The sequence below is a fragment of the Petaurus breviceps genome, unplaced genomic scaffold (genome assembly GCF_028583685.1).
Source record: "Petaurus breviceps papuanus isolate PSGF00001 unplaced genomic scaffold, PetGlider_PUasm1.0 98, whole genome shotgun sequence".
NCBI classification, from domain to species: domain Eukaryota; kingdom Metazoa; phylum Chordata; class Mammalia; order Diprotodontia; family Petauridae; genus Petaurus; species Petaurus breviceps.
The window spans coordinates 30,476,328-30,548,416 of NW_027187460.1; the positions used below are offsets into that span (position 1 = coordinate 30,476,328).

Genomic DNA, 72,089 nt, shown 5'->3' on the forward strand with positions numbered 1-72,089 from the left:
TCCAGAATTCAAGAGCTCGGTCTTCTGTTTGAGAGTCTTCCCTGCTGGTGAAGTTGAGTGAATGGAATAAGAGAGATCAGTGTGACCAGAGAGGTGGATAGGAATTACTGAGTTCACATTCCTGAGTTCAATTTTGGCCTCCGACACTTGCTAGTTGTGTGACCCTGTGCAAGTCACTTAACCCTGTCTGCCTCAGTTTCCTCATCTGTAAAATGAACTGAAGAAGGAAATAGCAAAGCACTGCAATATCTTTGCCAAGAAAACCTCCACTGGGGTCATGAAAAGTCAGATAAAACTGAAATGACTGAACAACAACAAAAGATACATACAGAATATAAGGCAATCTGAGAGAGAAATTTTCACTCATTTTTAACTTACCTTGCCTACATTTCTTTCCCTGAGTCCAAGACTAGATAACCTGATAAATCCATGATAAAACGAGATTTAGAAAAGCATCTCCAGGTAAACAAGTGAAGATAACTAATGGACTTCTAATAGCAGCCTTCTTAAAACAATGTAGCCCCACTACTCCCCATTCCTTGTTGTCTAACCCATTAGTGACTCCAGTGGTAGGAATTTCAAACCAATTAGGAGGATAAGTAGGGCTTGACATAGGGAGAGAACATATATTTAGTCAAGCAGGGGCTTTTCAGACCCTTAAATTTCACTACAGAGCTGTACCCCACTTAAGTAGGGCTAGTGCTCATGGTTCTTTGGAATAAAAAAAAAAAAAAACAGAAAATGTATGTAGCAAAATGAACAGTGAATCTGAAATCAAAAGACCTGAGTTCAAGGCCTGGCTTCACCATTTAGTCACTTCTCTGAGCCTCAGTTAAATAAAATACTTACACTACATGGAAAGAATTTTATGAACTGTCAAGTACCATACAATGTCAGTGATGAGGATGATGGTGATGATGATGATGATGGTGATGATGAAGATGATAGTGATGAAGATGATGATGAGGATGAGGATGATGATGATGATGGTGATGGGGTCTGGACTTGTGATTTCACTGGTTTAGGGGGCTTGCTGGTGAGGAAAGTCCTTCTAGGAAGGAAGGAAAAAAGTATGAAGCTTCTTCTATGTGACAGGCACTAGACTAAGGCACAGTGCCTTTCCAATGCCACTTCATTTGATCCTCACAGCAGCTCAGGGAGGGAGGTACTTTTATTAAGTCCATTTTACAGTTGAGGAAACTGAGGCAGACAATGGTTGGATGACTTGCCCAGGGTCACAGAGCTAGTCATCGTCTAAGGCTAGATGTGAGTTCAGGCCTTCTTGTCTCTAAACCCAGTGCTCAGTCTCATATGCCTCCAGCTGCCAATGCAGGGCAGCATCTTAAGTGACCGGCCAAGGGTCGTTGAGCCAATGTGTGCCAGAGGCAGGATAATAACAACATCATTATTACTACTATCATCATCATGATTTTTCTTAGCTATTATTTCTGTCTCTTTACTTTCACATCATGGAACACAGTCCACTGATGCCTGGAATGTGCAGACCAACAGCTGCCCTGTATACATCCCACATGTGATTCCATCTTTAGCTGGAATGACTCACTTTTCCTCCAGGTTGTGAACTGGGAGAGACAATGCTCCCCTTCAGGCCCTAGTGGACTGGAGTAAATGACTGATATGACAGTGGGAATAATGAATCTATCTCCAAGGTGGTTGCCAAGCTCTCACTTTTAATTATGACTATTACAATTACTTAATAGCTCTGTGAGACTGACAATGCATTAGGTGTTGTGGAAAATGTTTAAACAGACCTGCTTCTTGACTGTGGGCTTCATAGTTTAAATGCCACAGCCTGTACTTGCCTGTCTTTTGGAAGGGAAAGCAAACACAGGGGACTCCCCACTTCCTTACCAAGAAGGCCCAGGGGCCTTGGCAGAGTGGTCTAGGAATGGGGATTACCAAATCCACAATGGTTTCTTCTGCTTTCTCCTTTCCCTGTTTTCTTATTCTTCTTGAGGGGAGTGGAGGTCAGGGAGAGAGAAAGATAGACCAAGAGGTGATTGGGGATAAAATGGGGAGGGGGATGGTTCATGAGCATGCCAAACCCTGGGGCTTCTGCACCTGAAAACCAATGTAGGGATGGGGAGCCTGCAACTTCAAGGCCACATATGACCCTCCAGGTCCTCAAGTGTGGCCCTTTGACTGAGTCCAAGTTTTACAGAACAAATCCTAAGGGGATTTGTTCTGTAAAACTTGGACTCACGGGGTGGCCAGGTGGCTCAGCGAGTAAAAGCACTGGCTCCAGTGTCAGGATGACCTGTGGATCGAATGCGGGCTCAGATACTTAGCACCACACCCAGAAATAACTGGCCATGTAACCTTGAGCAAGTTACTTAACCCCAATTGCTTTAAAAAAAAAAAAAAGAAAACTTGGACTCAGTCAAAAGGCCACACTTGAAGACCTACAAGGCCACATGTGACCTGAAGGCCAAAGGTTCCCCACCTCTATCCCCTTCTGGTTACTCAATAGGGGCAGGGAGCATGGTCTATTGTAAAGAAGGAGCCCTGGATTTGGAGCGAGAAGTCCTGATTTCAAATCCTGGCTTTGCCACTGACCTTGTACTGGGCATTCCACTTCTCCAGTCCTTGGTTCTCCCATAATACACTTGGAATCGACAGAGAGTTGACTTCAAATTCTGCTTCTAATACTGACTGACTGTATGACCCTGTGCAAGTCACGTTACCTCTAAAAGCCTGTTCTCTCTCTAAGATGAGAACATTAATAATACCTATAACACGTATGCACTTGACAATGTTCTAATGAGCATCAACTGAAATATTTGTCAAGAGCTTTGCAAACCTTAAGGCACTTTATAAATGCCAATTATCATTATCATCACCATCTGTAAAATGACAGACCTAGACTGGAAGATCTGACTTGTACCTGAGCAGGAATATTCTCTATGCCTTCAACGACAGGACATCTGCTTCCTGCTCAAAGACTTCTACAATCACAGTCAATGACTATTCATTATTTAAGTGAGTCAACATGCAGATAGAAATGCACTCATTTATTTTGACTCAAAGAGCTTCAGGCAGTGTACTGGATAGAGTACAAGAAGACCTGAGTTCAAATTCAGCCTCAGATACTTACTAGCTATGTGACCCTGAGCAAGTCATTTAAACCTGTTTGCCTTAGTTTCCTCATCTGGAAAATGAGCTGGATAAGGAAATGGCAAACCGCTCCTGTATCTTTGTCAAGAAAATCCCAAATGGGGTCACAAACTCAGACATGGCCAAATAACAAAAGAGCCAAATGCAAGAGTCGCTGATTAATGGTTCAGATCCAGAACAAATCAGAGGAAGTACTTTTTATATAATAGGCTCTACCCATATGGAATAATATATTGCAAGGAACCACACATATAAGTTGATGGACTATATGGTCTACAAAATGATCATTTACATAATATTATGGATGCTTGAAGCATTTCCCTAATGTTGGAAGAAGTCATGGAGGGAAGTTACTAAAGTCTCTCCCTAAACACCATTTGGCACCTCTACTTAAAAAAATATAGTGGGATGAAGGGCACAAAAGAAGTTTCACTTAGTTAAATATTTCTTATTAATTCAAAAAAGCATTTATTATTGGTCCCAGAACTATGCTAGTTATTGAGAAGGATAAAAGAAAACCAAAGACTTGATCTCCATGAACTCCATGCCTGGAGTTTACTAGCCAGAGAGATAAGTTTCACACACATATCAACATACTATATAAGACCATATATAATAAGGTTCTAAATCACATTTTTAAAGGACTTTATGTGAGTGGCAATACCTTTGAAGCCTGACTAAATTTCCAGAAAAAGTTTAGATGAATACATTCCATTGTGAGAGAACATGACCAACTTGTACTGTGTATATAATGCACCAGAGAGTCCACATTAACAATGCCACACCTCAGTAATATTAGAGTTAAAACCTCAAATGATTTATTTCATTTAATTTGAATTTGAATAAATATCTAAGAACCTACTGTGTGCAGGGCACTGTGCTAGGCACAGAGCGAAAGACAAAGTATAAACTGATCTCAGCTTTCATGAAATTTATAATCTAACATATACTTGTTCAGTCCTTTTCAGTTGTGTCTGACTCTTTTTGACCCCATTTGAGGGTTTTTTTGGCAAAGATACTGCAATGGTTTGCCATTTCTTTCTCCAGTTTTATTTTACAGATGAGGAAATTGAGGCAACCCGAGTTAAGCAATTTGCCTGAGGTCACACAGCTAGTAAGTATCTGAAGATAGATTTGAACTCAGGTCTTCCTGACTCCAGGCCTGGTGTTCTATCCATTGTGCAACCCACAGTTTCAGACAACTATAAGATAAAACAATACATCATAAGCACATTAGAAAGCACATTATATGAAAATAAGGTGCTGTATGAGGTCTGATAGAAAAGATATTACCAACAAGAGATCAGAAAAGACTTCCTAGAGGAGGTGGGCTTGGCAAGGGACTTTAAAAGATGGTTAGTAATTCAATAGCTGAAGAGGGGAGAGAAGAAAATGAATGAACAAAGGCATGGATGGAGAAAAAAACAGAGTCCGGAAGGAAAAAGTCAATAGTCTAGTTTGGCTGGAGCTTAGGTTAGATGGAGAGGAATAATATGATATATAGCTGGAAGGATAAGGTGAATACCCATTTGGGTCAGTCAAAGGAGGCTGAACTTTACTCAGTAACTAACAGGAGGGCCACTGAAGACTTTCACCCAGAGGAGGAAAATGACCATAAATTTAACCAACTAACTGGAATATTCTAACATTTTTTTTTGGAGGGGGAGGGTAGGGCAGTTGGGGTTAAGTGGCTTGCCCAAGGTCACAGGGCTAGGTGTGTGTGTGTATGTGTGTGTGTGTGTGTGTGTGTGTGTGTGTGTGAAGTGTCTGAGGCTGGATCCGAACCTAGGTCCTCCTGACTCCAGGGCCAGTGTTCTACTCACTGCACTACCTAGCCGCCCCGGGAATATTCAAGTAACAAGAAATTTCAGCTTTCCACCTCTGGAAATGGTGGTAAATGACAACTGTAAGTGTGACAGATTGTTGAGTTGGTTAAAGTGGAGTATGATAAATGATTGATCAACTCAATGACCTCCATCCTTAGATAACAAAATAAGGTAATATCAGTAACGTATTCTAAAATAAAACTTATGGTTGCAATAGGCATGTTGTCAAGAGGAGTAGATTAAGCCTCTCTCTTCATATGTGGAAAAACACCAGAGTGAATGCCCAAGAGGAGAGATGCATCTATATCACAGAGACCTCGTGGAAGAGGGAGGAATATATAGATGGAGAGTAATACAATCTAGGCCTGGAGGCTATCTGGCATCCACAGGAGTTTGTACTAGATAGAAATAAGGATGCTTAGCCATTATAAGGACCTGGACTGAGACTCTGCTAAGGGTGCTACATCCACATGGTCCCAAAAGAAATGGAACCTTGATCCAAGAATGAGGGAAGGGAAATGAAGGCTCAATGACAGCAACAAATTAGGGAGACACAGCAAAGTTATTGAGAAGTTATTATGCACCCCAGAGAAACCACAAAACACAGAGCCATGCTGAGGAGGCACAAACCTTTTGGATTTTGTTCTTTGATGGTACTGTGAGTAATGAGGGCTGTGGAGATCTTGAAGGCAGAATCTACTAGAGGACAAAATTGCTTGATGCCTTCTGAAAAGGGAGAGAAAGTTTTCTGAGCTATTAAAGAATCAGAAGATCATAGGTCTAGGGATAGAGAGGAATCTCTGAAACTTTCTGGTCCAACCCACTCCTTTTACAAATAAGAAAAGAGAATTTAAATGACTTACTCAAAATCACAAAGGCAGAAAGCATGAGAAATGGAATTTGATTCCAGATCCTCTGATTACAGAACCAATGTTCTTTCCACTGCATGTTTTTGGGAATAAATAAAGCTGTTCTATATCTGATACCTTATTATTCTGAATTCTTACACAAGAACTAAGGACTCTTCGGTGGGGGTAAGGTGGGAGGGGATAAGCCATACACTAAAACAGGTGTGGAGAACCTGGGGCCTTGAGGCCACATGTGGTCTTCTAGGTCCTTGAGTGTGGCCTTTTGACAGTCGAAGTTTTACAGAACAAATCCTTTTATTAAGAGGACTTGTTCTGTGAAGTTTAGATGCAGTCAAAGGGCTTCCCTTGAGGACCTAGAAAGCCATATGTGGTCTTGAGGCCACAAGTTCCCTACCCCAGAGTTTCCTTGGAAGGGTACAAACTAGAGAGATTTATAGAGAGGAACCGTGAAAAATTGTCCATGTGGCCTTATGTCAGAAAGCACTTTTTGAGACGCAGATTACAATCTGAGGTTGATTCTCAATAAATCTGATTTGTGTCCTTTCCTGGATTCTGAAATGCCAGTATGTGGATATGTGTGTGTGTGTATGTGTTTGTGTGTCTCTCCCCATTCCATTTCCACAACTAAAGGAACCTGAGCATCCCTGAAAATATCCAGACCAACACAGCATCAGATATAGATTTAATTGTCCATGCTCAAAGGCATTCCAGCTCATTAATATTCTACTATACTGTGTACTTGCTTTCTCTTAGTCTTATCTCTAGAAGTACAACCTAAAAAGAGCCGGTGGTGTTTCCTAAATACTGATTCAAGTTTACCAATCCACAAAACTTATATTACTTTAAGAATTGCCCTTTACTTTCTAAAACAGAAAAAAAAAAACAACCCAATCTGATTTGACTTCTGCTCTTTTCTTTGCCTTTCCTCAGTTTCCACAACCCTTACCCCATCCCAGTTCACTGTCAGGCTAATGCTACCCAAAAGTGGAAAATTTTTATAGTTTATCAGTCAACAGTGTAGTTTAGCTTGGAAAACATTTCTAGAGGACTGAGGGAGTTAATTTTCCTCCCTACTGCTTATCTTACTATCAGGGAGTGATAGTAAGCCAGATTTCCAAGGCCCTGAGGAAGAGAATAGAGTTCAATGCTTAGTATTATCATCGGTGACCAACTGGGATGAGAGAAAGGGTAAGAAAGTATCCTTGATCATATTATCTATTCTTTTTATTTCTGCCCCCTTCCCATCCATCTCCTGAGCGCCTCCCCCCCACACCCAAGCTTGATCTAATGCTGAGAAAGCTGATCAGTGGCATAAATGATATATGAGTTCAGGGCCCAAATGGAAGAAAGGAGGAGGGTCCAGACTGTTAGGTTAGACCAACAATCAACTATGTCCCCATCTCCTCTGCCATCCCTGCTTCCCTATGCTCTTCATAAGCAAATGAAGACTTTCTTAAGGCAAAAGAGTGTGGGGGAAGTGTGTGATCACTGGGATCATGGAAATCTGTACTACTAGCCTAGTAAGAGTCATCTTGTATGTTGTTATCTCTCTGAGGAGAGTAGCCATGGCAACCCTTGAGATGCAAGTACCATGGAACCTCTCTGTTATTGTTTAGAGGACAAAGTCCTTGTTCAACTCATTACAAGTCAGTACAAATACATAGACTACAAATACAACACACCCACAAAAGCAAATGCACTTTATAAGAGCCAAAGGCCCTTCCCCCAACCGTCCAGGAACTGGCTGACTAAAATGCCCTGTGATGGCCCCTGTGTTTTGTTTTTTCTCTTAAAGCTCGCTGCGCACAGCCAAAGGTCTACTGGGAGGAAAAAAAAGGCCCTCCAGTCATGAGAAGGCCTTCACAAGTGCCTCTGAAATACTTTTGTGTAGCTTCTTTAAGTAAATCTCCTCATTGAATCTCCATAGCTATGTTTCACCCTGGTAACAGTTAAGAGAATCCCAGTCACTCAGCCCAAGTAGAGGAAGAAGAAAAGGGAGAAAGGAGGAATACAACCAGAGGACAAGAGATACAAGTTTAGTTTTTTCCTTTCCTTCTTTGTTGTAGTCAAACCCACTGCTGACATGGACTAGTATAGTATCCCTTGTTCAGAGCCTCTTGGCTCCAACATATGAACTAGGTAGAAAAAATGCCCTATAATACAACCGTGCTCATGAACATCAATCAACTCATCCTCAAAAACTCTGAAGGGGGGAAAAAGTCTCTCTGAATTTACTTAAAAGGGCAAAACAATAAAAAGGAGCAGCTGCCAACTTGGCTAGCTGGTTTTTCTCTGCATCATGTTTCAGGGCTCAAACAGCTCTGAGGAGACCATAATCACTTAGTCCCAGCTTCTGGCAGCGTTCCTTCCCAAACGCCAAGCCTGAGGAAGTGTACCGCTGAATTATTGAGCCAGAGAATATTAGGGCTGGAAGGGTCCTTCTAGACCATGCAGCCCAACCCCCTCATTTTATAGAAGCAAACCCAGAGGCCCAGAGAAACTGAGACTTGCCCGGATCCCAAAGCTAGTCATTGGTGGGACTGGGCATAGAACTGAGGGGTGCAAAAAGGGTAGCATTTGCCGTGGGCAAAGGAAAAAAGGCCTCATTTCGCCAGTAACCCAGCCAAAGTAAGCAGAAGGCCAAATTAGACCCTGCACACCAAGCACAATGAGGAACCAGCAATTTAAAGCAGGGCATGGAGATGGAATGATGTGAGCTCCCAAGTCATTGATGGTCAGAGTGAAGAGTGAGAAGAGTGAGTTGTTCTCCCCACCACCCAGAAGGAAGAGGGAAAGAGCTGAGACCCAGCCATCAATTCTGTAAGGGATGTAAAATAACACCAAGACTGGAGACTGGTTAGCCAGAAATACTTCTGCCATCCTTTCAGGCTCCCACACACTCAGACCCGAAGCTAAAAAGTCTTCATGACAGAAACTAAAACAAATAGACATTACAAAGTCCTCTGGGAGAGCTATTTTCTCGGGACAAATGTGGGCTGCTCAAGATTACATCTAGGTGGCATGAGAAGCCTTTGGGAGTTTTTTTAGAGGGGGGTGTATGTGGAGAGCATATGCATAAGTATCTAGGCATACACAAATGAATGTATTGGTAAGGGGAGAGGGGAAGAGGTTATGAAAAGGATCCCAAAAAGTAAACACTAAGTCGTCTTTGTATCTTTTCTTGACATCTAAGTGGTGATCAGGAAAGCACCACAGGGGCTGGCCAACAGCATGAAGCTTTCACTTCCAAAGGATTTGTTACAGCTGGTCAGTGTGACTGGACTCCCCTCCAGGGCTGGTTGGAGGCAAAGAGTTGGATTGCAAAAGGCCCGGAGAGAAGAATGTAGAAGACTCACAACTATTAATGCTCCTGGTTAGGGGTGCTTGATGCAAATTTACTCCTAAAGAATTCCTACCTAATGCTCTCAGGGCCAAGCCCTGCCCCTCCTCCCCAAATAACATCTTCTCTTCACTATGAGCTGAAAGTGAAAGGATGAATGTGTTCTGAGCAAAATGGAAGCTTTTTTTATTGTGCTGATTCTGATGCCAAGCCCTAGAGCCATGATAGGAGAGGTGGGAGACCTTATTTCCATTTTTGTCCTCTGGTGTCTGGGTTAAGCATTTAACCTCCTGCTGTCTCAATTGTGTTCTTGATAAAAATAAAAGTCTTAGATTTGGAGGTATGACAGGCAAGGGACGGACATTAAAGCCATCTGGAAAAGTCCTCAGTCTACCTCCATGCCCCGGGAGAGCCTTCCATTGCTGTGTATGTCAGTCAAACTGTCTCACTGCAGTAACTATTAACAGTATTCCCCAGGCACAATTAGCAGCTAAGGAAACTGCCCACTCAAGTTGCAAATCCTAGGCCAAGGTGAAGGTCTTTTGTCAGGACAGGACTAGATGATAGGGCTTGAAAGTTCTCTTCCAGGTCCATGATTTTAAATAAATCTAAGAAGCCTGCATTAAGTAGCTTCAATCAAATTCATAAAATTTTAGCTGAACTCCTCTATGTGGTGAAATCTCTTTGCCACATTGGTCAGCCAAGCGGTCATTTATAGCACTTCCTTTTTTTTTTTTTTTTTTTGGAGGGTGGAAGGCAAGGCAATTGGGGTTAAGTGACTTGCCCAAGGTCAAGTGTCTGAGGCCTGATTTGAACTCAGGTCCTCCTGACTTGAGGGCCAGTGTTCTATTCACTGCACCACCCAGCTGCCCCTTACGGAAATTCCTATAGAAATTCCATCATATTGTTTTGCCTAACACCATGCCCCACATATAGTGATATACGTACAGTTTTAGATGATCTGTGTGTGTGTGTCTGTGTGCCAAGGGTAAGTTTCACAAAACACAACCAGGGTAAATAGCATGAAAACTGCCTTCAATCAAATTTCTAGGGCAAATTAAATTGGCTGTAGAGTAGGAAACCAATGCCCCAGGGTATCGGTCCCCACCGGGAAGCTGATGGTGGGCAGGGAAACTCACCTGTGGTACCTCAGCAGGGGATGGTATGAGAGAAAGCTTGTTGCATCTGGTTGGTTCATATTTTATTTATTTTTTTAATTTTCTTTTTTATTGTGAACTTAACAAATGTGGGCAAAAAAAGAGCAAAAGAAAGGATCGTGTATGAAACTTAGGATTCTTGTTTCTTAACTAATGATTCTTGCTAACAAAGTGCTAAGTTCAGCAGTTTCTACACTGAAGGATTGTCCCTACCGGCTAAACTTGAGCCCCCTGGGGAAAGGCCCAGCTGCCCTTCCCGAGTTATGGCTCTGTCTCTCTAATTCCTGATGATGACAATGATAATAGTACTAATAGTAGAATTTCTATAGCACTTTGAGTATGTTATTTCTGCAACTCCTCTGAGCTGGAGGGGGGTGGGCAAGGCAGTTGGAGTCACAACTGTGTGCCTAAGGTCACACAGCTAGTTAACTGTCAAGTGTCTGAGGTCAGATTTGAACTCAGGTCCTCCTGACTTCAAGGCTGGTTGTTCCATTAACTGTGTCACCAAACTGCCCCTACTTCTCATTTTTTTCAGCATTTTCCTTTCCCCCGTTGTCTATATCTTTAGTCTATCTAACAAAAGCAGAAAAGTAACACAAGAAGCAAATTTGTAAAAGTTAAATTAAGAATATTCAATAAGTTTGTTAAAGGCAGTGTAGTATAATGAAAATACCCATTAAATTGAGGTCAGAAGACCTGGGCTTGACTTCTGACTGTAATTTACTATCTGTGAAGCCTTGAGCAAGTTATTTAATCCCCCTGAGTCCCAACTTGCTCTTCTTTAAAATGGGGATAATCTCAAGTACCTACCTCACAGGGTTGCTGTGAGGAAAGCACTTTGTAAACTGTAAAATACTACAGTAAAAGTCATATTACCACCAACCTCAGGAGGGAGAAATGAGGAAAGCATTTTGTGAACCATACTATGCTGCATATAATGTACTATATTTTATTGTTGTTCAGTCATTTCAGTCATGTCCCACTCTTTGTGACCCCATTTGGGGTTTTCTTGGCAAAGATATGAGAGTAGTCTGCCATTTCCTTCTCCAGTTCTTTTTACAGATGAGGAAACTGAGGCAAACAGGGTGAAGTGGCTTGGCCAGGGTCACACAGATAGTAAGTGTCTGAGGTAAAATTTGAACTCAAGTCTTCTTTTCTCCAGGCCTGGCACTCTATCTGCTGCACCACCTAGCTGCCTTTTGGTATAAGTAAGAACAGTTAATAAAAATCAAACTAAGTATCTTCACTCATTGTGCATAAAAGTACCCAAAAGACCATAAGAGATTTCCAAGCCATTGTCACCAGGACCACTGGGCTTTGTGGGAAACACTCATCTAACAGGTTCCTCAAGCCAACAGGTGCCCAGTTCCCTTCAGTGATGTCTTCCGCTGTCCACACTCAAATGTTCAGTGCAAAGACTCTAACTACCCAGCTTTGGATGGTGAATTCAATTCGACAATTGAACACTCATCAAATATCTACTACAAGTAAAGCATTGTCAAGTTCTGAAATAAAACAAAACCATGAGTGGAAGAATAAAGCATCCTGAATTGAGATAACAGGGTAGGAAACCTGCCACCCTGGGAGATATCCAGCAGATTTCCCAACCGAAGAGACCCATGAAAAAGGCTTTCCAGTTTTATGAGGAGAGGGGGAAGAGACAGTATGAGGTAGCAAGCCCTGTTCACAAGACCCCATGGGCCTGTGACAATCCAGGCAAGGAAAGCCACTTCATTCTGTTTTGCCCTTTATGCCATGAATCCCAGTGGAAAGGAGCCAGAACATCAAAGGCCTAGATCCAGCTTGAGCCAGGTCCCCCCTATAAGGCAAGATCTCAGGATGGGGGGACCTGGGGTGTGGTTCAACTCAACCTAATCAAAAGTAAATATCTTAAGTCTAAGAATGCCAGGATATTACTGAAATTCTGACCTTACAAGGAACATTTAAGGGAGTGGCAGTCCATAGTATATTTGGCATAAAAAATTTCTGTCATTATAGTAACAATTTTGTCAGCACGATGCAAGGCAGGGATACAAAAGTGGAAACCAGATGGTCCCTGCCCTCAAAGAGCTTATGTTCTTCTGGGGTGCCAGGGGATACAACATGTTCACAAGTAAACACAATATAATTTCCAGTGAGAGGGCAAGTTAATCACTGAGGGGATGAAGAAAGACCTTCAGTCCTGGGTGCACCTGAGCTAGGCTTTGAAGGAAGATAATGATTCTAAGCAGTGAAGCCTATTTCCAGACTTCTCAAATTCCCAGGCACTTTCAGGATAAGGGCCTCAGGGTATTCCAAGGGGGCAGAAAGGTCTTTCATAAAAGAGAAGCTTCATCTTGGGCTCTATTTTTATTGATGCAAACCCCAGCCAGCAAAACATCCCCTGGGCATGCGCGGCTCATGCCAGCCCAGCTCAACTTGTTGCAAAAGGCAACTGGAAAGTCACATGTGAGAACAGTGGAAAGTACATATGCAACTATTCTTAGTCATGGAATGTATACAATGTCTCTCTGCCCGGTAGTTCTTTCACAAAGCTCCAGAAGGCAGTGAAAATAACGTCAGAATAAACAAATCCTGAAATCGCCCTGTATAAATCACTTGCCAGCTGAAGGAGAGTCCTGGGTTTACAATTTCACTTGTGTCCTAATGATGGAAAATCTCAAGGGAGCATAAACCGCTCAGGACTCAGTGGATGCCGGGGGCAAAAAGCAGAAGGTAAATATCTCTATCATTCAATTACCCTGCAGGTAGAAACTGGCAGTTGTCATCAAAACAAACCCAGGCCAGAAACTTGGTCAGTCTTTGGTTTTTATTTATCACATAAACAAAAAAAAAAAGGGGGGGGGGGGAAGCCATGATTAAAAAAAAAAAAGCAAGGTTCTCACTCATTTTCTGGACTGAGTCTATCTATTACCGGAGGGCAGAGTTGCCAGCATTACATGTTTGGGGAATGACTAAGTCCCAGGAAGAGATGCATGCATTTACTGGATGACAAATCTGTTGAAAACCATGAAAAAAAAAAACAAACTATATTTCTAGTGTAGAAAATGAAATTAACTGTTACCTCACTGTGGGGCAATGGAAAGAGCCCTAGGCTTTGGAGTCAAGAGATCCATCTTCAAATCTTTACTCGACTACTTATTGCCTTGTGACTTTGGGCAAATAATTTTCTCTCTCAAAGGCTCAGTCTCCTCCTCTGTTGAATGAGAGATTTAGGATAGATAATATGTAAGTTCCCACTTTAATGTTCTGTGATTCTGAGATATTTTAGGTTAACATTTAGGTCCCAGGCAATCAAATTGTTTGCAACTTGTACATTTTTTTTTTTTGCCAGATTAGCAGAAGACCCCAGCATTCAAGTTCTCATTGATTTGCTCATTTAGGCTACGGTAATAGTAAGTAAACAAAAGAAAAAAAAACAGACCAGCAAATTTCAGGGATTTAGGTGCAGTGTGACTTTTATTTCCCCATCTTTGTTAACAATATTCATACTGAAACCTACAAGATTCAAGAGATTGAGACAGACCTAGACGGTCTGCCAAGGCAAGATTCACCTGCAGTGAACATCCTAGACAAGCTACCAATCAATTGACTCCTCCCTTTACTTTAAGATGGACGAGGAGTCACCAGAGGGTCTGCTTTTCAAAGATGAGGACTTCTCCTCTGATCTCTTGAGGCAGCTAAATGTCTTAAGACAAAAAAGGATCCTGATTGATGTGACTATATGCATTGGGAACTGTGAAGTCCCCTGCCACAGAAATGTCTTGGCTTCCAGCAGTCCTTACTTCCAGGCAATGTTCTGCAGCAACTTCAGAGAGAGCACTCAGGCCAAAGTTGACCTGAAAAGCATTGATGCCAATACTTTACAGCAGATCATCCTGTATGTGTACACTGGGGAAGTTCACATCACTGCGGAGAATGTCCTGCACTTGATGGAAGCTGCATCCATGTTGCAGTATCTCAGGCTTTTTGAAGCCTGTTCATTGTATCTTCAGAAGCAGCTGACTCCAAGCAACTGTCTTAGCATGATCAGACTCTCTGACACTTTGAGTTGTGAAAGCCTCAAACAGAAAGCCAGATCAATGGCCCTGAGGTGTTTCCCAGAAGTAGCCTTATCAGAAGACTTAAAGGAGCTATGCCCCTTGGAATTGAGTGACTACCTGGGAGATGATGAGCTCTGTGGTGAGGAAGAAGAAGTGTTTGAAACGTTAATGGTCTGGATCAGGCATGACCTCCAGGCCCGGAAAAAATATATCCAAGAACTATTTAAGAAAGTCAGGCTCCAATATGTCCACCCGACCTTCTTCTTCCATTTCATTGCTAATGACTCTCTCCTTCAGTCTTCACCAGCATGCCAAGCCACCCTGGAGGTGGTGAGGAGACAAGTGTTTTCTTTGTATGGCACTGGCAGCCCAGACCTCAAGCCACTGTGGCATGTTCCCCGCAGAGATTCTCACCGTGATTTCCTCCTCCTCTTGGGAGGTAGGAAGGACAATCAGCAAACCACCAGGGAAGTTCTGCTATACCATGAGAAGACTGGCCAGTGGCAGGGCCTCGCCAAGCTCCCAGCTCGTCTTTACAAAGCCTCCGCTGTCACCTTGCACAGCAGTGCCTATGTACTGGGGGGCATGTCTATTGGAGTAGGGAAGCAGCAAGTGAGTCACAATGTTTACATCTTCTCCCTGAAACTCAATCAGTGGAGGCTGGGGGAACCCATGCTGGTGGCTCGATATTCCCACAGAAGTACAGCCTACAAGAACTACATCTTCTCCATTGGAGGAATTGGAGAAAACCAGGAGATATTGAGTTCCATGGAGAGGTATGACAGTATATATGATGTCTGGGAGATGATGGCCAGCATGCCTGTAGCTGTCCTTCACCCTGCAGTAGCTGTGAAAGACCAAAGACTCTATCTTTTTGGAGGAGAAGACATTATGCAAAATCCTGTACGACTCATACAGGTAAACTTGTCCTTAGCAAATTTTATAAATATATTGGACATTTATATAGAATTTTAAGGCTGTACAATACCTTACATATATCACTTCATTTGAGTCTTACAAACTCTCCTGTGAGGTACTGTAGGTACCAAGTATTATCATTCCCATTTTACAGATAAAGAAACTGAGGCTGATAACGTAAGTGACTCACCCACACTAATAAAACCAGCAAGTGTCAGAGACAGGATTTGAGCCTAAATTCCAGTCCAGAATTCTATTTACTACAAGGCTCCATATTCAGTTTTCTAAATATCATCTGATATCACACACAGAAAGACTTTCAGTGAGCTTTAATCAATTTCACAAAAACTTACTAGGCTGCTATCAAATACAAAGTGCTAATGGCTACTGGGGATGACAGGTAGCATAAGGTACGATGCCTGCCCTCAAGGACCTTACAGTCTAATTGGAAAGATATATATTTAAAGTATATATGATATAATCACATCTCTTTGCCCTGTGTTTTATATATATATATATATATATATATATACACATATATATGTATGTGTATAAATACATACATACACACACCTGGATACACATACATATAATCTGCCAATTAGATTGCAAGTCCCTTGAGGGCAAATACTGATTCCAAATTCAGTGTCTCTACTGAGTTTCAAAGAGAAGATTATATATTTCATAAGATCAAAGACTTGGAGTTGCAATGAATCTTAGTGGCCATTTAGTCCAACCTCCTCATTTTATAGACGAAGAAACCAAGACTTAGAAATAGTAAGAGTCTTGCCCAAGTTTATAAGTGTCAGAGGTGGGATTTGAACTCAAGTCTTCTTATCTCCAAGTCTAGTACTCAATATACTACATACACCATGCTATCTCTGTCAGTACATTTAAATAATCTTCCCAGGGAGACCATAAATTCCTTATGACAAACCATTGTCAATACACTACTTTGTGTCTCAAACTGCTATTAGCACTTTGGACTTAGTGGGATCCCAGTACATAAATATATGTTTGTGTGTCTATGAAGCAATACAAGGACACTTTCAAGGTCTCTCTGAAGAACTTTGAAACTGGTTTCATGACATGAGAAACACTAGCACAGGACTGCCCTCATCAGAGAAGGCACAATGCTCTAGGAGCAAAGCAAAATTGAAGTATTTCCAAAGAAACGTGATAAATGCAAATTTAGAGAATCTACCCTGAATGTTCACGTGGACTATTTGTGCTAGATCTGTGTGGTAGAGCCTTCTGAGCTCGTATTAGTCTGACCAACCACAGTGAGACACACTGTACCTTGACTCAGAGTGAAGGACAACAATCAACTATGCATACCTACATCTATAACAAAAATAGTTAGCCATATAAGATAAATGCCAAATAATAAAAATAGCTAGTATTTATTGAGTTCTTTAAGGTTTATGATATGCTTTACATATCTTATCTCATTTTCTCCTCATAACAACCCTGGGAGTAAGGTACTATTATTGTCCCCATTTTACAGATGAGGAAACTGAGGCTGAGAGGTTAAGTGACTTGCGCATGTAGAGTTCAAAATTGTCCATACTACAATAAAAGAAACTGAGACAGAGCTCTGAGACAATGGCACTTTATTAAAGGGTCTGTGATCCCCTCTAATAAAGTGGACCTCAGATCTTCCTCATGATCTGAAATGCCCCCTTCTTCCAGGGCCTTATTTTTATAAGGCTTGATTCCAGGTTTTATTCCTGAACACTAGAGGAGCTACACAAAATACAGAATCCCATTGGTTGATAGACCTTACTTCAAGGGCCAGAAATGATGTATCAGAAAAAAAAATGGGTGGAGGTCTTGGCTTGGGTGAAGCATGGGGCATCTCCACTGATTAGGTGATCATAAGATGGTCACCTACTCATGCAGGTCAAGAGAGAATGGTTAAGAAGTACAAAAAGAAATTGGGGGACTTGCCATGTAATTGAGTCACCTCCACCATGCTGGGCTTGGTCACCATAACAAGTAAAAACAAGGGTGGAGGGCCTCTAGTTAGATTCCTATGATTAAGCAATTGAATTTATAACCTGTAGTTCACAGCTCTGGGGCCTAATATACAGAACTTATAATCACCACCCCTATGGAATCATATCAAGTTGATTAATACTGATTGGAATAGAGTAGGGGTCCAGATGAATCATTTCTCACAGCCAGAGTCAAAACTAGTAATTGTCTGAATTTGAACTTAGGTCTTTCTGATTCCAACTCCAATATTCTATCCATTGTGTCAACTAGCTGCCTGTGAAGTCTACTGATAATAAGTGAGGAAAAAGAAATCAGTTACACGTGGATTGAGAATTAAATCATCTGTCTCAGCCCCTTTATCTTCCCAGTACAGAAACTGAGGCCCAGAGATTTTAAGGCACTTGCTCAAAACCATACAGGTAGTGATTGCAACTAAAAGCCAGGTCCTTTACCTCCAAATTCAGTTCTCTTTCCACTATAGCACATTCAATTCTAGTCATGGTAAATCAGATCATACTGGAAGATTGGGATTTGAAGTGCCTGATAAAAGATTTGTTCATACATAATTGCCCTCTTGGGCCCCCAGAGAAGCTTACGTAATAAAGGTAAACCATTTAGAATGTTAAAAGGTTTTTTTTCCCCTGTTTTCTATAAGCATCTTTAACCATTGTTTTTACTCAATAGAAAGGCCTCATCTAGGCTGCTCAGATACAAACTCAGCAGCTAAAATTTATATAACACTTTATAGTTATAAAATGCTTTATGTACATTATATCTCCTTTGATCCTCATGGTAACCCTGTAAGGTAGGAAGTATAAGGATTTTACAGATAAGGAAACTGAGGCTCAGAAGAGGTAAAGTGGTCACACAACTAGAAAGTGACAAAGTCCGAACTTCTTTTCATCCTACTGGCTGTAATGGCTTAATTGATTGAAAGAATAACTGAAGCCTTATCAGAGTCCAGGTTGAGTTTCCTCCCCAACTTTTACACTTCTAGTAAAATGTTAAGAACACACTAAACTGGAACCAGCATTCATTTCTGCTCTGGTCACTTCTCCTGACACCAACAGAGTGGAGATGGGACTATCCTTTGGGGATGTGGCTTTCAAGGACCCAGGGTGGCTATTGATGATTTGAGAATGATAATACTCCAAGTCAAGTGAGTTCTCACAAGCAACAGCTGAGTATGTGGACGCCCTTTGCATCATAAATGAGGTTCCTCAACAAAAACAACAACAAAACCACTGGTGTCTCCAATTCATAAATCAACTACTTTCACAGCCTTGGATAGACAAGATCAGTCATAGGCAATGGCTGCCATCCATATCTCCTGGGAGCTCGATCAGGTCAAGCAAAACGAGAGCCTCAGGAGGATATAAGATGATACTCTTATACAAAGAAGAACTCCAGATTTGAAATGGTACCATGACCACTCCCACATATTACAAGGAAACCAGTGCCTTGTCTCCAAGCCACTTGAAACTGTTCTCTGCCAGTGAAAAGCAAAGGTGGTACTAGAGTCTATGGTTTTTTTAGTATCACTAAGTCAAGGAGGGGTATGGCCAACCCAACCGATGACCAGAGAAACGTTATCACTGTAGGGTCAGGGCAGGAAAGCTGCACAATCACTAAAAAGGCAGACACTTTGGGGATACAGGTTGAGTCAAACAAAATTACCTTCCTTGGAATCTTGTCTCCTTTTATGGGCTTGAATTTCCATTCCTACAACCAGTTTGGAGCACTAGCTCCAGCCTGGCCAGGCCTCATTTTCTCATTTGTATCTTATCTGCACTCTGCCCATCTTCACCAGAAGAGTATTATGCCGCTCTAGTCTCAGCACTGTTTCTGACTACCAGCACTGGTAGTAGGGATATTACGATGTGATCTGGCTTCAAAGGCAGAGAGCCTGTGGCCGACAACATCAGAGCCATATTGAAAACTCTCTAGTAGAAGGTTCCAGAGACTCTGGAACCTTGGTGACAATTAGCAAAGTCCTCTGAGGAAATGGCTGCACTACCTGGCTTGGGCTATGTTGGTATCAGTTTCCCTGATAGTTACTGGAGTGCCCCAGGTTCTTTCAAGGGATGGGTGGAGGGCATTTCTTGGTTCCTTGCTCATTTGGGCCTCCTCCCCTGGGCATTCCCCAAAGTCCAGGCCCATGGACTTTTCCTGATAGCATGCCAACAGGGCAGAGTGCCTGCTGGGTCACTGAAAATAGCCCTCTAATGGACCATTTTGAAGGCTTCCTTTAGGAATTCAAAGACACTCCCCATCCCATATGTGTTTAGACCCAAAATTGTTAGCCAGAGACTTGACTCCAGCAGAAGGAATGATGATAGATTGCATTTAGTCACAGCTGAAGTCCCTTCTGTGACTACTTCAGCCTATCTTTGAGAGCCCATTGGAGAATGAGGGAGCGCTGGGATAAACCAATGTGTATTATGTCCAATGCATCCCTACCACTAAAAGAAGGGGTAATAAGACCTCTAAAGGGAATCATGTATTAAGAGCTATAATCTTGGAACCTTAAAGGCCAATTAGTCCAATGCTCTCTTTTACAGATGAGGAAACTGAGACTCAGAAAGGTTAAGAAATTTGCTCAAGGTCACCCAAGTAATAAAGTGGCAGAATAGGCTGCCAAATCAAAGTCTTCTGTCTCCAAATCCATTTCACTTCTCATTAAGCTACACAGTATCCTTCATCCATCCCTCATCCTGATATCCTTCCCCACACTTACCTATTTCTTACACTTGAAATCAAGCTGCCAAGACCCTGGGGTGTTACTGGACTCACCTCTGCTACCAGTTATGGTGGACTTAAAGGCCTCTGTGAATTTTACAAACTCTATTGTGGACCAGAAAAGATAAATATCCCAGATATGATATCCCAGAGAAGATAAATATCCCAGACTTCTTATTCTGTCCTATTAATTATGGAAAACAGTCTATAAGAACTCATCTCAAAATGGATCAGTGAGTGACCAAGATGACAAAACCATTGCAGATCTGAGTGGGAAAAAGTCAGATGTTCAGCCCACATAGACCTCACTTCTACCCTCTTTCCAATTCTACTGAGAACCCATTGGCTGGCATTACACAATCTCAGAGATGGGGAACCTGCCCTCAAAGCCACATAGGTCCTCAAGTGAAGTCCTTTGACTGAATCCAAACTTCACAGAAGAAATCTATTTAATAAAGGGATAACTCTCCCGCCCCTTAAGACTTGTAAGTCAGAGGTCCCTCCCCTGTGGAAGAACCATTGAGATATGTTTAATGTGGTTATAAAAGATAAATTATCTTTATATATCCTACTCAATAAATGATCAGTTTACTTCTAAGAGATTCAATTCCAGTCAACTTGATTTATTCACTGACCATTCCACTCTTGGAAATTTTGAAATCTAGAATTACACAGTTAGTAGGTATCTGTGGTGGCATTCTATCCTAGGTCTTCCTGAACTCTAAGTACACAATTTAATAACAATAATTTTGTTGTGGTGGTTTGGTTGTTTCAGTTGTGACCCCTTTGGGGATTTTCTTAGTAGAGACACTGGAATGGTTGCCATTTCCTTCTCCATATAATAATTATAGCTAACACATATGTAGCTACACATATGTGTATATAGCTACACATATGTAGCACTTCAAGGTTTGCAAAGCACTTTTCCTATGTTATCTCACAGGTCCTATCTCCTTCACCAGTAGCTGTTGCCCCAGTATCAGATCTGAAATCCCAGATAGCAAAGGTGATGCCTGTACTTCTGCAGCACATACTAGCTAATATGGATGTGTAGGGAGAATAAACAGAAGCCCGCCTGTCCCACCTGTATGGATGCTGTCTGGTTTCTGCATCATCACTTCTTGTTAGAAGAGGTTCATGAAATTGGTGTTTCAAGACTCCCTCAGCAGGGAGTAGTGGTTAATCTCATTGATGTACTCCTGAGATTCGACCCAGCACTCAGAATCGATCCAAGTCATTGTCTTGCACCTGACAACACCATCAGCTATTTGACAGATTGAAGAAATGCTGATTTCAGAAGAAGGCCGAGTTCCTAGAACATGTGATAGTTGGCAGAGAACACATATGGATTCCTGCAAAGTAGATTCATCCAGCAGTGGGAGAGGGACCCCTGCCTCCTCAGAAACTCTTTAATGGCTCCTCAGATTCATGAGCTTCCATCCCATCATTATCCCCAGGTTTTCCTACCTAACAGAATCTCTGTGGCTAGTACAATCTAAAAGCTTTCCAATAAATTCCAGAGGCAGAGGAAAGTACATTGAACAATCCAAAGAACTGGTTCACCTCTGTCCCTGTGTTGATATACTAGGAACCATAGAAACCATTCATAGTGAAGGCCACTTCACTGCATCTGATGTCATCATATGGGTCATTCTCTTACAGTTCACACCGCCTTCCTCTATTCTCCCAGCCCTGCACAGACATCAACCAATAGTTTACTCAGAAGAAAATTATACTCACTATACTTTGCCATGCTATGCTATGCTACATTCTATTTTGCTATACTATTCTAGACTGCACTGTACTATATTTATTGATTGATTGCTTGATTGGGAGAAAGGATGGCTCAGAGTTAAGACTGTATTTGAAGTTTGGAATCACCATCTCAAGGGAGAGTGGGATCTCAGCGTTTTGTCCATGCTGAGCATGGCAACTTAGACCACCTTCAGAACCTTCCCCGTCCATCAATGCCACAGGGGTTTGTGCATTTTTTGCAGCAGGTCATTGTCATTCCTGGTCTGTGGGCAAAAGACACTATCACTGAATCCTAAATGTGGATAACAGTAGCTCCGTCATCCTGACAGGCCCTTCCGTAGACTAGAAACTTCACAGCCTGAAATCTGAATCAGATATAGCAGCAGTAGGTCTTGGATAACTCAGCTTGGGCCCCATTTCCTGCCGTCCACGATGGCATGAGGCCCTCATCTGTGAAAGAGTTGGTGGATATATATATCAATCCGAGAAGCTAGAGAGATGATGGGCACAGGTCTGAGAACAAAACATTGGAGTCAGCCCATAAGAAGTATACCCTGGAATTGACAGGAGCCTTCCACTCATGTCATATCATTGTCTGAAGGTCTGGTGAGGAATTATGAGAAGAAGAATGATGTCCAAGACCACAACACCATAACTTGACTGACTTAACTAAATCAGAAGGAGATGTGGAGGAACCAATTCATGTCCCTCCAACCAACCAGCACAAGTTGGGGGCAGGAATGTAGGCAACTTCTATGAAAGACAGATTTGAAGATAGGTCAGGCCCCTTTTCTCCCCCTGTATCTTGCCTCCTGATCCAGTGCTAGCCTCTAACCCTGAATCTTTACTCCCCCATCTGATTTCCTGCTTCACACTCTTCCAACTCCTTGGATGTTGATGGTCCAAAGAAATTCAGTCCTGATTCAGCCTGATCTTTGAATTAACACTTGCTCAGATGCCATTTCTGGCCCCATTCACATGAGGAGAGATTACCTTCTCCTAGTGGGATGCTTGCCCTAGTCACTGACATGTTTGAACCCTTCCTGAGTAGCTCATTCCATCACAAGTTCAGTCCTCTATTAAATACTCTGAAGGCCTAGTCCTAAAAATTGTAATTGCATACAAGTATGTTGCCGTGGGCAACTTAAACCTGCAAACCTAGCTTCAAGGCTCTTTATAATGGCCTTGGGAACCAATTCCCTTATTTTCCTCTATTTCCCCATATCACTTGTAAGTCACCAGTAATTCCACTCAAGACCAAGGAAATGCTTTATTATATCTATGAATCACTGGGGACCATTAACTATATCCAAGCAAAAAACCAGCCCTCTCCCACTTGCCATCTTTCTCCCTGGCTCCCCAAATTAAATCAATTAACAAGTAGTGTGCTTAATATGTGCCAGGCCCTATGCCAGGCTCTTAGATGACAAAAACAAAAGTGACATGGGGTCTCTGACTTAATGAAACTTGCATTCTGTAATGGGGATACGGCATTTACTAGGGAATGGTGGCTAAGGAAGGGAGCTTTGTTCTAAGCAGTCCCAAGGGTGACAAATGAAACCAGAGAATAGCAAAAAGTTATTTCTTTTCCAGTTGCAGTTGTTATAATGATTTAAATACTGTTCCTTGAGTAATAGGTAGAAAGATGGGTAAGAGATAAGCCTAGTTTCTCTTCCTAATTGTTTCCTGTTTTTACCTTCATTTTTAATGGTATCATACAGATCATTCAATTCAGTTGTTTTCCATTCTTGTCTCTGTGACCCCATTTGGGGTCTTCTTTGCAGAGATATTGGATTATTGTCATTTCCTCATTTTATAGATGAGGAAACTGAGGGAAACAGGGTTAAGGGATTTCCCCAAGGGTCATACAGTTAGTAAGTGTCTGAGGTCAGATATGAAGTGGGCAAAAATAAGTCTTCCTGACTCCAGGTCTGGCACTCTATCTACAATGCTCCCTGGCTGCCCTTCACAGGTCACATAAGATCACAGATTTAAAGCTTCAGGGGACTTTAAAGACCATCTAATCTAAATCCTTCATTTTACAGATAATTTTTACAGATTTTACAGGGGAAAGGACTTGTCCAAGGTCACACAGTTAGCATCAAGTTATGATTTGAACCCAAGTCAGCTGAGTCTAAATCCAGCTCCCTTTACACTGTGTTGTCTCAGTTCTTAAGCTCACCAAGAGCTATTCCCTTAGGGATAATTGCCTCTAAATTCTGGCTTTTGAGAAAACAAGTATTTTTAAAGTTCTTTTTCCATCCCTCTCTTTCCTTTGAGTTCACACAGAAATGAAATCGCAGTCAGTTCCCTGATGATCTGAAATGGCTGTTGTCGTCTTTCTCTGGTTCCCACACGAGGAAGTCTGTCTGAATGGATTCTTCATAGCTCTCCATTCTAATTTCACCTCCCCAAAATGTTCCCCTCCTACCCTCGGTCTTAACTAGCTTAATCCTTGTTTTTCTTATTGCTCATACTTTTCTGACTCATGCATTGTCTGGTCCGCTCTCAGCTAATCCTCAGACTGATTACTTCCCCATTACCAACAAACTGCTACCAACCCTGCTTCATTTACAGGGAGAGAAGGAGTCACCTCTGGCTTTCTCCAACCTGTAACTATAGAAGGCAGGTATAATGAGGAATTTGCATCCTCTATTCACGCCACCCCATGCCTACGTGATGCTGTGTGAGACTGCAGGGCACCTCCTCTCCAAACCAACCCATTCCCTTGGATCATCCTTCTTCCCCTATCCCATAGGGAGAGAAAGAGATTTGAAATGTGGTCTTCTACTTCCTCAGCAAAGAAGAAGAGAACACAATATCACCCTGAAAACCTCTGAATGATCCATGCTACCCTTTCAAGAATTAAATGATACAATCAAACAAGCCGCAGAGCCAAGAAGTATGATACATGTGGCTGTTTTCAGTTGGAGCAATGGAAAAAAAAAGTTAAAAGTAGTAGGTTCAGATGCTTTTTTTGGCTCCTTAGCCCTGGCTTTGAAATGGGAATTTCACTCATTCAAACATATTGAAGATGAATGTTTAGAGTTATTTGATGAAGCAGGTTGGGATTTTTAAGCACAACTGTGGGGTTTGGTTTGGGAAACAGGGTATCGGCCTTCAAAACTTACACTGAGTGGGGTTTGCTATTCAGATCAAGCATGCAGATTCCTGTTGTATCAACCCAACCTCTGTTCCTGACTCAACCTCTGAATAATCTTGCTAAGTTCTGCAAGGGGAAATAGCTGACACTTTATAGGACTACAGGAATTGGACTCAGAATTGGAAAGGACCTCAGAAACCATCTATTCCAGACCTTTTCTGAATAAGAGACCCAGTTATGACATGGTCATCCAACCTCTGCTGGAAATCCTCCAGTGATAGGGAGCCCACCATGCCTCATGGCAGCCCACTTTCCATTTTCCACTAGCTCTAGTCATTAGGAAATTTTGCCTTTTTTTTTTTTTGCTTTTTGGAGGGCAATTGGGGTTAAGTAATTTGCCCAAGGTCACACAGCTAGGTTTTTTGTGTGTGTTGAGTGTCTGAGGTCAGATCCAAACTCAGGTCTTCCTGACTCCTGGGCTGGTGCTCTACTCACTGTGCCACCTACCCGCCCCGATTTTGCCTTTATTTCAAGTCACCATCTAACTCTACGCAATTTTCACCAACTTTTCCTCTTTCTGTGTTCTAGTGTCAAACAAAATAAGTATAATCCTTTCTTCCCTTTAGACAGCCCTTCAAATACTAGAAGATACTTGTCATGTCCCTGTTAAGTCTTCTGTTCTCTAAACTAAAGATAGTTGGCTCCTTCAACCAGTCTTCATATGACATGGTCTCATATGTCTCAGTCCCCTCATCTGTAAAATGGGGGCAATAAGAGTACCTATTTTCTAGGGTTGTAGGGAAGATAAGAGTGAAATAGTTTTTTATAAAGCACTTTGTAAATCTTAAAGTGTTATATATAAATACTGGGGATAAGGATGGTGATGATGATGACGATGATGTTGATGATCTTAAGGTCATCTACCATCTTGAGTGTCCTCTTCTGGACATTCTGGAATTAATTGATGTCCTTTTTTTTTTGCTTTTTGGAGGGCAGTTGGGGTTAAGTGACTTGCCCAAGGTCACATGACTAGTAAGTGTGTCAAGTGTCTGAGGCCAGATTTCAACTCAGGTCCTTCTGACTTCAGGGCTGGTTCTCTATTCACTGAATTGATGTCCTTCTTAAAATATGGCACCCAGAACTGAAACACATCACCAGAGTACAGTATGACCATTACCCCCTTGGTCTAGACCCTAAGCCTAAAATTGCAGTAGCTTTTGTGACAACCACTTCATCATACTGACTCACTTTGTGCTCATAATCCCCTGCAATCCCTCCTACAATTTCCCTGATAGCTTCTGCTCACTGACCTCCAATAAAGGGGAGTTCATCCTTTCCTAACAAAGTTCATCTATGTCTGGATAGCTCAAATGTTAACAAATTTTTTTTTTTATCGAGCCCAAATTTGCCTCTCTGTCATCTACCCAGACTCTTAGTTTTGCCTTCCCAGACAAATGGAATTAGTGTAGTCCCTTTTCTACATACCAGTCCTTGACTACTTAAGTACAGCTATCATGTTTCCTCCAGAGTCCCACTCCAAACTTTCTCTTCTACAGGCTAACTTGCCACCTACTTTCCAAGAAATGGTTAGGACTGTCAAGAAAAAATTTATTCAAATGAGGATCAAATGAGTTAAAATATGTATACTGCTTTGCAAACCTTAAAGAGCTATAAAAATGCTATTATTTTTATCATTATTATTCTGTTCATGAAACTATACCCAATATAGACTTGGAAGGGAAAACTGGATGGCATTTTACTCACCTGGGTGAAACACAACCCAGATTAGCTTTTCCTAAGAGGATTTTCAAGTCTTTTCCAAAGATGATTAACAGTGGTGAGATTTGCCTTACTGTTTTTCTTCATTTCTGTTAATACATTATTGCTTCTTTGCTTCATTGAATCAAAAAGCCAAGAGAAAACTCTAGAGTTCCATTCAGTGCATCTCCCTACCTTCTGATAGGATTCTCCTTATACAATCTTGGACCAATAAGAACTCATTCTATCAGATCTTTTAAAGAGAGAGATTCTGCCTATAATACGTGTCCATGCTTAAGTATACTCATATGAAAATTATGCCATGTTGATGATCCCCAAGTTTCTCTTGAATGGATCCTTTACAATTTAGGATGCTTTTATGGGGCACTTGGGTGGCTCACTGGACAGAGTGTAGGACTTGGAGTCACGAAGACATGAGTTCAAATCTAGCCTCAACATTTACTAACTGTGTGACCCTGGGCAAGTCACTTAATCTCTATCTACCTTAGTTTCCTCAGCTGCAAAAATGGGGATAATTATAGCACCAGCTCCCAGGGTTGTTGTGAAGACCAAGTGAGCTGGTAATTATAAAGTGCTTAGCACAGCGCCTAGTACAAATTAAGTGCTAAAAATGTTACTTATCGTTATTTTAAAAGAGGAAATTCACATGATAAAATTTATATAGGGAATAATTAGCTAATATAGTATTTCCCAACCACTATGGTGGAACACTGTAAGCATTATACCTCACAGGTGTGTCTAAGAACAATGAGGAGGAGGAGAAGGAGAGCTGGCATTTATAAGGCACTTTAAGGCTTATAAAGCCCTTTCCATATATTATCACATCTCTTTAAGGCAGAGTATTATTACTTCCACTTGTCATATGAGAAGATTGAGTCTGAGAGAGGGTCCAACTACACCAAAGCTGTAGCTTTTACCTTACATGGAACCATCGCTGAAATATTGCCCTTCTCTTTCTTTCCTTTTCTCTTCTTCCTTTAGTCAGGAAAAAACCTTTCCTTAAGTAAGGGAAATACCCTTCCTATCTTTTCTTTTTTTTTTGCTTTGGGGGGCGAGGGGGGGGCAGGGCAATTGGGGTTAAATGACTTGCCCGAGGTCACATGGCTAGTAAGTGTTAAGTGTCGAATTTGAACTCAGGTTCTCCTGACTCCAGGGCTGGTGCTCTATTCACTGCACCACCTAGCCGCCCTCTTCTTATCATTTATAAGTGAGAATTCAGAGGGAGAACTTTAGGCTTGATATATGAAAGCAGTGTGACATAAAGGAAAGAATGCTGGTTCTTAAGTCAGAGGATCTTTGCTTCTGACCCTGTCTGTGTGACCTGTACTTCCATTTCCTAATCTGGAAAATAAAAGGGACACCTTTTATAATAAACCACCTTTGAGAACCCTTTCAGCTTCATATCAATGCAAATATGATTTTTTTTTGTTATTGAGTCATTTCAGTCATACCCAATTTTCCATGACCTCATTTGGTGTTTTCTTGGCAAGGATGCTGGAATGGTTTGCTTTCTTTTCCTTCTCCAGCTCATCTTACAGATGAAGAAAATAAGGGAAACAGGTTTAAGTGACTTGCCCAGGGTCACACGGCTAGTGTCTGAGGCTGGATTTGAACTCAGGTCTTCCTGATTCCATGGCAGGTGCTCTATGTGCTGTGCCACCCAGCTGCCCCACCTACCAATTAGAGCTACCACAAACTGAAATGGGCTGCATCAGGAAGTTGTGGATACCTGTTCACAAAAGGTCTCCAGGACAAGGCTGGATGCTCACTTATGTTGTAATAAAGATTCCCATTCAAGTGCAGAATAGAGTAGATGGCCCTTTAGGTGCCTTCCAACTCTGAGATTCTGATTCTGTGCTAAATGACTCAAAGGCAGGGGTGGCTAGGTGGTGCAGTGAATAGAGCACAGGCCCTGGAGTCAGGAGTACCTGAGTTCAAATCTGGTCTCAGACACTTAACACAAAAACTAGCCATGTGACCTTGGGCAAGTCACTTAACCCCAATTGCTCTCCCCCAAAAAAAATCAAAACCAAAAAAAAAATTACTCAAAGGCCACCCCACCTGCTCCAAATGGAATAGCAGAACTCAGGCTCTTTTTTCTTGCCTTCAGAGTATGTTGAAAAGTGGGAGGGACCCAGCATTAAACTGGTGAAAAGACACTGATCTAGAAAGTATACACGTCTCTATGTTTCCTATTATAGGAGGTACATTCAAAGCTCTGAGACACAATGTGGTGTAGAAGGAAGTGGGAGACAATATAGTGCTGGGCAGGAGGGCAGGATGTGCAGTCAGAGATCCTTGTCCAATTCTAGTCCTGCCACCTGCCAAGTGTGTGACCCTGGGCAAGTCCTTCATAGTCTGGGCCTCACTTCCTCACCATAAAATGAGGGAACCTTCAAAGTCCCTTTTAGAGAGAAAAGGGATTGGGTTGAGGGGGAAAGAGAAATGGAGGGAGAAAGATAGGTAGAAAGATGGATAGAGATTAATAGAAAGGGAGATGGATAGAGAGAGAGAGTGATAGATGAACAGACAGAGAGATGGATAGACAGTGATAGATGACAGACAGATAATAGGAAGAGAGATGGATAGGTATATAGAGCATTTATTAAGCACTTACATGTAGTCTATGCTGAGCAACTGGTAATACAAATATAAGCAAAAAAAAAAGATAGTTTTACTCTCGTGGAGCTTACAGTTCTAATGGGGGAACACAACATATGAAATAAAGCTGCAAAGTTAGGCTGGGGGAGGAAAGTGTAAAAGGCCAGAGAGTAAGAAGAGCCAGGAAGGAAGTGAGCATGACTGGCTCGGGTACTTATTCACCACTCAGAGGAGGAAGCCACAGAGACAAATGCAAATGCATCTCTACGGTGAGTGGGAAGCAAGCTGGGAAGGAGGCAGAAAAGTGTAGAGAGTCGAGTGGAGCTGGCTTCTATATCTTTGTTTGTACTTGATTTGGAAGATTGGGGTTTGAACCCTATCTCTGAAACTCGCCATTTATGTAAGTCACGTGGGTTGTGATTGGCCAAATATTAAAAACGAGAGAGTTGAACTATATGTGATCCAGGGCTCAGTCCTATAAACATCTTATTATGCAGAAATATTGGACTATGTTATAAAACACTTGGCCACATCAAGATTAAACTTTGAGTATCATGGGATCATCCTGGAATCATGTTACCCCTCTGTTCTTTTATTCTGGATAAGGAATATACTTTAATGGCTTAAAAACAATGCTGTGCTCTGCTTGTTATGACCCTGCCATATTCTCTTACAGGTTTACCATATTTCCAGAAACACATGGTTCAGAATGGAGACCAGAATGATCAAGAATGTTTGTGCTCCAGCAGTGGTGCTCAGGGGTCAAATTATCATTGTGGGAGGTACATTTGCATGAAGTATGACTACATTTGGGTATGAATCTGGATCCTCCATTAGAGAAGAGGAACTCAAAGGAATATGCCATTCTAACTGACCACCTTTTTAAATAGAAATTAGAAAGAGCTCTGGTCTTGAAATCCCAGCTCTGACACTGACTACCTAGGGGATCTGGGGCAAGTGTCCTCACCTCTCCCAGCCTCAGTTCCCTCATCTGTACCATGAAGATAACAATACTTTCACTATCTATCTCAGAGGATGATCCTGAAGAAGACACTTTGTAGACCTTACAACACTATGTCATGTTAATTTTCGTTTCTCTTTGTAATAGCAACCCTAAGGGTCTTCCCCTCCCAGACTGATTTTTTTTCTTTCTTTTTTGCTAATTAAAGGGGCCATCCTTTGACTCACTTCTCAAAGAGGTCTATTCACTGAATGGTCCTTACCTCACCCTAAGTGAGTACTTGAAAAGGCCTTAGCCAAAAAGGGCCAGGGTCTCCCCTTGCATCCTGGGTCATCTCCAGTTATCCTAATGAATAACTGGTCACTGGATCCAGATGGCTCTGGTGGAGAAAGCACAACCCTCCCTCACTCAAATCAAAGTCAACTGAAAGTCATTTCATCATTTCCCTGATGCCATAGTCATCTCTGAAAATGAAAGACAAACACAACCTTAGTTTAGTTTCTTTAAGGGATTTCTCTCTTCTTAGAATAATGAGCAATCTGGAAGAAGATTCTTATCCTCTCTTAATTAAATTGAGTTAATGAGAAAACACCAGATCCCTGTTCTTGAGCAGGTTTAAACATATCAGTGTTCTAGGTGGTACAGTGGATAGAGCACCAACCCTGGAGTCAGGAGGACCAGAGTTCAAATTCAGCCACAGACACTTAGTAGCTGTGTGACCCTGGGCAAGTCACAACCCTGATTGCCTCCATAAATAATCAATCAATAAAGAAAGAAAGAAACATGTCAGAGTTAAAGAGATATGTTTGGATTTTAAGTAACCATCAAGTACTAGGTTTACTCTATCCAATAGCCATAAATGAGAACCTGTTAATTATCATCTCAATTCACTTAGGACTTTTACCGTTGACCTAGTGCCCATAGTCTGCATGGCACTCTTTTAGGTGATAGACTATGTCATCAGGTGACATATGTTGCACATGGCTGGGCAGTGAGCTCTATGGTTCTTGCCCCTTAATAGCTGACATTTTAGAGGAAAAAAGAAAGAAACCAAAATTGTTTCACTGGCCGTTTGAGCTCCTTAAAGCCCTTGTCAAATGGAGACTATACCAGGAAGAGTTTAGAGTTGGTGATCTCCAGCTCTGGGTTCTAGGATCCATGTCATTTCCCTGCCTGCGCTCTGCATTCCAGCCAGACAATCCTGGAGTCTTCCATATCCACCCCTGCCTCCTTGCTTTTGCACAAGCTGTTCCCCAAAGCTGGAAAGGATTGAGATTTCAGATTTCTAGAGTTAAGAGGACCCTCAATGGTCATTTAGTACAACTCCTGCCCCCAAAAGAACCCACATTACAAAACACCTGATAAATAAGCATCTGAATTTTACTCAAAGACCTCCAGGATGGGGAACCCATCACTTCCCAAAGCATATTCTTTTACAGTGGGCTAGCTAGAACTAATTGTTAGAGAGGGCTTTAAATAAAGCCCACATTGGCCTCTTTGCAGCTTCTCGTCTTGGTTTCTAATTCTGCCTTCTTGGGCCAAACAGAACAAGCCTGATCTCTCTTCTGTATGTTAGCCTTTTTAGTATTTGAAGAGATCAGATCCACCCTAAGCTTTGTCTTTCCAAGAAAAGACCTTTTTTCCTTCTTTTTCTCTTTTCTTTTTACCCATATCCCATTTACTCAGTCCTCATATGGCACAAATTCAAATCCCTTCACCATTCTAATTGCCCTTGTCTGAACAATCCCTAGCCTATCATTGTCCTTCCTAAAATGTCATAACCAGGATGGAACACAATATTCCAGTCTGTGATGTGTACTGGACTATCCCTTCCTTACTCTTGGGGGATGTTATCTTAATGCAGCCCAAATGCACGCTCTTATGCATTCACTTTTCTGACTACTGAAAGGCAGCATGGAGTGAGAAATGGCTAGGCTTAGAGTTGGAAAGACCTCTGATCCATGCTGGATTGGTGTCCTAAGCATGTTGCTTAAGGTCTCCATATCCCAGGCAACTCTCTAAACCTATAAGTTGAAGAGAGGTTGTCATTCTGCATTGGTAGAGGGAGCTTCCTCACAGGGGAATTCCCTTCACAGATAAAATCACAGGTCTAGACCAAAAGAACAAAAATCATACTATTGAGTCAGATTACATTCATAGCCCACTAAAAAACCCTAGATCTTTTTCACACAAACTGCTGACTAATCATCTTATACTTTATAGTCAATTTCTTAAACTCAAATATATAATCTGATGTCTTTGTCTATTAAATTTCAGTTTAGCCACCTCTCCCCATTTTGTGTCATGTGCACACCCGATGAGCAGGCCATGTCTGCCTTCATCCAAGTCACTGATAAAAATGTTAACATGGGGCTGAGCACAACGCTGATGGTGACAATGCATTACTCTGTTCTCAGGTTATACACGGAGGCTCCTTGCTTATGACCCTCAATCCAACAAATTTGTGAAGTGTGCTGACATGAAAGACAGGAGGATGCACCATGGGGCCACAGTGATTGGGGACAAGCTCTATGTGACCGGAGGCCGGAGGCTCACCATGGACAGCACCATTGAAGATTCAGACTCATTTGATTGCTATGACCCAGAGACAGATACTTGGACATCCCAGGGGAGATTACCCCACACACTCTTTGATCACGGATGCCTCACTCTCCAGTGCCTACCTTATCCTTCTGAATCTCCTTGAAGAAAGCAATAGGTTATGGATGAGAAGAAAGGATAAGGAGATTCAAAGGTGACAATTGGACCCTTGCACTAAACATATCCAAGCTCACAGCATTAAAAAGGGCTATTTTTGTGTCCTTCTCAACCTCTCACCACATACATGTGGTCTGGACCTGGAAAGGTCCAGGCATGGCAGAGGGGAAAGAATGATAAATGTGGAGGCTAGAAGACCTAAGTTCAAATCCCACCTCTGACAGACACTAGCTATGTGGTAGTGGAAAAAAAAAATCTCTTTATTTCTCAGTGTCCCAGGCAACTCTCTAAAATTTAAGTTCCAGATGAGTCACTGATCTGTGGTCAGAGTTATAAAGAGCCTATCAAAAGCTTCCTATATTAATTAAATCACTCTATGTACATAATATATTAGAACTCCAGAGAGCATGTGGAGGCCTTGGGGTACAGTGAAAAGAAGCTGGACTTAAGAGTTGGAGGAACATGGGCTTGAATCTGAATCTCTGAAACTACCTGTATGATTTTTGGGCCAGTCCCTTCAGTACACTCTTCTGTAAAATGAGGGAAATAATGCCTATTGCATGTCCCTCACTGAGCTCTTGTGAGGATAAAATGAGATAATGTATGCAATGTGTTGTGCAAACTTGTAAGCATTATGTAAAAAAAGTTAACTATTATTATTAGATTAGGGGATCTCAAAGGTCCCCTCCAGCTTGAAATCCTATGAACCCAGGAATAACATTTGTTGGTACCAACCAATGATGTTTTCCTCCATCCTAGCATGAACTGTAGCCTTGTGATTAAAATCAGCATTTTCTTTTGGAATCATGCTAAGAGAATTGTTGTTTGTGGGGGACAGAGAGCCAATAAGTTCTTTAGGAGGTTAACTAACACAGCTATCTTCCTTATGCTGAGAATACTGGCTATTTCTAGTGTTCCTTTAATCTTCATGAGCTTTACAAATTGGCAACATGACTCAGGGTGTGAGTGGGAGAAGAAGCCCAGGGACTGGAAATTATACCTCTCTGACCCTCTCTTCCTTTGCCTGCTGCATCCTTGCTTCTCTGTACAATGCTAAAACATCCTGTCAATTCACAGGAGTAGGAGGAAGGTTTGGGAGGAGGGATGCCTGGTGACCCACTGTTCTGACTACATAACCATCTGATTAAATTTGTCACTTTTCAGTCTATTGTGGTGTTTCTCAGACCCCACCTTCGGTTTGAGTCTTCTTGTGGTACGGTATAGGGAAGCCATCCAGGACAGGGACAAGAATGTTGAATGGAGAGTTAAAGGATCAGATTGAGAGCTAGAAGGGGCCTTAGAAAGAATCCATTCCAATTCCCTCATTTGACAAATAGGGATTCTGAGGCCCAAAAAAGTTAAATTAGTTGTCCAGGGTTGTATAGACAGAGGGTATCTGAGGCAGGATTTGAACTCAGGTCTTCTGATTCCAAGTCCAGTCATAAGAACTAGGTTCCCATCCAGGCTCTTTTATCTACTACCTTAGGTACCTTACTTCTATAGGCCTCAGTTTCCCCATTTACAAAATGAGAGGGTTGATCTGGATGATATCTTAGCCACTTTCTAACTCTGAATATATATCAAGTGCCTGGGCCTTAATTCCTCCACTTACAAAATTGGAGGTCCCGACTAGATAACCTCTCCATCTCTTCTAGTCCTGACTCTGTAATCCTAAGCCAAATAAGAACTGATCTGTGGTCCTACTAATAATGACCACAAAGCCCATTTCTAGACCACATTGCCGACCACTTTTCTTACAGCAATACTGTGAGGGAGGGAATGATAGTTTTATTATCCCCAGTTTTACAAATGAAGAAACTAAGTCTCTGAGAAATAGCCTATGGTCACAAAGCCAATCATGGGGAGCTCAGCTGGTGGAGAAAATGCTGATTTGGAATCATATGACTTACGTTCAAATGCTGGTGCCTAAAGCAGGATCTGAATTCAGGTCTCCTGCCCCCAACTCCAGCATACTTTCTACTATACTACAGTTCCTCTGGCACTATGTAGACTGTAGTATGGTAGAAAGAGGTGTGGATTTGGAGTCAGAAACCCAAGTCCTTCTTCCATGCAATAGCTCTGTGACAGGGCAAGTCCCAACTTCTCTAAGCTTTGGTTTCTACATCAGTAAAGTGGAAATTCTAATTTTTTAAATGCGCATCTAGGTGGAACAGTAGATGGAATGCCAGGCCTGGAATCAGGAAGACTCATCTTCCTAAGTTCAAACCCAGCCTCAGACATTTACTAGCTGTGTGACTCTGGGCAACTCACTTAACCCTGTTTGCCTCAGTTTCCTCATCTGTAAAATGAGCCAAAGAAGGAAATGGCAAACTACACCAGCATCATTGCTATGAAAATCCCAAATGTGGTCACAAAGAATCAGACACCACTAAAACAACCGAACAACAACATAATGGAAATGATGAGATTATGCATCCTATCTAGCTGGCAAAGTTCAAAAGTGCCATAGAAATGTGAGTTATTATTATTGTTCTTCTACTTAGGAATAGGCAAATCACTGTTCTACTTTGCCAAAGAGTAAGCAAAGGGATGTTAACTAACAGTTGTTGGAAACCATTTTTCCCTGTAGAAGATGCAATGAGAGAAGAATCTCAGCCAGCATCCTATTATAAAGACCCAATAAGATTTGACTCATCTTGCAGGAAAGATAAAGTTGAGAGTGTTTACTGAGTACTCATGACCCAGAACAATGAGTCACTCCATACTCAGTCATTACTATCTATGCTACTTCATCAAAGATAGTTTGGGGTTTAGACCAGGGGTGGCCTGAGGAGTTTAGGTTAGGGAGTTTGAAGGAAAGAAGTTTCAGAGAAGCAACGTGAAGAGGAAGACACCTCCCTCTCCCAGGGTACTCAGAATGCATAATCAAATATCTAGGTTTAAGACTTGCCTTTTAATTTTATTACTCTAGCAATCCTTTAAACCAGAAATGAGCATGGCAGCTTCAAGTGTTCTCAAGTCTCTGAGTTTGGGGTTATTTTCTTTTCCATTTTCCTCCCCTAGTATATCCAATCCTCAGCCAGGTCTGGCAAATCTGAGTATACTATGTAAGATGAGGACTGGAAACAGGGAGGTATACATGAGTTCAGACCGAAGACAGGGGGAACAGGGAGTGGAGGGAGGGAGAGGAGATGGTGGACAATATTGGAGGATAGAGGGCCCCTCTGTGGGAAGATTAAGGCAGTTTGAAATGTGAACTTAAATTCTTTGTTATTGGGATGTCTCTCTTGGAGGCAAAAGGGGAAAAGATACAAGGGAAAATTTAGACAATATAAATAAAATATCAATAAAACAAATTTTTAAAAAGAAATGGAAACTTATAGTCTGGAAACTTGGTGGCATCTAAGAGTCTTTCTGCAATTTCCATTCTAGGGTTCTTGATTTTTCCCTCCTTCTCCCTCCAGCATCCATATAAAATAAGTTATAAGAGTTTGTGTCTACCCAAAGCCTCGTTGGAGGCCCACGTTATCTCTTTAAAGCATCCCCAAGCTTACAAGGGGGAGCAGAGAATAAAATCAACCTCCTTAGAAACTGCCCATTTTTCAAAGTAACTGTACATCAAAGCAGCTGCATCTGTGGAAGAAATTGACACACCTGAGCCTTCCACCTACCTACTAGCCTCTCCATTCAGCACAGAACCAGGGAGGCTGAGGAGGCTGAGTAATCTTTGCCAATCTGTTTAGGTTAATCGGCGTCCAGAAAAAGAGGAGGTTTTGGCTCGGGGCAGCCCTTGGCAACACTAGCTGAGGAGGAGGGAATGGCAGGTCACAACTGAGGTCAAAATATATTTAGCCAGCACCAGTTAAGCCCAACGGTTTTAAGTAAAAATGTCAAACAGTCCAGCTAAGCATCTCAATAGACAACAAGGCAGAGAGGGAAAAATGAGCTTAGGGGAGAAAGGTTCACATTGATATCAAGCATGCCATTCCAACTTAAAACCGCACAAAAGGGGAAGGAATAAATGAATTCTCCTTTAAATCCCAGCCCCAGAGCTGCCAATACGAGCGCAGGCAAGAGATTGGAGCAAGGAAAGTTGGAGGTGAGAGTGGGTTAAGGGGAGGGAAGCTGGCTAGCCTGACAGGACTGGCAGTCCCCTGCCTGAACTCCCATAAAGCGCCTTGGGACAGTGCCTGAATCCCATGTTTCTCGGGCCAGACAATACAGCGGTGGCTGTAGTGGGGATCAAGGCAGTCCTGGCCCCTGACTCAGCATCAGGATGGTCAGGGGCAGAGGCAACAACATGGCATCAGAAAGGTTTTGACTGCACGTCCCAGCCCCCTGCCTGCCAACACCCTTTTGCCTGCCCCACTTCTCTTAGCAGCTGATGTTTAAAAAGAGATTGTGTGGCTTAGTAGAGAGAACACCAGACTCTGTCAGAAACATCTGAACTCAAGTCCCATTTTGGATATTTACTTCTTGCATGATCCTGGGCAAATCATTTAAAGACTGAGCTTTTTTTTCATCATCTGTCGAAAGGAGCCAAAAATAACACCTGCCTCTCAAGGGTTGTTGGGATCACGTGGACGATGAACTTTGTAAAGCTTAAAACAACTTCAGACTTGAATCAAGCATTGCTGCATGGAGCCATGAATGATCACGGAATGAACGCCGAGGGAATTAATTCCAAGATGAGACCTGGGTTCAAATGCTGATTCTGTGGCTTCTAATTCCCTGTGAGACCTCAAGCTGGTCCTCTCACTTGGAGAACCCTGAGAGCCCTCCTGGCTAAAATGACGCAGTTGGATTCGGTGATCTCAAAAGGCCAATTCAGTTCTAAGTCTATAGAACTAAGACATGCATACTCCCTGTCCTCAAGAAATTTCCATCCCAGGTGGGTAGGTGGCACAGTGAATACAGCACCGGCCCTGGAGTCAGGAGGACCTGAGTTCAAATCCGGCCTCAGACACTTAACACAAAAACTAACCATGTGACCTTGGGCAAGTCACTTAACCCTAATTACCCTCCAAAAAAAAAACAGAAGAGGAAGAAGTTCCCATCCCAGGAGGGTTGGGGCTGGGGAAGTGCTCACATAGATAAATAAACCTCCTGTGATTCACAGCCCTGTTTCTCTGAGGTCATCATGCCTTCACATCATTATCCTCCTCCTCCTCATTATTGTAGGCAGCATTTACATAGCTCTTTAGGGTTTGCAAAGTACCTTACATGTGTTATCTAATTTGATCCCCCCAACCCTGTGAGGTAGTTGCTGTTATTATCCCCATTTTATAGATGAGCAAATTGAGGCACACACAAAAAAAGTTAAGTGACTTGCCCAAGACTGTTTCTACCTTCCTTTTTCATGGTATCATACAGATCATTCAATTCAGTTGTTTTTCATTTTTGTCTTTAAAGACCCCATTTGGGCAAAGATTTGGAAGTGGTTTGGCATTTCCTTCTCTAGATCATTTTGCAGATGAGGAAACTGAGGCGATGGGAGTTAAATGACTTGTCCAGGGTCATACAGCTAGTAAATGTCTGAGGCCACATTTGAACTCAGGACTCCTGACTCCAGCTTCAGCCACTGTGACACCTCAAGATAGGATTTTACCTCAAGTTTTCCTGACTTCAAGTCCAGCTCTCCCTCTTCTATAACTTAGTAAGTTCAATATGACTAAACTTTATGCCTTTGCCTAATTACATTGTTACCTAACTCAGGGGACCATAGAAACTAGTAGTACAGAAATAATGGCACACAGAAACTGTGCGGACAGTCTCATTTTATTCCTCACACCAGGTCCATATTTTGATGAATTTTAGGAGGTATTATATCTGGTCTTTCTCTGATGTATAGTTGTCTCAGTGCAGGGTACTTGAAAAGGAGAGGGCAAGGGAATTAAAATCTCTCCTTCCTTTCCTCCAGTGATTCTGTATTCTAGATTCTATTATTGCTGCTATTGACCCATATATATAAAACAGACAGGACACATCTCTGAGGAACTTCCCCTTGGATGCATAACAATGTTGGAACTGGAAGGGACCTGAGAGATTATCTAGCCCAACTGCCTCATTTTACATGTTACAGCATTCTAGGATTACTTCCCCAACTCCTACTAGGACTAGCAGGTTGAATTCCCACAGGGCAGCTTACTATTTCTCCCTTTAGGGTAACCCTGAGCAGTTGGTATTTTTAGTACTAGTGCTTACAAGCCCCCATTGGTGTATTCCCTGTTGATTATCAGCCAGAGTTTATTGACTTTTTTAAAACCCTTTGCACTCCGAACCATTCTGGACATTGGCTACCAGCTACTCGATGCTACTTTGTAGCAGAAACGTGCATTTACAGACCCTCGTATTATTTAGTATAATTTTGGAACCAAGTAACGTATTATAATGATATTGGACTTATATGAATTGGGTCACATCGAGGAATGTATATTTGAAAAAAAACAATATTTTATTGTTTATAATTTTGTACAGTATGATAAGTTTTGAAACACTCCCCAATATGCATTGCAGGCTGATTAGTGCATGTTTGACAGTAATAAGTGGTTTGACGCCTGCCACCAGGTGTTTTCCTGTTAGAACACACAATGCAGTCCCGTTTTCTTTGTCCCACCTCGGGAATATGTAGTTTATTGTTTAATCTATTGTCCGCAGAAGATGTGGATGGATGCATTCTCGATACACGAAAATCGCCCTTTAATTGGTCAACAAGTGTCTTGACAAACTTGTGGTGTGTCATTGGCATTTCATTAATTGTTTGTTTTTCAATGCGATACATTATGTATGAGTTTATCACACACATTTCCAACCCCCCAAAAAATAACTTCACCATTTGAGCGATTTACAGAGGAAACAATACGTCGAAGCGTATTGATCCGCACGATCCACACCACCCATATTTGCCGTATATTCTAACACCATTTCAGGCTTACTGACTGTTACGATATGTCCACAGCGTAATGTTCTCTGGGTAGATTGTAGGTTTGTATTATAATAATTGGTGAGCATGGTAATAATTCTTTTATCTTTCCACACAAGAAGCGTAGTATTATTCTTTCTGTATGCAACTGTTTTATTGGTTGAAAATTTTGGTTTTTTTATTTGTGTCAGTACGCCTTTTCGATTTATCTTTATAGTGCCAGTAAGATGACAATTCATCTTTAGCAGTTCTTCCGCTAAAAGGATGCTGGTATAGTACCTGTCAGTGAACATGTGGTATCCTTTTGCATCAGGAACTCTTTCTAATAATTTCTTGAATAAATGTAGCGGAATCCTGGAATACCACTTGTGCCAAGCTGACTTTCGGGAAAGCTGTTTCTTTCCAATTTCTTCTTTGGCATAATTGTTTGTCTCTTTTATTATGCTGTCTACTAATTCTTCAGTAAAATATAATGTGAAATAGTCTATGGGCTCTTTTATGTTACTCGGGACTTGTGGTCCGGCTATTTCTTCGTGTAAATCAAAATTTATCGTGGCTGGAGGAACGTCCGATTCGGTAACATCTTTCCACTCTTCACTTGACGATACGTTGTCATGTTGCCGTGTGTTTTCTTCCATACTACTATTATCGCTTTCGCTATCTATGCGAACAATTCGTCGCCTTCTAGGTTGAACGATATCACTATCACTGCTGTTGTTTTGTTCTACAGTTAGTCTTTCTAACGTGTCTGTATAGAGGTCTATCTGGAGCTCATCTTCACTACTACTTGTGTCATGAGACTCATTCGTGGTTGGACGCTTTGCCATTGTTCTAATAAAAAATATGAATAAATGCATGGGTTGAAAATTTCTAATTGTTATTACTAACTGACAAGATGATATTTACCAAAATAGCTTTCACCAAACAATTTATTCACTAAGAAAAGAATCACTTTTCCGATTTTCTCACTCGTTAGATCTATGTGCACTGCTCGAAGCTTCAAACCAAAATGAGCTCAGCTTTGAAAATCTTTTCCTCCAGATGTAGACTTGTTTATTTGTAATTATATATCTCACTATACAGTGCGCGCTATGTTCGAAAACCGACCTTTCTTCTACAAACTCCCCTTATCGCTCTTTTCAAGTGGCGTCGCGAAGTGCTCGGACTGTCATGAGCACGCATCTCACGTTCTCGTCTGACACAAAACCCACTGACATTTCTTGTATATATCTTAGTAATTTTACGATATTTTGATTTAATTTCTTGTGCCATTTCAAGATAAAACTTCAGGGAAACATGCATGTCTCAAAAAGTTGCATTGAAATAACTCAATTCCCCGTAATCACTAATAAACTGCAATGTCCCCTGAGAGGGGACAGCAGAGTGCAAAGCATTAAAGGATTATTTCTCTAAGCAGGTATAGCTATAACAAAAACATCCCTTGAAAACACAGGTCACACTTCCTCCTTGCACTCACAAGGTTCCTGAGAAGGGTGAGCACAATTATAGAGATCCCATGAGGCCAAAGGGTAACTTCCCAGCTCCTGGCTAGTGAAAATCTTTTTCTCCTTTCACCAAGAGATCCTCATGGAATTCTACTTTGGTGTAGCTTTCTGCTGGGCTCGGACATCCATTACCATGTAGAATCCTGAAGCTGCCTTTCTTCATTGTGTCTAACTCGTCCTTGATGTGTCTGTCAGGTGCTGCCATCAGCTACTGTGGGTCAAGTAGACATTGCTACCTTGACAATGAGAAGTCCAGATCTTCCAACCTTTGAAGTTCACAAGGTTGTCATCACCTGGAAAATTTCTTTGACTACAACTCAACTAGCTAGCTGCCAAAAAGATTGAAGCCCTAGTCCTCCCCAACCCCTAGACTGACTTGCTCTTTTATTCAAAGCCCCCAGAGGGTGTGATGGATCCTCTCTATCAATAGAAAAATGTTTCTTATATAGTATCAGATCAGATGATCAAAGAACTTCACTCCTCTGAAATGGATTAAGGAGTTATTTATACCTTTGATTAATTGGTTTCAGTAAGAAATCTAGATCTTACATGTATAACCTGTTTTAGATTGTTTACCATCTCAGGGAAGGGGGAGAGCAAGGAGGGAGAGACAGAGTTTGGAATTCAAAACTTTAAAAATATATTTAAAATTGTTTTAACATATAATTGGGAAAATATCAAAATATTTGAAAATTTAAAAGAAGTCTAGGTCTTCTGCTTTGAGATTAATTGGGTTTGAGGTGAAAACTCCTATGCTTGTATGCAAATAGATTATCAATCAACAACCATTTGTTTATTAAGTACACAAGCTATGTTCCAGACTTTGTGCTAGGCATAGGAGATTAAAAGAAAAGTGTAACAGTTCCTACCTTCAAGAAGCTTACATTTTATCAGGGGAGACAGTGTGTGTGTGTGTGTGTGTGTGTGTGTGTGTGTGTGTGTGTGTGTGTGTACAAAATAAATACAAAAGGAAAATTTATGGAGAGAGGTCAAGGCATTAGCTGGCTGGGGTGAAGGGGAATCAGGGAAGGCTTCATGTCAAAGGTAACACTAGCAAAATTCCAAAAGAAATAGACAATTCCAAGAGGCACAGGTGAGGAAGGAGTACATTCCAGGCAGGAAGGGGGCAATCAGTGCAAAAGCATGGATATAGGAGATAGAATCTATATATAAGGACAGCAAAAAAGCCAGATGAGGAAACTGAGGCCCAAAAAGGTTAGCTGACTTTCCTACACAGACCACAGAGGTGGCATTAGAGGAAGAAAAGAGAGTGTTGTCTGTAGAGACTGATGTAGATTTAGAGAGCAGTCAATCAGCCCAGATTTTAACACAGCAAGTATGTTACAGAGCTAGAACTCCAGCTGGGCTCTCCAGGACTCCAAGGCCAGTACTGACAAATATACAACCCTCAGTGACCTAGACTGGCTGGCTCTTGATAAATGTTTATTGAATTGAACTGAATTGACATTTGCCAAATGCCCACCATAAAGAGAGCAGTGTATGTTTTATCCATATGTAAAACCCCAGGGAAATGCATGAGAAACTGTTTAAGAAAAATGATCTGTTATCTCAGGGTCACAAGTGATGCCCTGTTCTCAGTCCAGCCAACACAAATTCTTGGGATGATGTAACCAAAAGCTACATGTTAAATAAAGCAAATCTATTGTGGGGGAGGGGAGGAGAGAGAAGGAGAAGGGGAGGAAAGGAGAGAGGGAGGAAGGCTGTTCTCTCAAAAGCCAGCTCTCCTGCAGCCTTATAGGAATTCTAGGCTTTCATTCAAATGCTTCTCCATCCTCTGCATTTGTCTTTTGTTTCCCTTAAATACATTCATGACTATTTCTTCCCTTTTGCTTTTTTATAATTTATTTTAAAAGTTGGGCCTTGGATTCAGAACTCTCAAGTAATCGTTATCAAAAAGAAAACAGCCCTCTAAGAAAACAGACAGCTAGGTCAGGGCGTAGATAGAGCCCCGGCCCCAGTGTCAAGAAGATGTGAGTTCAGATTCTGCCTCAGACACTTACTGTAGATAGACGTGTGACCCTGGCCAAGTCATTCAACCTACATCTCCCTCAGGTTCTTCATCTGCAAAATGGAGATTATAGTAGCACATACCTCCCAAGGTCATTGGGAGAATAATATGGGATAACATTTGTAAAGTGCTTTGCAAACCTTCCAGTGATATATTTATCTCTGTATATAAAGCTTATAGCCATAAGAAGAGGGAGAGAGTTATAACAGAAGATCCAAACACATACTGTGACAATTCTGTTTAGGCACCCAGCCCCAAAGGGGAGGCTTCCTTTGTAATCTCCCCAAATGTCAGCCCTATCCAATTCTGAAAGCCATTAATGGCCAAGCAAAGTCCAAAATGGGATGTGAAGAGGAAGATAGGGCTGCCGATAAGTCCCTTCCTGAAAGAAAACAATGGAATCCATTAGTAAATACGTCTGGCTTTTAAGAACTTATCTATGGTGAGACTGAAAGGCCTAGGAGCCCAGAAGAACTATTTCTCCAAGTGAGTTTGTTTACTGGTTTCTGTCAGAGCCAAAATTACGGACGGTTTTGAAGGGTCCCAAGTTTCCCTGATTTAAGTACCTAGGTAACAAGCATTTATGAAGTGTTTATTATGTGCCAAGCATTGTGCTAAGGTCTGGGGATACAAATCCAAGCAAGGACTATGAGTGGAACCATAGCCATCGCTCTCCAAGAAACGAAGAACGAAACTGGAGCAGCAAAAGTCGTCTTTCAGTTCTCTTATCGATAAGAAAATTGAGACCTAGGGAGTCAATGAGCTTACCTAAGGGGACACAGGCAGCTGTTAGAGGAGGAAAAGGTGAGTTGTCAAAAGAGAATAATGAAAATAATGGAAAAGAGAATGGATGCATGGGGAAACTCACATACGCTGTGTGACCTTGGGCAAGTCACTTAACCCTAATTGCCCTCCAAAAAAAAAAAAAAGAAAAGACACATACTGAAAATGGACGTAAGGACAGATTATAGAGTGTCAGAAGGGCTAACATCCAGAATTAGGTGAAGTTAGCGAGAAAAACTGAGGACCAGAAAGGACTGTTTAGGGATTGTTTGTTTAGGTTTTCTTGACTTGTACTGGAGGGAAAGAGGAGGATTGACAAAGGGATGGAAGCGCTGCCAGGTCTGAATAGAATGATGGTAACAGAAGGAAGGAAGGCATAGATATTCAACTGTGATTTTGCTATAAAATAGAGATAATAATAGCATCTACCTCCCAGGGTTGTTGTGAAGATAAAGTGAGATATTTATAAAACACTTTGTAAGCCTTAAAGCTCTCTTTAAATGCTATTGTATTATTATCATTATTATTCCATGTCAAGAATGATGTCACAAGTGGAAGTAACAAATATGACTAAGAAAATATTAGAAGAGCATCTGACTGCCCTTAATGAGTTCAAATCCCTTGGCAGAGATGAACCATATCTGTAGTTAAACACCTGAATGATGCTCAGTCACTCTCCATGATCTTTGAAAGTTCACAGAGAGAGAATGTGAAAGATACTACAGGTTTGGAGAAAGGGAAACATTCCAGTTTTCATAAAGGGAAGAGAATGTAGTCTGCAAACTGTAGACCTTGAGTTTGATTGCTGGAAAAAATCCTGGGACCTATCATTCCAGGAACATCAAGAAAAGAAAGAAATTAACACAAAGAACAAGTATGGCATCAACAAGATGAAACCATTTTTAGACTAATCTCATTTCCATTTTCATCCAAAGCTGCTAGATTATTAGGATCAGGGGAATGCTGTGGAAATGTTTTAGCAAAGCATTAAACCAAACCTATCACAATATTCTTGTGATTAAGATGGAAAGAAGTGAACTAGACACAGTTAGGTGGATTTGGAATGGTTTGAATGGCTGGACCCAGAGTAGTCGCTAATGTCTCAGTATTAAATTAGGAGGAGTTTTCCAATGTACCCAACCCTACCTTCTATATATAAACACAGACGTGCATATGTAGAAACTGCAACCTTGGGCAAGCCTCCATGAACATTTTCCCATGACTCTTTCCTAGCAAATAGTAGTCTCCCATCAGATCTCATCACATTCTTCTCATGCATTTATCTTATTCTAGTTTTTATTATATTTATTTGTGTATATGTCTTACTAGCCCTACTAGACTATGAATGCCATGAAAATAGAAAGGTTTATATTTTTAATCTTCCCAAGTACTTAACACCAAGAATCACACAGAGTCAGTGCTTTTGGGTGAATGAATTCAGAATTCACGTTCAAAGTCTAAACAACTGCAGCCAATCACCCAAGTTCACTCTATTTCCAATGCAGATCATTGTCTCCCTGGCACACTCTCTCATCCCAGAGAAGCCCATACTCTCCTCTTAACTCTACCCTAGTTCCAACAGCCAATCCAGGTCAAACTACAGTAAGTTTCTCTTTCCTGGGGTAGCCATAGGGATGTCTTTTCATTCCTACTTCTATTCCTCACACAGACTGAGCTATACTCAAACAAGAGGTCTTTTCTCATGACTGGCTTCCTCTGAATTAAAAAGAAATTTCTCTATCTTTGCTCTATTCTTCAGGGGTATGCTAAATTGTCCTGTTCCCATTCCCACATAGAGAGCAGCCTGTATTATTCTCTGTGAATCAATTAACATTTAGCATTTAATTATAGTTGGAGTCAGGTATGAATTGAATTCAATGGCCATGGCAATCCCTTTCTAATTATTCTTAAATTATCTTTCCTGGATCTATTTTCCAAGTATCCTGTATTTCCTATTTAATATTTTCTTCTAATTTTTTTTGGTCTTTTTACTTTGTTTTATTGTTTCTGGATGTCTCATAAAGTCACTAGCTTCTACCTGACAAATTCTGATTTATTTATTTATTTTTAAAGCAATTGGGGTTAAGTAACTTGCTCAAGGTTACACAGCCAGTTATTTCTGGGTGTGGTGCTAAGTATCTGAGCCCGGATTAGATCCCTCAGGTCATCCCAACACTGGGGCCAGTGCTCTTACTTGCTGAGCCACCTGGCCACCCTTACAAATTCTGATTTTTAAGGAGCTATTTTCTTCAGTATTTTTTATGCTTCTTGTCCCAACCTGGCAATTCTCTTTTCATAATTTTCTTACATTGCTCTCACTTCTTTTTTGTAATTTTCCCTCTACTGCTCTTACTTGATTTTTAAAAGTCTTTTTTCCTCTTTTTAAAAATCTTATTATTTTGCTCTTCTAGAAATACATGTTGTGTTCAATCTACATTTTTCTTTGAGGCTTTGCTTATAGATGTTTTCAAGTCATTGCCTTCTTCTGAGTTTGTGTCTTGAGCTTCCCTGTCACCATAGTAGAGACCCCTGCTCCCTCAAAACAGGGACTACTCCTCTCTGCTTTGGAACTGTAACCCAGAACTAGGTAATGGACAACAGAATTGCCAGATGGCACCAAATCCTGCTTCCAGTGCTAATCCTGGCGATCCCTGGGATCTCTTCTGACCAGGTGTTCAGCTCACTGCTGCTGCTACTACTATAGCACAAAGCCAGTGCCACTACTGCCATTCAGTGATTCTAGCCAATCCCCACCCCAGTGTCCATAGACCTTTCTTTCTGTCTTCCTATGCTATCCTAGGCTGGGAAAAAAAATGATTCACTGTGACTTTTTGCTGATTTTCCATCTCAGAATTCAGTTTAGAATGGTTTTTAAATTCTTGTAGAAGAGATGTATCAGGAAAACTTAGCAAGAATGCTGGCTTCTACCATCTTGTCTCTGCCCCTCAAATTTTTCCAGTCATGAAATTCTGTGATTCTGTGATGGCATGGTGATGCTGAAAGACTGGTAGATTCTGAGTTAGAAGGTTGGCTCCAAATCCCAGGTCTGCTACTAAGAAAGTCTCTTCTCTTCTGTGGGTTTGGTTTCCTCATGAAACCAAAGAGGGAAAGAGAGTAGGACAAGATGATCTCTAGGGTACATTTCCACTTTAAATCTTATAATCATAGTCCCAGGTTCATCAACTACTAGCTAAGTGGCATAATGGTCAGAGCATGGGACTTGAAGTCAGGAAGACCTGAGTTCAGATTCATCCTCAGAGACTTACTAACTTCATGAACCTAGATTATTCATTTGACCTCAGTCTGCCTCAATTTCCACATCTGTAAAATGGTGATAATAAAAAAAAAGAATAACTACAGAAGTCGCCTATTCTATCTAAGTGTTACAGTGAAAATAGCACAGGACTTAAGAGTTAGGAAGACCAGAGTTCAAATCCATCCTCAACCAATTAGTAGCTAGGGAACCCTGGACAAGTCACTTAAGTTCTATTTGCCTCCATTTCCTTATCTGTAAAATAGGGATATTAATGGCACCTACCTCCCAAGATAGTTGTAAGGATAAAATGAGAAAACATTTTTAAAGCACTTTATAAGTGCTATATAAAGCACTTAAAGTACTATATAAATTCTAGCTTTTATTATTTAAAATTATTGGATAGAGCACCAGGACTGGAGTCAGGAAAACCTGAGTTCAAATTTGACCTCGGATATGTACTAGCTGTGTGACCCTGGGCAAGTCACTTCACCCTGTTTCCATCAGTTTCCTCATCTGTAAAATGAGCTGGAGACGGAAGAAGTAAACCAATCCAGTATCTTTGCCAAGAAAATCCCAAATGGCCTCAGAAAGACTCGGACATGACTGAAACAACTCAAGAACAACAGATACAGATATAGAGTGGGAAGTAACTGAATAGGTCATCTAGTCCCAACCCCTCATTTTGTAAATGACACAGTCAAGGACCTGCTTTGCCTACCTCACAGACTTGCTCTGAGGATGAAATGAGAGGGTCTGTGAAGGTTTTTATTTTTTGCAGTGTTAAAGTACTACAAAAATGCAGCATCTTGTTAAATTATATAAATATAAACAAGTATATAAGCTGATTTGGAGCATTCCCTTCCCTCAGAGGAAGAGGGTATTGTAGGAAAAAACATGGAATGATGGATGTTTTTTATGCTTATCTGACATGCAACTACTCACCCAACACTGGCATATTCATAAAATGTTTTTTGTCTCTACCTCAACACCAAATTCACAGATTCTACATTCTTTGATTTTTATGTATTTTTTGGAGGGGGAAAGGCAAGGCAATTGGGGTTAAGTGACTTGCCCAAGGTCACACAGCTAGTAAGTGTGTCAAGTGTCTGAAGGTCAAATTTGAACTCAGGTCCTACAGACTCCAGGGCCGGTGTTCTATTCACTGGACCACCTAGCTGCCTCAGACTCTAGATCCTTTGGGCTACTCTGAAATGGTCCGGACTTTGGTAGAGCTAATTTACTGGGTTATAATTATATTTGTGGCTTTATTCCTCAGGTGACAGTACAGTGACATGTCTCCTCATACCCATTTTTGCATGTGAATGTTCCATGAATGCTCCAACAGAGGTTTGTTATCTATTAATAAATCCTGCAGCTGTATAGAAGTAGCTGTGGTTGTCTTGAGACCTACTCCTTGAGACCTGAGCTAACTCATGCCCACATACACACATGAATGCACATAAACGCACAGATGCACACACAATATACATATACACATATGCTCAGGCTTTTTCTCCCATAGCTTCATACTCTGACTACCCTATAAATCCCAAAGGAAAACAAAGAGGTATATGGGATATGGGATATGGAGGATTAGCACATCTGGTGTGAGGGCTTGCCAAGCCCTTTTCAGGCCTGCTCATCCACCTGCCCACCTGTGACCCAACTCTCACCTGTGGCTCCAAGAAGCTGTAACATGTACATGGCCACACCCTGGTAAAGTTATCTCAGCAAACTGACTAAATCAGTTTGAGGGTAATCCACAGGCCTCAAACCCTTCAGTGAGTTAGGAGGGTGTCTACACCACACATATGAAGATTTCCTGGGCAGCTAGGTGGCATAGTGAATAGAGCATCAGCCTTGGAGTCAGGAGGACCTGAGTTCAAATCTGACCTTAAACAGTTGACACTTACTAGCAGTGTGACCCTGGGCAAGTCACTTAATCCCAATTGCCTTGCCTTCCCCCCTCAAAAAAAAGAAAAGAAAATAAAGACTTCCCCCAGTGAAATGGATGGATGAGAACAATTTTTCCAAAACGACCATGACGATGGCTGAAGCAGCTGCTCTGGGGCACTTAGAGCTTGATCAGACACCAATGATGCCAAGTCGTCCACTGCATCCCAAGCCATCACTAGTCATCTTGACTTTTGTCCTGCCAGTGGACTTTGATGACTTAGGCAGAGAAAGTGGGGCTGATGACTTTGGGAAACTCTTCTTCACTTAAATTCAATTCATACCCAAGTCAAGATATCACCTGTGATGTCACTGGTCCTCTTCAAAGATGAAGAAAGAACAATAGCCCCAAAGAAAAAAAAATCCTCCTTAACGTCCACTTCAACTCCTTGAGAATGTGAAGCAAAGTGTAGGGAGGTGGGCTCAAGCTAAGGAGAAATAGTGAGCAGATCAATGCACACACCCCTCTAGTAAGTGCCTACTGCACAGGACTCTGTACTCTAGGGGAAAGAGGCTTAGATGAGAAAGACATAGTAACCTACCCTCCTGTTATTTGTCTAGTGAAGGGATAACACACCAGCCCAGGATGGTTTTAATACAGAATATTATATGAGGAGTGCATTAGAGAGATGTGAAACAAAGGGTGCTGCTTGAGTTAGCTGGGTTGGTGACTCTTCTGTTCAGGAACCTGTCTTGATCCTTTCATCTGGACTGCTGATTTCTTACATTATTCAGTGTCTGCAAATCCACACAATTCTGTGGTTTCATCAAACATGCATCATACACAGTGCCATATGGTCATTTTAGTATCTGGCATGGCCTATCATTGTGCAGAGCCTCCCAAAGAGCCCTCCACCCCACCCCACCAAAGTTTTATAGGTCTCAACCACAGGCCAAGTTTTAAAGCACATTTTTTGCCCTGTTAATGAAAACCATCATTTTTAAAGTTCAGTAATTAGAAAAGGCATCTTTTCCTAGTCAAATGATAGGTTGTACTTATGAAACCAAGGAACAGAAAGATCTGAAAAGAAACTCTCACCCTCTTTCTTATCACTAACTAGTATAGGATGCACTGTTTGGGTAGTTTTATTTACTTTTTTAAGCACTGACATCCCTTTCAGATCAGAACTCCTGGCTTTTAAGTGTAAAGACAAATGCAGAAATTGTTCAAATGAATCACAGAATTGAGGAAAGGGTGATCTGGATAGAGTTAAGAATCCCAGAGCGAACTCTAAGGGAGGAAAGACTGGTGAATAAATGAGAGGGGAAGATTAAAGTCTACAAGTGACTGAGATAGACAAGGAGTAAGGCCATGCTACCTCCTGGCCCTATGAGTCCAAGGACAAGAGAAGAAATGGTCCCCATTAGAGAGGGGGGTGGGTATTAGGCAAGGGATGGGCATCTGATTAGTGTCAAAAGATAGAATAGGTTTAAAAGGCATAAAGAATAACAACAATGATGGTGATACACCTATATGTTGCCTTAAAACTTACAAAGTGTTTCCCTCACAACCTGTCTATCTAATAGTCAAGAGAGTAGAATTTAAAGTGGGTATTATCACAGCTTTATGTCTTTACATTTTGGATGCTGGGATTTGCCCCTGGAACGTGTATACATCCCCAGGGCTTTTCTTCAAAAGACCTATCCCAATATTTGGAAAAAATGGTTTCTTTTATATCCATATCTCAGAAACTGTACTGACCCTTGTTTGTCAAACTCAGATATTTGGAATGATAACTTTGAAAAAAGTAAACTGATTTTTCATTATAAAAAACCCAACATTCTACCCCCCCCCCCGTGACTCTGAGGAAATTGCCTTTCTTTGTATTCCCCAGTGCTTAACACAATGCCTGGCAGAAACACTTAAATGTTTGATGAAGGACTGAGAGGCTGTTTAATTAATAATGATCACTATCATCATCATCATCATCATAGCTGCCATTTATACAGTGTTTTAAGATTTACAAAGCACTTTGCAAATACCATCTCATTTGATCTTCACAACCACTCTGTGAAGTAAATGCTACAGATATTATTATTTCCATTTTATAGATGAAGAAACTGAGTGTCAGAGAGGTTAAGTGACTTATCCACAGTCACACAGTTAGTAAGTATTGCATTGAGGATTCAAAACCAGCTCTCTCCTGACTCTAAGTCCAAGACTCTTCACTGCCTTTTCCTAATTTCCTTTTGTCTTAGTCTTCTGAAGATATAGAGGACCACAAAACTGCATTCCAACAAGAATCCTTCATTTTCTTGATAACAGCAATCAAGTCATCCATTAGAGTTTTCTTCCTTGAATTAAACAATCTTAACTCTTACATTATCAGTACACAAGTTGTGAAATTGGAGGGTGCTATTTAGAACCAATAATTTTAAAGTGTGGTATAAATGGAGGCTCTTTCCCCCTTATCTTGAACCAATTATAGCAGATTCCTGCACTAGACAGTCAAGATTTTATATCTCCAGAGAACTCTAATAGTAGGTATATCCTTGGAAGTTAACACGTTAAGAGCAGATATCCAAGTAGAAGAAGAAAGAAAAAAAGAGAGAAAAATAATAAATCCATTCTATAAACCAAAACATGATTAATTCTTCCAAGGCACTGCTTTCATCATATCCCTACTCAAAAAACCTACAATGGTAACCCATTGTAGAATTACAGAATCTTAGAGTTGTAAGTCATGATATCCTAGTAAATGTTTAACAACCTGCTCTCTGAAGTTATGCTTCCTTACCATAGTATAGCTTTCACCCCCTTTCTCTCTTCCCCCAATTCTTTCATTACAGTAAATTCTTTTTAGCTGGGTTGTCCAGCTGCTAAAAAGTCTTGGATGAGTAAGTAGCAATGATCTATTCAAAGATCCATTCAAGTTGTGGGAACATCTCTGTATATGATCCTTGTGCCATATTTCAAAAAGGAAAAAGAATGAATTAATTCATATTGTGCTAACATTACCCTTAATGTAAAGCAATAAGGGTTAAGTATGCATTATTTTTGAAGACTGACAAAATTACAGAATCCAAGCTCAACATTGCCATAGATGTATGGACCATAATGGAAACAGTATGAATTGAAGTGTAAATAATTTCTCTTTATTAAGGGCAATATTAAAATAATGATTTTATATGAAAAACAGAATCTGATCTCTGAAAAAAATATACACACTTTTTTTAAGTTTAATCTGCATTATTAACATTTTCTCCTTGATTTCATTGAGTCTACACAATCAACAAAACAATAAATCAAGCCCTGTTTTGTACCCTCTGCTGATTTCAGAGGTGTAAATGCTCACACTGAAAATTTAACAATAGACTCCTATGAGCCTATTTAACTGGTTCCAACACAACTTTGGTTGCAAAGAACCTCAAAGTCATTTTGTCCAACCCAGACCCAAGTACGAACTCTCTCTATCATTTCCTCAGCAAGTAGTCTCATAGCCTTTGCCTGAAGACATTGGTGAGGGGAAACCCATTACCTCCAAAGGCAGCCCATTTCATTTTGGAGGAGTTCCAATTGTTAAGAAGCATTTTCTTATATCAAAATTAAATTCGTCTCTTTACAACTTCCATCCACTATCCACATTGAGCCATATCACATGGGGAACCTATATTGAGCTCCCAGTCTTCTAAAAAGCTCCCATATCTTTTTCAAGAGAATTGCCATGTATGTAGGATCCCATGACTCTATGACCCTAGATCTAGAATTCTTTCCTCTGGTCATTAGAGTTCATCTAAGTTTGGCAATCTTTTAATGTTTTCATTTACATTAGTGTAGTCATTGTGTAGATTGTTCTTCCTTCGTTAGGCATCCATTCCAAGTCTTCCCATGTGTTTCCAAATTCCTCATCCATCATTTCTTACTGCGCAGAAATATTTTGTTACCTTAAAATCTCATAATATACTTCATACACTTGTGACCTTGATTTTTTAACTCTTTTAAAACATTACACTTATCTCTATTCAATGTCACTTTACTAAGTTTAGCCCAATATTCTAGTTTTTCAGTTGTTTTAAATCCTTATTCTGTCATCTGACATGCTAACTATGCTGTCTTTGTGTTATCTCCTAATATGAATAGCATGCCTTCCATGCCTGTACCCAAGGCATCAACAAAGATTCTAAGTATCACAGGGCAAAGATAAACCTTTGCTGCACTTCACAGTGAGAAAAATAATTATTAATAACCAATGATTTGAGGAGATCCAGAGTTTCCCCCTTTTTTAAAAATCTTGATTTTAAAAGTTCAATCTCTTGAAGGAAATTTCTGATGAGATTGTACTTTCTTATTCGGACTCCACCCAGGTGGAATAATCATTGTGTTCTTCACAGACTTGGGGAGGGCATAAATTTCTTTGAATAAATTGCTAAGACTGGGAGTGGTCTGGGTATAGAGATAGTCTCTCTGTCCAAGGGTGACATGATGTCGCTTTCTGCCACTCATTGTAATATTCATTCTCTCATTAATTGTTAACCAATCAGGCTTGATTCCCACCCTGGGAAACTCTTCAAAGAGTATATATACTATGAGCCTGGATGCCATGATTGTCTTTGGTCTAAGAGAGACAATCAAATGACCATCCTTTTATTAATAAGCATGCTGGCCTTATTAATAAAATGGTTAATTACCCAGAAACTGTCTCTCAAATCTTTTTAATCACCACAACTGGAGGGGTCCTTCCATGTTGACATTAAGCCATCAGTGACTGCTCTTGGGGTACTGTTGTGATCATGACAAAAGACAATGTGTACAAAGCATTTTTGCAAACTGCAAAACCATTCAATGAATTTTAGCTACTATTATTTCTACATATTATCCTCATAATCAATCTGCGATATAGAGAAGATAAGTATTATGTTTTACAAATGAAAAGAAGGATGCAAAAAAAGATATCAACTGTCTTGTCCACTTCATTTGGTTAATACCTGGAGGAATGAGGAGAAGCTCAACCTCCAGTCATCTGGTTCTTGATCCAGCCTCCCTTTGCTGGACAACACCTGTTTGTTCATTTATCCAGCTTCATGGTTGCTTTTAGTTCTTATTCCTTGGCCATTTCTCCCACCCTACAGATAACCCTTGATAACAAAGAAAAACATTTAACCAACTGACTTCAGAGGCCTGGTCTGCCTGTGTGTATCAGATTTCATACCAGTAATACCCCCTCTCTCTTCTGCAGGGAGAGAGGTGTGTGTTACTTTTTTTTTTTGGAGGGCAATTGGGGTTAAGTGACTTGCCTAAGGTCACAAAGCTAGGTTTTGTGTGTGTGTGTGTGTGTGTGTGAAGTGTCTGAGGCCAGATTTGAACTCAGGTCCTCCTGACTCCAGGGCCAGTGCTCTACTCACTGTGCCACCTAGCCGCCCCAAGGTGTGTATTTCAATATCAGTTTTCCAGAAATGAAGTTGATCATGAGATCATGGGATCTAGACCTAAAAAGTGAGATGACCTCCAAGGTCGAAAAGTCCCATCCCCTCATTTCCCAGATGAGGAAACTGAGATCCCAAAAGGTCTCATCTGTATCACAGTATCCCAACTTAATTCAAATCCCACCTCTGACACTTACTGTCTGTGTGATAATAATCTTAATCTCCCTTTTTCTCACCGGTAAATGAGAGAATTGGAGTTGAGGACAGCTGCGGTTCCTTCCAGCTCCAGCTCTGTGATCCTATGACCCCACGATTCTTAGTCCAGCACTCTGTCCCCCGGTCTTTGGTGCTCATCCAGCAGCCTTTTTTCATTGTCACCATTTATACTGTTGTATATATTGTTCTCCAGCTTCTGCTTACTTCATTCTGCATCTAAGTCTTCTCATGTGTCTCCAAATTCCTCAAATCAATTGCTTCTTACTGCACAGAAATATTCCATTACATTAATATCTCATGATTCATTTGGTCATACCACAATTGACGGGTACTCACTTTGTTTCAGTTGGTTTTTTTTTTTTTTGCTACCACAACATTGCTTCTATGAATAGACATATATTCACATATAATATATATTTGTATAAACATATATTAATTTATGTTATATGAATACACATGAGGCCTTTCTGAGGTCCATGTCCAGGATATGAATAGTAACTTTCCTTGTATAATTCTATATTGTTTTTCAAAATCACTGAGACAGTTCATAGTTCTACAAAAGTATATAAGTGTGCCCATCTAATATTGACTCCACATCTTTTGTCTCCTTTGTCATTTTGTGGGGACCAGATGATGACTTCAGTTTGACATAAAGGCAAATTCCCAAATAAGGGGATTGTTTGGCTATTAGAGGATATTTCCATTTGTACCTAAAGATGACCTCTTCTGTGTATGTACCACAGTGGGAAATGGCAAATATGCTTGGGTGTACTGCAGTCACACAAACACTCTGGATGAATCTTAGTGATGGAAGGGCTATTGGAGGTCATCTCATCCAACCCATTCCTGATCCATGGACACCATCTTTCACATCCATGGCAGCTGGTCATCCAGCTTCTACTTTAGAACCTCCACTGATGAAAAATTCAGTATCTCCCTCAAGTAGTCTACTTGGCTGTTGCACAGTTCTAATTGTCAAATAAGGAATTTTTTCCCTTATATTGAACTGAAATATATCTCCCTGTAACCTTCACAAGTCTGGCCTAGTTCTTTTAGGAGGGGCCAAAGAAGAACAAGTCTAATCTTTCTTCTACATAAAACTGCCCTTCAAATATTTGAAGATATTATCATGCCTCTCACCCCAAGTCTTCTCTTCCCCAGAGAATATAGGTACGATTACAGAGATTCCATTTTAAATTTTTTTCTTTTTTATTGTGAACTCATCAACAAAAAATAAACATTTGAATTCACAAGAAGTGCAAACTTCTGTTATGTGCAGTTTGTTTTTTAAAATACGTATGTGTGTGTGTGTGTATAGACATACAAAACTGCTTGATTTGTTTGCACCCCCTTCTGACATTTTGTTTTCTTCTGGGCAGTTTTAGGTGTTTTATTGGTGCTTTTTTTGCATCTTTATCGTTGTCTATAATTCCATGTCCCCATCTTCCCCGACCTGGTAGAAGGGCACTTCACTGTAACAAATACAAACAAATTGCGGTTTATTAACGTAGCAGGATATTATTGCAGAAATCTCAAATTCAAGGAAGTCTGACAATCCAAAAAATTCCTATGACTCCACCCCTACACACATACATCAGCCTCAAAAAATGTTAATCCAGGATTATAGTCTACCATTCTTAAGGATTCCAGACTCAGGGACATAAGACAGCACATTCTTTTCACAGTTGGAGATGCAGGAAAGCCTGAGTTAATGTCCCAAGGGTTCAATGTAAAGAAAGCTTGGAGACGTACGCTTCTACAAGGAGAAAGCATGGAGAATCACAGAGAAATGGACCTATAGGGGTCATTTCCTCTCTCTCTCTCTGCCTTCATACAGAGTCACAAATAATTAAACCAAAGAAGAATCTTATCTAGTGGGAGAAAATTCCAAGAGAGAGAGAGAGAGAGAGATCACTGGAGTCCAAAAGCTTCTCCCCCAGCAATTTGGAGCAGGTGATGAATATGAAACACAAAGGGCCTGTTGACAATATGGATTTGCCCCCAAATGAGGAAAGGACAGAGCCTGACATGCCCCTGGGTATTTGGGCTCTTCTTTCTCATTCCTAAAAGCCAGGACATGGAACTTATTGAGAAATTCATTCTTTAAAAAAAATCCCCCAGGGCATAATGCAGGTAAGAGGCCAGAGTTATTCAGGGGTAATACCAGGATTGGACTGTATCCCAGACTATGTACCTACTTGTTTCTCTTAAGGAACACACCTAGCTTTAGAATAGAAATAGCTGTTTTTCACTTGGCTGGACAGAAAGCCTCCCCCACAGGCCCAGGAAGTACATGCATAGGCAGAGGGTTGGATGAAGCCTCTCTAGTCCCTTCCAACTCTTAAGAATCTATGTCTCTTAGCCACTGGGCTCAGGGCCAGGTAGAATTTCCTGGGGGGAAAAATAAATTTAGGGCAACAGAAAACCATATATTTAAAAGGGTAAGGGACCCTAGAAGCTATGAAGCCTAACTCCTTTGTTTTATAAATGAGGAAACTGAGGTCCAACTGAGAAGAAAAGCAAGGAAGGGGGATTTGAACCTGAGTTCTCTATCCCCAAATGCAGGTCTCCTTCCATTGTACCATACTGAGGCAGAATTTAATGGAAAGGACATCTAACTATGAGTCAGAAGACCTAGGTTTGAAGTCCCTGCTCTGTTACTTGGTGACTGTCTCTTGGCCTCAGTTTCCTTATTTGTAAAGGCAGGTGACTGAATCAGATGCTTTTTGAAGTCTCTCCCAGCTCCAATCACAAACTAAAGTTAACCATGCTGAGACATCTAAATGATGGAGGAAAAGAGGGCTCCTGATGACACGGTTTAGAGTTTCTGGGAACCCCAAAATGTGAGGGTATAGGGCAGCATCCATCTGGAAGGAATTCACACACTCAAACTGTCTTCCAGTCAAATGGTAAAGTTTATTGTGACACCAATAAAGTGGGTAAGATTCTTAAGGAACCTGCAAACTAATGAGGATGGTGCTGATGCTTATACCCAAAAGGACACTGAAAGGAACTGGGTGGGATTAAGGAATGGAAAGTAGCCTGGAGTAGGCCAGGTGCAACTGTGAAAGGAAAGTCAAGTAAGCTAATTAGGTGATCTAGGTGGGCTGGGGCGGGCCAGGTGCCTTGGCTGAAGATGCCAGTGTTCTGGGCTGCTGAAATGTATGGCAAAATTCAGGGACTGGGTTGCTTTCAAAGACATGCCATTTCTTTAGGGGCCCAGGTCCCATCACCCCATCACTGAGATGTAGAGCTAGAAGGTACCTTCAACAATCTAGTCCCCTACCCTCCTGGTTTACAGATGAGGACACTGAGGCCCAGAGAGGTCATGTGGCTTACCTAAGATCAAACTGGAAGCAAATAGAAGAAGTAGGATTTAAATGCAGGTCTTCTAATTGCAAATCAAGGATTCTTTCCACTGTACCAGCATGTTTCCCAAGAGTTTATAAGGTCCTTTTATGGTTCTTCTTGGAGTCTCCATTTTGTAGAGGGGCTCAGGCCAGGCTTCATTCCCCTCCTTGCCCCTTTCTGGCTTCTGGACTTCAAAACCATGCCTCCACCAGCACCGTCTTTCCCAGCTCCCTTTTGTATTCTGTCTTTCCTCATTAGAACGCAAACTCTTTGATGGCAGAATCTGTCTTTCTGTTTTGTTATTTTTGCATTCACATCCCAGTGCCTAGTAGAACATGCTTAATAAAGAATGCTTGTTTCCTTTTCTTCCTTGCCCAGTAAGGGCATTGATGAAGAAGAGGAAGCTAGATTCAAACAAAGATTCCCTCTGTCATGTCTCCCTCACAGAAGACCTTTCTTGCTGGAAAGCGTCTTTTAAAGCATGAATTTCTAAGGACTGCTGCTCCCAAAGGAGTAGCTAGGTGGCACAGTGGATAGAGCACCAGGCCTGGAGTCAGGAAGACCTAAGTTCAAATCTGACCTCAGACACTTACTAGCGGTGTGACCTTGGGCAAATCACTTCATCCTGTCTGCCTCAGTTTCCTTATCTGAAAAATGAGCTGGAGAATGAAATAGTAAACCACTCCAGTATCTCTGCCAAGGAAACCCCAAATGAGATAAAAAAAAAAAAGAGAGAGAGAGAGAGTTGGACATTTCTGAAAAATGACTGAGCAACAATGCTCCAAAGGGCAGATTTGGATACTGCTACCCTCCCAACCCTCCCTCCAGCCATCTCCCTTCCTAGGTAGGGAGCACTGGACTTGTTGTCAAGAAGATATGTGTTCAGACACTGCCTCTGACACTTCCTATCTATGTCATCATGGGAAAACCCCTTAACTTCTTCAGGCCTCAGCTTCCACTTCTATAAAATGGGGATAATAATAACTAAAACCTACTGCACAGGAGGCTTGTGAGCATTAAACAAGATGACATATATAAAATGATTTACAAATCTGTATAATGCTAGCTATTATTATTTATCTGTAAAATGGGCCTATTGTAAGGTTCAAACAAGATTATATACATACATGCATATATATATATAGTGTATTTATATACATATGTGTGTGTCACTTTGCAAACTTTAAAGTGCTGTGTAAATGTCAGTTCTTATTAATATTAGCCCCATCAGAAAATGTGAAATAAACCAAATTTGTCTATGGTACCCCAATCTTCCTTTTCTTCACAAGCTACCCCAAAATTTCATGTCAGGTAAAATTCTGATGAATGAGGCCACTAGGCATCCCAATGGATTGTACACTGGGCTTGGAATTGGAAGGATCTGGGTTTGAATCCTGCCTTAGTCAAAGTTAACTCTGTGACCTGGACAAGTCATTTAACGTTTCTGACCTTGTCTCCCATCTGCAAAATGGGTACAATAGAACCTACCACAAAGGGTTGTTGTGAGTATCAAATGAAATAGTGTCTCTGGTACAATTATTTTAAATGCATTCACACTGAAATGATAATGGTTAGGTTACTGTAATATACTGGAAAGAGCTCTGGTCTCCGAGCCAGGAGGAACTACGTGCATAGAAAATTGCCTTTTACTATCCACAGCAGCTAGATGGCACAGTGGATAGAGAGATAGACTTGGAATCAGGAAGACCTGAATTCAAATGCAGCCTCAGACACTTACCAGTTGTGTGACCCTGGGCAAGTCATTTAATTTCAGTCTGCCTCAGTTACCTCATTTGGAAAATGGAGATAATAACAGCACCTCCCTTCCAGGGTTTTTGCAAGGATCAAATGCCAGTTCTTGTATTACTGTTATTATTACTGACACTTGCTGTGTGTTTTTGAGCAAGTCACTTAATTTCTCAGAGTCACTGCTTCCCTGTCTGAAAAAATGGGGAGTGGTTAGGTGGCACAGTGAATATAGCACCGGCTATTTGAGTCAGGAGAACCTGAGTTCAAATTTGGCCTAAGACACTTAATACTTACTAGCCATATACCTTAGGCAAGTCACTTAACCCCAATTGCTCTGCCTTTCCCCATCTAAAAAGAAAAGAAAAGGAAAAGAAAAAATGGAGATAATCATAATACCCACCTCATCCAGCTAAATCAAATAAGATAATATATACAAAGCATCATATAAACCCTGAAGCACTAAATGTGAGCTATTAGTTCTGTGACCTTTCTGAGTCTATTTCCTCAGCTATAAAATTGAGATAATACCAGAACTATTGCCTCATAAAAAGTTGTTTTGTTGTGGGGAAAAAACACTTCATAACTCTTAAAGTACTATATAAATGTGAATTATCATCAGTGACTTAGCCTTCTTATGGGACATTTGTATTTTGATGGGGTACATATTTCTAAGCAAAGGAATGAATCTTTAATGGCCAAATTTCAGGCATCAGGGAACCAGATAGAGATATTTGTCTGGGCAAGCTTACACCCTGTAGGCAATTACTCTGGCTACGGTAAGGTCAGACTTGTTCCTTTAGACTAGGGGTGGGGAACCTACAGCCTTGGGGCCACAAATGGCCCTTTAGGCCCTCAAGTTCAGCCCTTTGACTGAATCCAAACTTCACAGAACAAATTCCCCTAATAAAAGGATTTGTTTTGTGAAATGTGGATTCAGTCAAAGGGCCAAACTTGAGGGCCTAGAGGGCCCTCAAGGCTGCATGTTCCCCACCCCCCCTGCTTTAGACCCAGAGGTGAACAATACAGTTTGCACAGGAAAAGAGCCTATATGTTCCTGGGATCCTTAACTGATTGCTGATGAGGAACCGGTTCTGATCTCTAGAAGTCAAGGGAGAGAATGACAGTGAGAGTGTCAAGTTTCCAACAAGGGGAACTGTAACTGTTGCCCCTTCCCTTGAGGAGACAAGGAGAGAGTCTTGTGGCATTTGGAGATGGACCAAAGAAAGGCTTCAAGATCCTGTGATCAGGGACCCTGATATAAGAGATGAGAGCCCTTTTTCTCCCAGATATAACTTTGGGGAAAAATCATGGTGTCACAGACAATGATTGAGAGTCCAGTTGCATAACTGAATGTGTAATCTATACCTCAGAGTTGCAGCCCTCCACTGGCCTCCTGACACCCCACAGACTGCCTTGAGTCATTCATCATATCCCGTGACCCGATGACTCATGCTCCTTGGTCTCCATTGGGCCACTGCCAATCAGGTGCTGGCTCAGCAATCAGAATTTAATCAACAAGGAGCTGAAGCTCTCAGCTTCAAACCCTGGCCTTTCCAATTCCTCAGTTGTCCTGAAAATAAATTTGGCCTTATGGAAAAAAAAGGGATCTAGAGGCAGGAGAAACCTACCTGTATTGGAATCCTGGCTCTGACCCTGGGCAAGGGTCTGTACTTACTTCTCTCATCCTTGAGTTCCTTACCTCATTCAATGGAGATAATAGTTGTTCCTTGAATGGTGGTTGTAAGGAAGGGATTTGGTAAATGTTAGAGTGTTATATAAATGAAATTTAGTATCATTAATTCTCCAGAATTTTTTGATTGGGAGATTGGGATTAAGAAGGAGGAATGTAGATAAAGTTTATGTTTTCTCCTCCCACATTAGTTCAGTCAGATGGGAAAAAGTAGGTCATAGATATGATGGTGACATAGTTGATGAAAAGGAAATATCTCCCTAATTAAATAATAGAAATAATTTACAATTAGATATTAACACTTCAAAATTGTATAATAACATTTGATGGAGAAGCAGCGTGTCATGGTGCATTGAAAGGGACTTCAGAGCCTGGAAGACTTGGGGTCAAACCCTATCCCTGGTACATGCCAGGTGTGAGAGTGTGAGCACAAGACTTAATCTGTCACTGCTGTGGGCAGCTTTATATGTTTAAAGTCCTCAAACTCTTAAGTGGGCAACTCTTAGGTGCCTATCTGCACTGGTGGAGGGAGTTTCTTCTTCCTTTGGTTCCCAAATTTCAAAATACTTCCATATAAATGTCTTCATTTTCTTCTTATTACAACCATCATTATTCATTATTACAACCTAATTACCTAACCTGGGAGGCAGGTTAGGTATTCTCACACTCATTTTACAGGTAAAGAAACTGAATACTTTGAGCAATTTTCCTAAGATCACACACCTAGCAAGTGACAGAGTAAAAGAAGCAAAATCCTCCAACTCTTAAGTCAGGGCCTTCTTCCCTTTCATTGTACTTGGATCTAAGGGGAATAAAAACAAAAGCTGTGGGGAAAAAAAGTGATTGTAGGAGATTCTAGAGAGATCCCCTGAGGCTCTTGGAAAAGGTCCTTATTCCTTACCTTTCCTCACAATCACTCTAGCCAATTCTTCAGTCACCCCTACCTCCACACACAGAGGTAAGCAGCATATGGTGCGAGTACCAATGACTTGGCACTCCAACCCTCCTCACCATAGGCAACTTTTAGCACTCTGTGACTCTGTCTCTGCCTCTCTTTCTCTCTCCCCCCTCCCTCATCTATCTCCCCTTGTCTATTTTGTCTCCTTCTATCTATCCCTCCCCTCATTTATTTCTCTCCTCTTCATCTCTCTGTCTCTGTCTTTGTCGCTGTCTGTCTCTCTGTCACTGTGTATGTGTGTATATGTGTGTGCGTGCGTGTGTGTGTGTGTGTGTGTGTCTTATATGCTTCATCCTCCAAATAGAAGGTAATTAGTCAGTGTCTATCAGCCCAACTTCTCACTAATCCTGGTCCAGGAAAAATAAAAGAAGAAATTGGAACAAAAATTTATAAAGTTCCAGGCAGTACACTAGATGCTATTGTTATTCTCATTTTACAGATGAGGAAACTAAGGCATACAGAGATTTAGTGACTTGCCCAGAATCGCATAGCTAGAATCAGAGGTCAGATTTGAATTCAGGTCGTCTTGACTCTAGGCCTAGCACTCTAATCACTATTAAATAGACATCTTTTCATCCTTTCACCAGAATTAAAGTCCAGGCATTCTTGCTCAAAATAAAAAAATATCCTCATGATTGTTCATAGGTCATATAATTTAATAATTATAACAAATGACCCACAGCTCTCTCTGAGCTCACACAAATCAGGTTCAATCTTGAGAGCTGGCCAAGTTGACCAAAGGGTCAATTGTCTTCTTTGGAGTTTTACTACAGGGAAATTTCCAAAATAAAGCATAGATATAGCTTATGTCTAATCAGGGGTGGGAAACCTACAGCCTCAAGGCCATACATAGTCTTCTAGGTCCTTGAGTGTGGTCTTTTGACTGAGTCCAATTTTACAGAACAAATCCTTTTATTAAGGGGATTTGCTCTGTGAAGTTTGGATTCAGTCAGTGTTACACTTGAGGACCTAGAGGGCTACATGTGATCTCAAGGCCACAGTTCCTCCATCCCTGGTAGGATTACTCAAATATGGGTAATAGAGTTCCCAACTTTCATGTAGCCACTCAGTATATAATATGGGCAGTAGGTTATTTCACTCTACAGAAAATGTATCAATATAGTGATGATTTGAATTCTGGCAGATACAGAGAGGTAATAGATTCAGGGGTGTGTGGGGGGTATACATATGTATTATGCATGTATATACAATATATAGTACATAAATATACATACATGTATACATATGCCAACACACCTGTGTGACACACAAATCAATGTACATGTGTGTGCGTATACATGTGTTATTAATAAATGTGTACATATATAGGTAGATGTATATCTACACATGTATCTATATATCTGTACATTTGTATGTATACATGCATCTATATATGTGTAGATTTATACATCAACAAATATATATTCATATAAATTCTATGTATAATTTGTCTAAATATACATATGTGTGTATGTGTATAGCCATTGAAGGCATTTGTTTTGCTTGACCATGTATATTTTTTACCACCCCAAAATTGTTTGTTTTTTCTTTTTCCAATGAAATGAGAGTAGGAGGGAGAGAAAATAGACTTCTGTTATTTTTTTTTTAAGGTGTGGGTGCTCCAGATGTAAAATGTTATATGCACTTTCAGATGAGATCACCATATGTATTTTTAGTTTTACTTCCTGGTTTTACTTTGTTAAAAGAGTCCTCTCACAAAGTGGGTGTAACTTTATGAATGTTTGTAATGTGAAAACAAAACATCAACAAAACTTTTTTTTTAAGATGCATAGGAACTCATGAATAGACACAGAAGCCTGAAGCAGTCAAATGCCTACTCAACTCCCTCCAAAAAGAACTTCAACTTGGGGTTGCTTTCAGGACAACCCTTTATCATTCCAGTGAGTCTCTCTTTCCCTGTACACTCTCCCTAAGACTAGTAGAAACTATTTTATGATTTAGATTCCCCCTTCCCCACCAGAAGGTGAACATACTTTTGGGACTGAACAAGTAAATCCCTTCTTATCAGACCTGAATTGTCCAAGGGACTTTTTTCTCCAAGTAGGGCTCTGAGCAGTAACTATGTGCACTATCGGGTTTTTCTCCAAGGAGTACACTGTGTCTGGAAATCCCCAGAGGAGGTGGAGCTCTCTAGTCATTGGAAAGTCATTTGAACTGAGGCTATAAGTCTGACCATCTGTTAGGATGTTACAGAGGGATTCCTGCCCTAGGTGGGAGGTTGGACCAGATGATTCTCCAACTCTAAGATCCTCTTCTATTTGCTAATAGTAATCCAAAAGCAATAGGCAATCTACAATCTATATTTGGTTTTGGATTACAGTTAAGAATGTACTCATTTAGAAATACACACACAGGGACCACACACACGCACAAGAAACCAAATGCAAACTCAGACTCATTAAGGGAGATATGGCGTACAGGATAAGGCTAGTGATAGGCCCACTATACTCTACCCAAGTCAGAACACATCTGCTATATACCATGATCAATTCTAGGCCACTTTTTAGAAAGAATATAGATAGGCTGGAAGCCTGACCAAAAAGGATGGCCAGGGTGGTAAGGGTCTCAAGATCATGCTATATGAGGATTACATGAGGATAGTAGGCATACTTAGCCCAAAGAAGAGAAACTGTCTTCAAATATTTGAAAAGCTGTCACCTGGAAGAAGGATTGGGCTTATTCTGTTAGGCCCCAGAGGGTAGAGTGAGGAGTGATGGATAGAAGTCATAAAAAAGTAAATTTACATTTAGAGTAAGAAAATATTTGCACACTGTACCAAGCCCTAACTGTGACTCCCTGTTAGTGTGATTGATCGATTGATTGAATGAGTGAAAAGTAATTTATTAAATGCTAACTACATGCCAGGCACCATAATAAGTGTGCAAAAGTAGAAAAAGTCCTTGCCCTCATGGAGCTTTCATTCCAATGGAGGAAAGAACACACATAGAAGAAGACATCTGAAGAAAGGAACAGCTGATGAATTGATCTATAGAGCAGTAAATTGACTAATCCTTACCAGGAATATTGATGGAATTTAATTACTGAGGCCAGAGCAAGAGGGAGAAAGCTTATAGAGCACTCCAATGATGGTAGGACAGATAAATGCTGAGACAGATGGCTGGGGTGGGTAACATTAGAGGGTCCCATGAATAAGACCTCAGACTCAGCTTTCCACTAGTGGTGAAAGAACTGGCATTTGATTCGCATATTTTTCTGGGATGGGATGTGGAACATGTTTTTGTTCTGTTATTTAGGGCCTGCTGGTTATAGCTCATCCCTGGATTTTTATACCCTGGGACTCGAACTCTGGGGTGAGAAATCCCAATGTGATTGGGCGCAAAGGGTGGCTAGGTGGTGCAGTGAATAGAGCACCGGCCCTGGAGTCAGGAGGACCTGAGTTCAAATCCGGCCTCAGACACTTAACACAAAAACTAGACTGTGACCTTGGGCAAGTCACTTAACCCCAATTGCCCTACCTCCCCCCCTCCAAAAAAGAAAAAGAAAAATCCAAATAAAAAAAAAGAAAAGAAAACTTTGCAAAGCAGATGCTTGTAATCCTTTGACCACCAGTGGAAAGTTGACCATGAAGTCTTATTCATGCAACCTCTAAAGCATCTGCCATGTGATGTTGTACATTATATTTATCTCTCTTAGCTCACTTTTGATTACAAGCTGCATGAGGACAAGAACTATCTATATCTCTACGAGGACTTCACATCGTATTCTGCTCACAGTAGACACTTGATGCATACAAGGTGAATAACTGAATGAATAAATTCATCTTGCTTCTTTAAAACCTCATGGATGGTGGCAAAGAAGTGGAAACTGAGGGAATGCCCATCAACTGAGGAATGGCTGAACAAGTTGTGGTATATGAATGTAAGGGAATACTATTGTTCTATAAGAAATAATGGGCAGGCAGATTTCAGAAAAACCTGGGAAGTCTTATATGAACTGATGCAAAGTGAAGTGAGCAGAACCTGGAGAACATTGTATACAGTAACAGCAACACTGTGCAAGGATCGACTGATAGACTTGGCTCTTCTCAGCAATGCAAGGATCTAAGACAGTTCCAAAAGACTCAAGATGGAAAATGCTATTCACATCCAGAGAAAGAATTATGGAGTCTAAATGCAGATCAAAGTGAGCTATTTTCTCTTTTCTCATTTTTTTCCTTTTTGTTCTGATTCTTCTTTCACAACATGACTAATGTGGAAATATGTTTAATATGATTGTACATGTATAGCTTCTATCAAATTGCATGCCATCTTGGGGAGAGTGGAATGGAGGGAAGGTAGAAAAACCTGAAACTCAAGATCTTATAAAAATGAATAAATATAAATATTATAAAAATAAAATTATCTTTACATGTAATTGGAAAAAATAAAATACTACTAAGGAAAAAAACAACCTCATGGAACCCCTGTTTCATTGCTCTTTACCAGCACAGACTGTAATATCTCTGTACCTTTTTTAGGTAATCTTTATAAATTGGTTTGAAAAATCATTACCTGATACCTAGTCTCCTGGTGATGAAACTCTCACACTTAGTCAAGCTAGAGCTTGGATGACACAAATAGTTTCTTATTGGGTCAGCACTCAAAGTCTGTGCAGTTGGATAGAACCTGCCAAAACTTACATTCCACTATCCCAGTCTTCAAAAATCCCAGGATTTTCAGATGACCAGGAAGGTCATTTCTACAACAAAGAATAGGACTATGTGGGAAACATTCCATATGTTGGAAAATATTAATTTTTGTCTGTCTTCATTTTCGTTCCCTCCAAGTGGCCGTTTTCTTTGGGCCCCTTCAGTTAATAGAAGAGGTTCTACTGAATTAGTTGGAAAATAAGAAGTTCAGTGCCCCAAGTCTCTCCCCCTCCCCCCCAGCCTCTCTGTGTGTGGAACTCCTGGCTCATCTGGCTGAATGTATTCAGGCAGCATTTCAAAGTTGCAGTGAATGTGTCTGAACCCTAGCCGAGGAAGATTATATCAGGGCATGATTTTCTTTGTAGAGTCCAGATAGGAACCTGATTTATAGATTCTGGGATCCCACAGTCTCTTCTTTGATTAGACATCAATCAGGTCAAGGGCTGAGTGTTCTTTCCTGCTTAAAGGTTTATTTGGGAACAGGGGGAAAAACAGTCCATGGTTTCTCAGAAAGATTGTTGACGGACCATTTATCTCTTCTACCAGCCAAAACAATTGGCCAAACACTCAAACACTATAAAATGGCCTTTAATGAGTCTCTAAGGGATGGAACCAGCATGACCAGAGGAAGGGACAAACCTAGCAAAAATTATCCAGTGGACCAATGTGCCTTCCTCTGAACCTGGCCCATCTGAATCTCTGCTTTCTGCAATGCTTCCCTCCATGGAATGGCCATCCAATGCCTTCCCCTGTCCTTTCCCCTCACCACCAGTTCCTAGGGGGCATCTGTCCAGCACCCCATCTTAAACTATCCTGGTCTAGAAATGTTCTTAACCTTTCTCTCCCCCCACTCCCTATTCAAACTCAGGGTCATCGATTAACAACTTCAGGGGCCATTAGAAATAATTTAATACAGTACTATAATTTAATGAATGAAGGAACCAAGGCCTAGAGAAAGATAATGGCTTGCCTGAAGTCACATGGGTAGTGAGCTGGCAGGCCAGGATTCAAACCTAAGCCCTCTGATTACAACTTCAGAACCCTTTCCACTATAGAATATTGTCTATGACTCGTGTCGCATTCCAAATGGTCCCAGGAATTCATTCAAGCTAAGGTACTGATGGATATGGCTACTCATTATAATCTCACTTTTGTGGCATACCTTCAATATTACAAAGTGCTAGCCTCAAAATGGCCTTGTATTGTCTCCACTTTATAAATAGAGAAACTAAGGCAAAGTGATTTGCCCGTGATCACCCAGCTGATATAAATGTTAGAGCTCTTGAATGCCAAATTATTAGCTCTTTCTACTATGCCATACTCTTGCCTGGTAGGGGCCTAAGAAAATGAAACAGAGGACAGATAAGTTTTAATGAGGTGAAGAGAATGGAGACAGCCAGATCAAGGGAAGGTGTTTTCCTTCAACTTCTCCTTCTGCCCAACCTCACTCATCCTAACTCTATTCTTCATCTTCACCATAAGCTCCAGTCCTTTTCCCCCTCCTTGTGTTATTACTGTCCATTGGTATTGGTATGGATTCACTTCCTTCCCTTCATGAGCTTTAGCCTGTAGTCGACACACTCAGTTATACATTATCCTCAACTCTTGAATCTCTTTTTCCCTTGTTCTTTCACCATTGTGGGTTGGAACCCCAACCCTGGACTACCCCACCATCCACCCCTAGCTTGACTTGCCATCCCCCATATATAGAAGTTCCAACCCCCTCATTAATTCCACCTTAGAGAACCCTCATCTTCCTTCAAGGCTCAACTCAGATGCCATCTTGTAAGGTATCCCACCTGGATCTCCCCAGTTGTTAGTGTTCTCATTCTCCTGAAAATAATGTGCATTTACTTATTTGTGTAGGTGTTGTATCCAATAAAATGTAACTTCCTTGAGGTCAAGAACTGTTTTTTTTCTATGTATTCCCAGATCCTAAAACAGTGCTTGGCACAGAGTTGGCACTAAATGCCATGGCAGGCCAGGTCCTGGCGGGTAGAATATAAAGGAAGGGCCTTGATCAGGTGAGGAATAGGAAGAGAATATCAATCAATTGGTGGTAGTGAGAATTCCAAAATGGAAAGGGGTAGGGACTAGAGCAGGGAGTCACAGAAAACAGTCTTACCCAGAACAGAAAATCCATTTTCCATTATTTTTCCCCTTTGGGACACTTTAAAACATTAATTACAGAGCTCCTGTCTCGTGTTGTTCATTCTTGAAGGTTACTTTAGCCCTGGTACTCATCAGTACCCTCTAGCCCAGGGGCCCCTCCCTTTGATTGGAGGGTAGAAAGCTCTTCTCAGAACCTTTTTTAAGGAGAGCTCCTAGGACTGCCACCTTTTCATTTCCCACCAGGCCCAACTCCTGTGGACTTCATCTTGACCGGTAGCTTTTCTTCATAACCCCACCACCACTTTTCAATTTCCTTTTATGTGTTGTCTTCCCCCATTAGAATGTAAGCCCCTTGAGGGCAGACACCCTATTTTTGCTTGTATTTACATTCCCTTGCTTAGCACAGTGCCTGCCTCATAGTTAAAACACTTAATAAATACTTATTGGCTGACTGATTACATATAGTGGTACAAATTAGATCATAAGATTATTATCAGTGCAGTGAATAGAGCACTGGCCCTGGAGTCAGGAGGACCTCAGTTCAAATCCAACCTCAAACATGGGCCATATCTCAGACGCTAGACTCAGACTTACTAGCCATGCGACCTTGGGCAAGTCACTTAACCCCAACTGCCCTGCCTTTCCCCCTCCAAAAAAAAAAAGATAATTATCATCAATCTAGCACTAGAAGGTACCTTAGAAACCATTTAATCCAACCATTCTTTTACAGAAAAGGAAACTGAGGGAAGTTATGTGATTTATAATATGTGATTTAAGTTATGTGACCCAAAGTCCCATAGATATAAAGTAGCAAAACAAAGTTGGGATATGAATCCAGACCCCTTGATTCCAGATTCAATGCTCTTATGATATCACTGGGTTGCCTAATGATATCAATAAATATGATGTCAATGTTTTCATGTTCTGTGATTTTGTCCCAGTGGGCAGGTCTTCCAATGGTGCAGATCAAAGCTGCTCTATAGTTTAGTAGGTGGCCCTTGAGAGTTGCTGTGGCCAAAAAACATGCAATCATAATTCCAAATAACCACCCCCCTCCCCAGGCCCATTAGGAGCCCAGAATTTCCATCCCTGTTTCTATCATCCAACCACTCCCTATATGACCTTAAGCATATCACTTTCTTTCCATGAACTTCAGTTTCCTTATTTATAAAATTAAGAGATTGAACTAGATCAGGGGTTCTTTCACCTCTTCTGTGTCATGGACCTGTCTCATCAGAAAAATGTTTTTAAATATATAAAGTAAAATACAGAGAGTTAAAGGGAAACCAATTATACTGAAATCCAGTTATCAAAACATTTTGTAAAACAAGTTTTTACAGACCCCTTAAACTAGATTATCTCTAAATCCTACCTTGTGTCTCACTTTCCTACTCTATAATCAATCCATCAACAAGCATTTATCAAATGACTACTATGTAGTAGACACTACAAATGGGAGTAAATGCTGGGTGGCTAGATGTGGGGAAGTGAGGAGGATAGGCTTATACCAGAAAGTTAGAATGAGTTTTCAAGTGCTATTGAACTGGGGTGAATGGTGAAAACACTGCAATCCAGCTTCCTCCCCCCATTAGAAAGAATGATTTATCCAGTGTCTTTAGGAATAAAGGAATGAATTCCGTGGAACTTCTCTAAATACTGCTGTTCTCAGTTTCAGCAGTCTCTCTCGTAGGTGGCTTAGTGACTGATAAATGAACTGTGGGTAGCATCTTTTTCCAGACCTTTTCCTCAGAAACCACTTTAGTTTAAAACAATCTCTTCCATGATTCAATATTGTTCTTAACAGACAAAGACCATGGAAAATTGTCTTCAGTCCAAACATCCAATATACTGCATACAGAAAGAACAGCTGAATGCCTGTTAAATGTTTTGCAGATTCTGGGGGTTTTTTGGGGGGGGAGGAGGGGAGAGATTGGAAGGTCAGAAAGATGGAGGAAATGTACCTCCAATATCTTCAAGTGTGAAATCCCAGTGGAAATTGGTAAGTTGAAAGAATAAACTCTGATAATCATTTTTTTCATTTGTCAAATTAAACTACACAGAGATATGAGGTGCAATGAGAAGAGTCCTGGTCTGGAAGACCTGCGTTCAAATTCAGGTTTTGCTACTTATTACTCATGTGACTTTGGGCAGATAGATCACAAAAATGAACTGATCAGATTTGAAAGCTTCTCAGGTCCCTTTCAACTCCAAAATCCTATCACCTCTACATCCTATATGTCATCAGAGCTTTCTTAAAGGATAGGGAAAATGATGCACCTTTGATTTCATGAGAATGGGGAACTCCTTCCACCAATAAAGGTCAGCCTTTTCTCTATACCTTATAGTCTTAGAGCATTGACTACAGAATCCAGAGCTTGAGTGACCAGGGTCACATAGTCAGTGTGTGTTAGAGAAAGAACTTGAACACAAGTCTCCCTAGGTTTGAGGGCAGGTCTTTATCTCTCTTAAAGGATACACATAACACACACACACACACACACACACACATTTCATTAAATTGAACCAGACATGAATGCAGATATCTATTTAGAGGTTTCTTCTATTCCAAGCATTTTTGTGTTATTTTCTATGTCTTTTCGAAGGGGCTGATTATACAATTATATGAGCC

At 41.0% G+C, this 72,089-nt stretch overlaps 1 protein-coding gene and 1 long non-coding RNA gene across 2 annotated transcripts in view; one reads left to right on the top strand and one right to left on the bottom strand.

Annotated features, from left to right (window-relative positions):
* The window catches only part of LOC138155732 (uncharacterized), a 29,233-nt gene extending 28,212 nt beyond the window's left edge, over nucleotides 1-1,021 (bottom strand). Inside the window, exon 1 of the long non-coding RNA XR_011166945.1 lies at nucleotides 850-1,021. This is a non-coding gene — a long non-coding RNA (uncharacterized lncRNA). The remainder of the gene's footprint in view (nucleotides 1-849) is intronic.
* An 11,756-nt stretch (nucleotides 1,022-12,777) lies between these two features.
* Nucleotides 12,778-36,282, top strand: KLHL38 (kelch like family member 38). The gene is made up of 4 exons (XM_069080947.1): nucleotides 12,778-13,042; nucleotides 13,662-15,288; nucleotides 29,940-30,045; nucleotides 32,642-36,282. Exons 2-4 carry the CDS (start codon nucleotides 13,939-13,941, stop codon nucleotides 32,929-32,931), a joined length of 1,746 nt encoding a protein of 581 aa, XP_068937048.1. The 5' UTR covers nucleotides 12,778-13,042; nucleotides 13,662-13,938; the 3' UTR covers nucleotides 32,932-36,282.
* Nucleotides 36,283-72,089: the final 35,807 nt, after the last annotated feature.

What these genes read in the sequence shown, in the direction of transcription:
- KLHL38 (XM_069080947.1), top strand. Translation starts at nt 13,939, where the DNA reads ATGGACGAGGAGTCACCAGAGGGTCTGCTTTTCAAAGATGAGGACTTC. An exon ending in ATCCTGTACGACTCATACAG is followed by an intron (nt 15,289 to 29,939) that starts GTAAACTTGTCC and finishes ATTCTCTTACAG; the next exon opens with GTTTACCATATTTCCAGAAA. An exon ending in TCAAATTATCATTGTGGGAG is followed by an intron (nt 30,046 to 32,641) that starts GTACATTTGCAT and finishes CTCTGTTCTCAG; the next exon opens with GTTATACACGGAGGCTCCTT.